We start from the raw sequence: 72089 nt of genomic DNA, 5'->3' as shown, positions 1-72089 counted from the left end.
TGAAGCTATCTTCCCATTTTGGTATTACTGTAGGTCTAATGCTAGAAAAAAACTTACTTTGAGTCATGTCTTATATATAAAAAAAATGACGTGTGAATTTTTTGATATCCTGAAAAATGCATTGTAGAATTCTAAAATATGTAGTTTGCAACGTTCATGGTAAGTAGGAACAGCGCTGAGGTATAACAAGTGACATATGTTTAGTGCATATAACATTTATATTTATAATAATGTTATCTTCATTAGGACATTAAACATGTATATCGGAAAAGGTGTAACAAAAATTAATATTAATATCCGCAAGCTACTAAAAAGGCGATCCAGGTTTTTCAATTAAAAACTAATTTATCCATCGACTGGCAAACGCATGCATAAAAGGGAATGGATTAGGGCTTTAGAAATGGGCAAAATGTTACTGAATCGATACGGTTATAGTTATATAGACACCGCTGTCAGCTGAATTAATATAAATCTTTCGATTTTTTATTGAAATCCGGAAAGTTAAGAATGGTAACATGTTGCAAAGAACAACGTGGTTGAGCTCGCATTTAAACGGTGAAAACTTTCCTAATGTCTTATTCTATTTTCTTGCAATGTTAAGTGTGGACAGGTATTTCAGTTCAAGTTTTTTCCTTCATGTCATGGAGCGACTGGTAATGAAGGTAAGTCTTTGTTTTTTTATCAAAAATAAATAAATAAACGAATTATTTCAAAGGCAAAAATATATTTGATTAAAACTTTTCACTTCACTACAAACACATTTCTTTCAAACGTTCGGTTTACCCGATGATATGGTAAGTTTTGAAATTACAGTCATTTTTAAAAAGTACACAATGTAATTCAACTGTCCTAAAATAAACAACATATTTTGTAATTATATGAACACTATATATTGTCATTTTCATATATATGTACGTATAAGTATTGACAAGCTATATTGTATTTATTGTAAAAATAAGCAAAGAATAATGTAATTCTCGCCAGTATGACCAATGCATATTGTACTTGTCATAAAAATGAACTCTGTCATAGAATGAACGAAATACATTTGTAATTTCTATGGTTTTTGTCAAAATAGTGAACAAAGTTATAAACTGCAATTGCCATAAAAGGGAAACAAGGTATATGTATGTTATAACTTTCTTATATTTTAAAAAAGTATATTGTAACTGTCATAAAATTAACAATGTTTCATGACATTGTCATATAATGAACAAAATATATTGTAATTGTCATGAAAATGAACACTGTTTAATGTGATGGTTATAGAACGAATAATATAATGTTGTTATGAAAATGAAAATGTTGTAACTATCATACCAATGCATATTGTAGTTGCCATAAAAGAACAAGGTGTATTATACATGTCATTGGCAATAATGAACAAATTACGCTGTTATAAAAATAAGCAATATACATGGTAATTGTTGTTAAAAAGAACAGTGTTAATTATAATTATGACAAAATCACAATGCAAATGCCATAGAAAATAACTGACTATACAGTAATAAGAAAGTGTAATATGAAAATGGAGTGAATGTACATTAATTCTGAAATCGTCATAAAATAATATAATTAGTATTGTTGTCATAAAAACGGAAAAAAGTGTAGACTTTTAATTCTTTGAAATGCTGAATTTAAAAAAATGTAGAAAAGCAGAAAACATTACAATTGCAATGTACCATCTGTGTCACTCAGTGTTCACAAGGATATAAGTATCTTTTATCTTTTTATCAGAATATTTTTGATTGGATTTATGTCACCATTCTATATTTTCAATGTGAATTGTGATGTTTACTTTTTTGCAAAACAAATATGTGGGCAACAGAGATGTGTATGCTTTGGAATCAAAGATACCATGTAACATGTGTTTTAGTTTATGCATAAAATGATCATTGTTCCGGTGGTATGCTCAGATAGACATTGACACCTTTTAAATTTCTGAAACACAAAACGGTTCTTGCAGAACAACACTACATAATATCAGTGTCACGGTCATGTCTGAGTCAAGGAAAATGGTTCAGTCATACTCTCATACTATAAAATTGTCTTGAAATTTAACGTTTGTGTGTTTTGTATAACCTAAATTTTCATTTAAAATACATACATGTATATTATTACTAAAACTAATTAAAACAAAGGCAAACATCACCCACGATTCCTTTACAGTGTTTTCTATTTACGGTGATTTTATTGTAAAGTATAGGGTTAGTATGTTCAGGTGATGAAATATTTGAATTTTGTTTTGTTTACACCATAAGTGTCTTATAGAAATTTTGAGGTTGAACAAACAGCAGGCATTCGGCACCCACTAGACATTCAGATGAGTAACATATATTGCAATGTAACACCAGCAATAGCAAACACATAGAAACAATGATGAAGTGTATAAATGGAATACAGATAATAAAACGTAAACTGAAAGGCAAAAATGATTTGTGATCCAACAAAAGATAACAAACTGCTTTAGGGCCTGTTGCAATGTCTTTATAATTACAAATTCAATATCTATAAGATATTGTTAATTAAATATGGTAGATATAGTCTCTTTCCTCACAGTACACTGATCTGTTTATAGATTATAGTAAAACTTCAGCTACATCAAAATTGGATATTTTAGAAAAGGTACATACCAGTCCAGCTGACGTTGAAAATGAGTTCTAAAGAATATGGAGTGCCGCATCTGCTGGGGAAGAATGTAAGCTCCGTCGTGACTTGCTTAAAGGTATTCTTCATTACGTCGCATTCTCATAAAACATTAAGCGTAGAGGTGACACAAAAAAACCGGCTCTGCACGGACCATGTGTTAGATTTTTATGTCCATCAAAGCACTCCTCATGGACTATGTGACTAGTCTTGGTGTTCACCGAAGCGCTCTGCATGGACCGGGAGGCAGGTCTATGTGGTCGTCCAAGCGCTCTGCATGGACCATGTGGCTGGTCTTTGTGTTCATCAAAGCGCTCTACATGGACCGGGAGGTAGGTCTATGTGGTCGTCAAAACGCTCTGCATGGACCGGGAGGCAGGTCTTTGTGGTCGTTAAAGCGCTCTACATGGACCGGGAGGCAGGTCTATGTGTTCATTAAAGCGCTCTGCATGGACCGGGAGGCAGGTCTATGTGGTCGTCCAAGCGCTCTGCATGGACCATGTGGCTGGTCTTTGTGTTCATTAAAGCGCTCTGCATGGACCGGGAGGCAGGTCTATGTGGTCGTCAAAACACTCTCAGTTTATGTTGTTTTCATACCATACACTAGACATTTGAATGCCACATAGATCAACAGATCATGCGCTTCAACAAACGTTTAGAGATAGCTACTTTCAGCTATTTTTCAAGATACACCAGCTAAAATATCAGCTCGACGAGGAATTAATTTATCTTAATATATTTTGGTCAAAAAGTGCTTTCAGAATTACCGGCTTTGCCAGCAACCAAAGCAAATGTTTCTAAATTTGACATTTGTAGTAAGCATTTAATTAAGGTGCTGAAGTTTTTAGCAGTTGAAATCAGAGCCATCTTTTGAAAGATATTTTGAGCGATTGAACCTGATATAATCGAATAAAACCTTCCAAGGCTGAAAAGAACAGATGCCTTAGATAATATTTACACTGAACAGACAACAGCTGTTAAGGATGAAGCAAGTGAAATATTTACAGCATGTATGGTAGCTTTTGAATTTTATTGACCGTCATTTTTGTGTCAATACTTGTTTCTGCATTAGAACATTGATGGCTCTGGGGCCTGGAATTTCTTTATTTTTTGCACGTATCAGCATGAACTCGTCTCTTTACATATAACCATTTTCAATTGATAATCTAATTTTATATATTTAAAAAGAGACAGACCTTAAACTTGCACTTCAATACATGGATTAAAATCTACATTTCATGTCAGAACAAATAGAATTTTCGTTGCCATTTTCAGTTTGATAAAATATCGATTTTCGGAAAATAAGAAAGTATTCAATATTCACTGAATTGTAAAATTCAATTTCATTTGCACAGAATTTGTAACGGAAGTTTAATTCTCAGACTGTATCCAGGTGTGTCGATCTTTTGAATTTGACGCGCCATGAGATGAATAACTTGAATATTGATAAGACCAGTCTACGTGGCGGTCACGTGACACCGGTCAATCAATATAATATCATATTAATTTTGACTCGCATCTATTCAGGCTCTTAACAGCTAAAATATTTCACATAGAGAAGTTTGAATGAATTTGCACTCTTTTTGAATAAATCATTTATCTAAATCAGTTTAAGAGGTAAAGTTTAAGAAGCGGCGGGTTTCGTTTCGTTAATTCTAAATCACAGGCGTGCATTTGATTTCCAGTTAAGCGAATAAGAACTTAAAATATATCTAAATTTTATATTTAAGCAACTGTGTTTAGGCATGATCACAACTGTAACTTTTTATCGTTTCATTTTTTTTTCAAAAAAGAAGGAAAACGACATTTTGGAGATTTTACTGGACATTGGATATTATAAACACTTTCAAATTATTTGATTAATGCAGGAACATAGCAATATGCGATGGTTTGTGGTTTATTTTGATTTAATCATTATCAGGTAAGTAAAACTTTGATAAAATTGTTCTCATTATCCGTCTTTAACATTTAAGATATAATAAACTGAACATCAGCATGTTTACATACTTCACTAAAATATGTTTATAGTATAATATTTCGTAGATCCAACTGAGTGCCTTTGTATAGCTTGCCTACACATTTTATATCATGTAAATTTTGCATGTTATCAAAACGTTAAATAACTAATTTTTATTAACCACGTGCCTGAATGGATCATAAATTGAAATATAGTATTTTAAATGTATAAATGCAGCTAATGTAGTGTTACAAAATGATATAACTATGTAACATTTGCTTCTAATTTCTGTTAATACCTGTAAAGGATAAAGATACTTGTTCCTTTTACATATTATCTATAACAGCCAAGATGTTAAATTTAGCATTTGAATACCCTGAGATAACACCAGCCCAGTAAGGAATCCATGATTATTGTTAAACGTGTCATTTTGCACGCGGTTTACTATGATATAATGATAAGGTTCTATAAATGTTTAATGCTTTTTAGTTTATTCGTGTCGCAAAAAATAGTTCGTCTCCCACACAAAATGGCCAGCCCAGTTAAAAAGTAACCTAACCCATTTGATTTCCTTTATAATAATTTTACTATTTTTAAAACCATTTGAAAGAATAAGAAAACTACACTTTCACTATTTCATATTTAACCATTGAGAACTTCTACATGGTACAATTAGTAAACAAAGGATGATATCATTTTGGTTCTTGTTGTGTCTTTCCTTCAGCATATACCAAATTCGAACAGTTTTGAAAGCAAACAAAAGCGTAAACCTGAAATAAAATGAAAAGACATAAATAGAGTTGAGACCCTGTATAATTCCTGCTCGTTGTTAAGAGCATATAACAATTGCAATAAATTAACACTAAAATTAAACCATCTGCCGACAAGCTTTAAACTGAAACTTAAGTTTTGCTTTCAATACTTACGACGTTATTAACTTACTACATTTATACAGAATCTGTAGGATTTAACTTTCGAAGACTAGTGATGCAATGTAATTTTGAGTTCAGTATTTAAAGTGAATATAAATCATTTTAAAATCTAAAGTTCATTCAATAACTCTTGTATCACTTATATTTAAGGTAGCATGGAAAAAAGCACTGACAAGGCATTTGACGCAAAAAAAAAATCCAACTCTTTACGACTGAAATTGTTAGATGTTAAAATTTCTTCTATGTTGGCAATTAATGAGGAAACTGTCATACTTATAGCAGCTATTTTAGAACAAAAATAGGAAGTTATATGATAGATATCTTATCTATTTTAAATTGTTCCTTACATAGCACTAGAACTATATAATTAACAGATTTGTGTTTTATACCTGGCCTGCATATCGAGGGCTCTTCAGTTTAGTTTCAGATTAAAAGGATGGCTCCAGCAATACATTGAAAGGAGATTCAACAGTTCATCGTGAATATGTTGTCATTGAATCTTTATCTTATTCTATGGTATTTTGTGGAGGAATCTGGAACACAATCCTGTGCAGGTTTTTTCTTGTACAACAAAAAAAGCAGGCATCGAACATGTGCTCGACATTCGAGAAGAGAAAACGGATTCACACAAGAACATCATCACACGAGAAAAACGTGACACAAGAACATCATCACACGAGAAAATCGTGACACAAGAACATCATCACACGAGAAAAGACACAAAACATCGTGACACAAGAACATCATCACACGTGGCTCTTCAAGATATGTCTCCTCATATTTTGATTGTTGCTCAGAAAGCCGTATTAATACACTGGCGCTCGAGCAACAATCAAACACTGACGGAGAATTTCATACCTGCAAAACATGACGACGGAGATTAATCAGTCGGGGATATGTTGGAGGAAACCAGAATGTGTAAAACGGGATCATCGGTGAAGCTTATTACGTGCAAAATCTGGATAACAGTGGTTTACATGATGTAGCTATAAAATATGAAGCAGTACTTGAAGTATTAGGATTGGAAGACGTTATCTTTCCTCTGAAAACACATGAAATGCTATAAATTGGTAATGAAGGTGAAGCAATTTATGTAACAGCAATACTAATTATAGTATGTCATTAACATTACTATTTTTCTGTCAAAGTTATATCTTCTTTAGAAAATAGATGTTTAAATTTTCCATAATGCAAGAAAGTTATGAGTAGGTGTGTGTCTACAGCAGACGTCTTCCTTCTGATGCTGAATGAAGCAATATAACATAAAATGCACAATGATTCTAATCTAAGAAAGGTCCTACGTAAAAAGGTTAGGTTGTATTTCCAAGGTGAAACAAAGATGAGCTGGTTTAAGAAATTTAGTCCAATAAAAGTAAAAAGAAATGCCCTCGATAATATTCCTTTAAAAATTGCTTATCTCACAATTGTTGATGAGGACAATCTATTTCATGTCGCTCTCTCTGCTTCATTCTTTTAAATGGCAAAGGCTTGAGAAACAGGTTTGTTGTTTCTTAGTGGCGGACTCTGATAGAGATATAGTCAAGTATCTTGGTTTGACATTTGAACGAAATAATACAATCGATTGATCTTTCTAGCGGTTAAATGGATTCGTCGGGATGTGATCCTATGCCTTATTTATAATTTATTTTCTACTATATTCGTCTTCACGAACTATGAAAAATACAAAAAGAAAAGCGACGGAAAATTTTAGACATATTGTTTGGAAACATACTGACACAAAAGACTTCATTAATGTGAAATTAAGACTGTGTCCAACTGGCAGATGTGTGAGCATGTCATACTAAGATGCTTTGTCGATATGCATTACCGCGACCAAGGATTTAAAAACGGCATTGTGACGTAACTTAACTGTGCGCATATTTTTGGCTGACACGGTCTTTACAGAATATAGTCCAAACTTGTAACCAACGTCTTTACACGCACGACTGCCTTTTGTTGCCTATACTTTCCTTGGAGACTAAATTGCGTGAAAAAGTTGACAAGAAAATCATTTTAAGCCAACTCGGTCTAATTATGACGTTGTGACTTTTCATATTCTTCCATCTAATGGAAAACTATCCGCGCCAACGAATCCTTTCAGGGATTAATAATCAAGTAGCGACAGCTCTCTATTTAGCGCCTGGGTATAATGAAGATGATGTGATAGAGTACGATAGAGAGAACTTAACAAGATTAGAGGTGTATGAATTCAGGGAGGAAACGAGTCAAATCATGCGGCTGATGACGGCTGGTTGTAAACTGTACGTGTGTGGTATAACATTTCGTATGCTGCATGCTATCTCACGTGTTTTTTTTCTTTCTTTTTAATCTTTTAAAATTTTGTGATTAATTAATATGTAAGATAATTATAAGAAAATAGTAACCTCATTGTCAAAGAAAACCCTAATGAACTACTCTTTTGGCTTACCTCACAATGCTTACTTACAGTAATACGATAATTATCGGAAAGGGTTTTCATATACTTTAAAACTAAATCCTAAAACATTCTTCATCCAAAGTGTAATGATTCTTCCTAACAATCGTTTCACGAAGGCGGATGTGGTTATATTTTCTATGTCGCTTGAGCCTGATTTGGAATAGTATAATATATAAGTAAATTTTCTTGTTTGTTTGATATTAAATGAAATGAGCCGTGCCATGAGAAAATCAACATAGTGGGTTTGCGACCAGCATGGATCCAGACCAGCCTGCGCATCTGCGCAGTCTGGTCAGGATCCATGCTGTTCGCTAATGGTTTCTCTAATTGCAGTAGGCTTTAAAAGCGAACAGCATGGATCCTGACCAGACTGCGCGGATGCGCAGGCTGGTCTGGATCCATGCTGGTCGCACACCCACTATGTTGGTTTTCTCATGGCACGGCTCAAATATAGTTATGCCTTATCAAAATAGATCGCTCCCGTGTCATTGAAACACCGAAATGGCTGAGAACCGAAGGGACGAAAGGACAAATGAACATGGAGGGTTAAACAAATGAGAGAACCAGTGGGACAAAAACAGGTTTGTACACGCTGCCAAAACATCTGTTCCTGTTAAATGAAATAACATATTTTGCATGCTGTGTGAGATTCTTTACTCTTTTTGTGGTACGTCATCGTACGTTATTTTCATTATACATGCAAGAGAATGCCAACATATACACTTTTATATATTTTCAGTCTAGCAAAAGTGTAATTATGGCTGGAACAGCTGCTTTCTGGATCAATGGTAAGTGAAGACAATGCCATTTACAAACCTTAGGAAGAATGCATGTGTTTTCAATCGATGAAAAGATTTTTCTTGTTGTTTTTTTTCTCAGTGTATTTCCTTTCAATCATTGTGGTGGGTTAATGATGTTTTCATATAGCTGCCGATATTTGACATTCCAATGAAAACTTGGTGCATATTTATCTAGCGCATATAAAATACATTTGTACATGTAAAACAGCCGCGTTTGGTGTCCAAACCTGACAGTTTACCAGTAATAATGTCCAAACGTAAACCTTTTATTGATGTACGACCTTAACTCATAATTATTATATATTATACTGTTTATTGCGAAATTCGAAGAAATTCATGTATTGAAAGACCTGTTATACACATACCACAATGCTCTTCAGAATTAATCCCAAGCCCGTGTCGGATACATGAAAGAAGTAGAAGAATCCAAGACAATATGACATTAGTTATAATAAAGGGTTGAATTGTATTGAACCCAGAGGTTTGCATAATCTGCTCCTTGAGTTTGGGAACTCTTTCCCCATAAAAAATGGTGATAGCGATGTTGGTACCTTGACTGTTAAAACCGTGCCCCTTGTACAACAAATTGGCCAAGTAATCTTGTCTTCAATGTTTTATATCTAAATCCGCCTACCTTATTTCATTCTGTCTAGTTCTATTCATGATTGCAGTTCTTAAATTGACGATAGCTTGTATTATTTCTGATCAGAATTCCGTATCCAAAATAATTGATAAATTTAATATTAAAACGGCAACTGGTGTAGATAAAATCTCTGTTAAAATATTCAAACTAGGCAAACCAGCTCTTGTACCTCACTTTACACATCTTTTGAATAATACAATAAACTCGGGCATTTTTCCAGACATATTAAAACAAGCTCAAGTTACGCCAGTTTTCAAAAAGAATGATCCATTACTAAAGTCAAACTATAGACCAGTTAGCATTTTGCTTGTGCCCTCAAACATTTTTGAAAAAGTTCTATCGGTACAATTTAGCAATTATTTCGACTCTATTTTTGACAAATTTCTATGTGCTTTCAGAAAAGCTTATGGCTGCCAAACGACTCTTTTGAAACTTCTTGAGGACTGGAAAATGGCTCTTGACTCAAATGAATATGTTGCTGCCATTTTGATGGACCAATCAAAAGCATTCGACTGTCTGCTTCATAACATTCTCCTTAGTAAACTTAAAATATATGGTCTAACTGATAAGTCTATAAATCTAATATCTAGTTATCTTTCAGATAGGAAGCAACATATTAAAACTGGTAACATTGTAAGTACTTGGGCCGAAATATATAAGGGAATGCCTCAAGGTTCCATTCTTGGGCCTTTACTTTTTAATGTTTTTATAAATGATATTTTCTACTTTATAAACAATAGTACCCTGTATAATTATGCTGATCACAACACTCTCTCATTTCACACACCAAATTATGATGAACTCCTTACAATTTTACAAACAGAAAGTGATATTTTAATTGACAGGTTCAGATCTAACTGTAGGGTTAATAGGCAATAGCTGTTGGTAAAAAAGAAAAAACACATGATAAAGCCCCTGTTTTAAAAATCGGCAGTTCCGCTATTGAATGCGAAGATATTGTGAAATTACTTGGTGTTGACATTGACTTTAGTTTAAACTTTGACTCTCATATAAACAATATTTGTAAAAAGGCTGCTCAACAAATAAATATATCAAAACGAATAGGAAAAAAATTAAGTAAGCTTAATATAAGATTAACAATATTTCATACTTTTGTGCTCTCAAATTTTAATTTTTGTCCATTGTCTTGGAATTTCTGTTCAGTCAGTAATACTAAAAAAATGAAAAAAATCCAAGAACGTGCGTTGAGATTTGTATATGATGATTATGATAGCTCGTATGAAAACTTACTACTTAAGGCCAACTAGAAGAACTAGAACAAAAGCCATAGAAACTTTTAAAATTTTAAATAAAATGGCCCCTACAGTGCTGTCAGATTTAGTAGTGAAAAAAGATTCCAAGTATAACTTCAGATACTCTAATATTCTACAGGTCCCTCAAGTTAAGACAAAAACGTATGGTAAGAACTCATTCCGTTATGCAGCACCGGTTCTGTGGAACTCGCTACCAGAAAGCTTCAGGCAACTAACAGATTTTAACCAGTTTAAAAACCAACTTGGGTTCTGGGACGGCAACACTTGTAAATGTGTTGCATGTAAATAATCCCTGGAGCTTTCTGTTAGTGGGTCTCGCAGACCAGCTCTTCCAAATTTGCTTTCTGAGTTGTTTTGATTTGCCTGTTTGATGTTTTGTATTGCTTTTCCTTTCGTTTTTTGCTTGTTATTATGCCTTGAGTTTGCCATGTTTATAGTAGTTTATCAATATGCTATCGCCTCTGCTTATCTTGTGGGCTAATTGTTTAGTATGTGCTATCTGCTTGCTTGTATGCTTCTGTGCTTATTATTGTAGTACACACTGTCTGTATATGTGGCATGTTTTCTTTTATACTGTTTTGTCATTTGCTACTGTGAGGAAGTTGCTGATCAGTCAGTTCTTTCCTAATCTGATTTAGGGGGATACAGTTTTTACCACCATTTCTTAAGCATACACTTTTGTGTGTCTTTTTTTTTGTATTGCAGATCTTATTTTCCTTTCTTATGGCAGTTTTTAGGCAGCAGTGTCTAGATCAGCAGCTTCAACACAGAATTTAACACTTGTAGTATTGCACATGCTCAACCAATTCTATTTAATATTGTGTGCTTAACATATTTTTGTCTTGTAGCTCTTTTATTACTCTGTTAAATTTGTTTTAATTGTTGTATAGTCGGTTCAAAAGCTCTTCAGAGCTTATGTTTTGTAATGTTGTCTTCTGGCCGACTCAAAATAAAACTTATTGTATTGTATAATGTTTGCTAGTTTAGTTTATTAGTTTATTAAAGTCTCATTCATTGACATTTACAATAAAAACATTAAGACAACATATGCATGACCAATATATAAAGATTTATAGGAGAATAGAACATACACATTTTATGACCTGGCATGTGATTTTGCAAAGATTATACATGAATAAACTGCATAAAGAAATCAATCCTTTAACATTTAATATTGTTATATTAACATCACAGAAATAGGGTATTTCCCAAAACATTAGAATTAGATAGCCTGTTGAAAACGTTAAGAGTCAGCTAAAGACCTACCAAATAAAACAGGCAACCTAAAAGAAGCTTCAGATGTATTCAACGTAAATATTCAGTAAAATGGAGATGTCTTAGAATGCAATCCCATATTATCTTTACAGCTTATTGTTCCTTCTCTTGAGAAGGGCGTTTAAATTTGGTAAGTCACACTTGACTGCAAGCTGACCAGTCAAACTCCGTGACCTTAGAAATAACCTCTGACGTTAAACTATTCTTTCCTTATTGAGGCTACTCTCTGACTGAACGCGTTCCGTGAATTACCTATTACTAAACCCGAGGATGATTGGTTGATTCTTTTATTTCCTCCATTCTTGAAGAACATAACATACATTCAGTCGACCAGATAGACATATATCAGCAAATTTAAATGTAAACAACTAAATATTATCGTTACCTTTGAACAAATGCATGATTAATATGTGAAAACAAACCCCATTGCGACCCTCTACATTGTAATTACGTGCAACAAATTCACGCATCAAATCGTAATGGATTGACCGGGTCAATGTCTTATTGCCGTATTTACTCTACTGCAAGTGGTAACAGATTTAATTGTTGTCGGGTTTAACAATTTATGTTAAATAACTAGCGTAAATACTTACTTGACATTTTTTTGGCAGTATAAAACAGACATTGCAACCAAAATTTTACAAGATGATCATTTTATATTTATATAGATGTGCCCTAGAAAGAACTTTTGCTATGCTTTAACTTGTATCACATGTTATTTGCACAATCACATAATTTGCCTAATCACTGGCAGTGTACCCAGTCACACAGAAAGTGGCATGACGGAGCCTACCCCATGACAATAAAATGTAGTCAAAAAATAGGCATTAATGTCATCTACATCATCTAAAAAGTACAATTTACAATAAAACTCTTGTTACAATGCATTAAACATCTAACACTGTAGATAAGCCTGGCTGTTGACCTTCCTACCTCAAACATCCAAACTAATTAATAAGGAACTAGGGAGACAAAAGGAGAAACAGTTTAATCAACTTTATCCCCCTTGAATCAATTTCAAGAGGCAGCACACTTTCTCAGTCAGTGTCTATTTCAGATACTTAGGTCAAGAACCAAACTATTTACAAGCAAATTATTGGCGACGTTGTAATATAAGATGGCAGCTTTTGGCACAGTAACTAATAATATCTGGATTTGTGAACAAAAAGATGAATTTATCTGTATCATTCATTTTATAGAAGTTTGGGTCTATTGATACAGCTTTTTCGAATAAACTCGCTCTTATTTCAGTATACAAAGGGCAGTGCAAAAGAACATGAAACTCATATTCAACACAATCCTTACACCATAAGCATGTTCTATTCTGAATAGGCAATCCCTCGTATCGCCTGTTTCTACACGGATAGATGCAACTCCAGCTCTGAACTTAGCAAAAGCAGACCGATGCATTCTGGGTATTACCAATTTACAATAATTCTCACAAAATTTAGAAATGTCTTGTTTTATCAGCTTATAATTTCGGAGTTTATTTCCACATGTACCTCTTATACTGTTAGCTTTATTAACAGCAGAGAGCGATGATATCTGAAACATTGATCTCATCTTTTCTGTTACAGATTTTTTCATAGCAGTCTTGAAAATAGGATACGTTATGTCATAAAACTGAGAACAGTCAATTTTACTAAGGTGACTTTTGACTCTGTACATAAAGTTCCTACAATTACCTCTAGCATTGTTCATACCATATATAATGTCTTGTTTAATCTATAATCATCCATCTTACTAAACCTTGACCACAAATTATATATGGACTGCCATTGTCTATCAAAAGGAGCTATCCAACCCAAATCTCCATTTACAGCTGCATTCGATGTATACCTTTCCACTTCTAAATAGAACCTCATAGTCCTGTGTTGAACAGCATCTATACAGGAGAATGATCTTGTACCCCAAATGGCAGCGCCATATGCAATCAACGGCCAAACAATTGAGTCGTACAATTTAGTGTAAACGTCTAATGGGAGCCCTCCAGCATTATTGAACTTAGCAGTTTAATAGACCTTTTCTTCCAACTCTTATAAAAAATAAATTATAAAACTAGTTCATTTCATTATAGGAATTTATAGAGCTCATTCAGATTTAACATGGCAAAATACCGATTTCCTTGCAATGGTATTCGGACACGATACGCGTAAATTGTCTCAGATAACCTAGTTCTTGGTCATGTAACATAATTACGAATTGGGTATCACATTAAACAGAATCCTGAGATACATCTAACTTTAGATTTTTAGATGAATGCTTTGTAATGACTTATTGTCGGCATAAATAAGGCTTATGTTTGAGACCTCGTGCGACTGTTCTTTTAGAATATATTTCCAGGGTCTATGTCAATTAAAACAAAACTTTGATTGTTTTGGCAACTTGTATTGTCCATATTAGTTGGCATTTGCTTATCGATTCAGGATTTTGTTTTCAAAGCAAGCGATCAACTGAGGGTTCATTTTGGTTCTCTTATTGTAATGAATTCAGCAACTCAAACAAGATGTTACATAGGTATAAAGGATCGTGCAGAACATAACAGCCTTAAAACGTTTATAATTGTATAGCATTATTCCAGATTAGAAACTTTCTAATGACAAACACCGCCATATTTTAATGATTTTCTTGTAACATCTTGTCCATAACACGCCTTTGAAGAGGCGGTGATTAATAATTATAAGATATATTGATTACAAGGTATTCAGTAATAACAAAAGAAATGTGATTGACTTCCATCACAGAATGCAGCGTTGAGCCACAAACAGCTTTGGTGCAAACTTCTTAAAAACTTGATCAGACACAAGTACAAAAATGTCCACATGTGCAAACCATTATTAAGTTTTTAAAGCCGATACCAACTCATATACAATAGCAGAATTAACAAACCAGTGTTATACATATTGTACAAGATGAATACGGCAAAAAATCGTGACAAAGAATACAGATTTTCTTTCTATTGATTTGTAGATTTTGTTTCTTTTTATTTTATTTACAATTTCAGTACTATTATTCGATACTTTCTAAGTTCTGAAGAAAAAGAATGCGAGGCTTATCAAAATAACGCAGCAAAAGTAGTTACAGGTAAAATGATTCTATCTGACATGATGACTTTGTCGATATTACTGCCACCTGTTACAGTGCGTGCCAAATTAAAGTTCACAAACACATTTTCCCATAGACTAACAAGCATTTTCTAAGCCAGCTTTTATATAACTATCATATCTAAGAGCATTGTAATATGTATTACTAAAATTATGTACTGTTAAAACGTAAAACACAGTGCTACAAAATAGTATCCACTTCAGAATTATACGCCTTTGCAGTATTGTAAGTTCACAAAAATTTGAATCAATGTTTCATTCAGCTAACATTTGTGCCAACGGAATGTCAGAAATTTCGAAGTTGTTTGTTCTTTACGGATATACAAATGTGTGTTAGTTTGTTAAACATTATCATAACTAAAATTTAAACATTTGAAAATGTATTATCTTTCTAAATATTTTACATTTTTTTGTTGTTTTTTTTATGAAAAACTTACAAAACTAAACCGTGTGGCGAACAGTAATTTGGCCGAAACAGTACATTTGACAAAAGTTAAAATAATGTTTATAATATTGATGCTTGATTGTTGCGCCCATAGAAACGATTACTAACACATAACTAGATATGAAAGAGGAAGTTTTTTCAATTATATAACAGGCTAATGTGAACTCTTATATGAAGCGTTAAAATAATCCTCTAGTTTTAACCAAAAATGTTATAGTAATGTTTTAATTCTAACATGAAATGTTTTAATAATTCTTTAATTCTAACATTAAGTGTTATAATATTATTCTATTTCTAAATCCTCTAATTCTAGCATGATTTTTTTTATAATAGAAACGTTGTAGTAATCATCTAATTCTAACATGAAGTGTCATAAAATCCTCTTATTATAACATGATTTTTTAAAAATAAATCTTCTAATTCTCACGTAACAATACTCTAATTCTAGCATGAATGTTTATTATAAACCTCTATACCATAATTCTGGTCCCATCAAATTCCAGATATAAAACATTAGTGTCTACAAGGAATGTGGTATGTTTTGTATTAGGTCGGCATGACACGTCACACAAAATCAAGATCTGCACTGTTCGCCATTCAATATATTTTTGGTAAGCACCCCTTTTAACTGTCCAAATTCAAAAATGGACAATTTCATTACAGAAATTTAGCAGGGTAAGGGTTAAGAACTCTAATCTGTACTGCATTTAATGATATTCAATAATAATTTCAAATTATAAATCTAAAAGGTAATGATCCGAAAGCTCAATTTTTCTACAAAATGTAATAGTTACTATTCTAGCTTACTAGCAGAACAATAGAAATACATTCTACACGAAGAAAGATCATGGCATGCAACAATACAAAATAACAGCAGACTTAAGTTGATTGTGTCTGTCCATGAGGTGATGTAAAGTACAATACATCTCATGTCCCCAGACAACGCTCAGGTCCCCAGACAACGGCTTAAGCGGAATTGTATTATTCAGAATTACTAAATATTGAATGGACTCCATGATCCCTAACAACTAGATGATATTATTTTATGGCCGCAATTTAAAAGATCGATACCCTGACATATATATTTTGATTTTATAATACTCAAGGGAAGTAAACCACTTAATGTTTGTTGCAAGCTACTATAAAAATGTAAATATAACAAATAAATGCTATTTTTTTGCGTTTATACGGGTATAAACCACACTGGGACTTCTTGCAAATCCATGTACAGAAGGATGCCCTTAACTAAGGAAGCAAAACGCACCAGTGAAATGATAAATGGTCACATAAAGATCTCTCTTAATAAACACACACAAAAGCGTGCGCCGATATCACAAAAGTAATGCTAGTAACTTGCATGATAATTATGATCATATATTACTGAAAATAGATCCAGTGTGCCCTTGTTATTCATAAACATGTAAACAAATAAAGTCGTATGCTTTATGCAAACACATTTTTTATACATTACAAGGATACCATGGTAAATTATACCTTTGTTTCGAAGAAGGTCACATGCCGCAAACAGCTTCACATTTTTTCTCTTTTTGACATAATGTCAACAAAAAGTTCAATGAAATATGAACATGTAAGGTTTCATAAATGTTTATCGTTAAAAACCAGAAGCGGTATTTTAGTAACGCGTCCGTTCTTTGTTTCTTATCGCACTGTTCTAAAACGCCCTTTACTTTTGATACATTAATAACTTATTTTACAGGTTCAAGTATTTTGTTTGGAAAAGTCGTGTCCCTAATAATGCTAAGTTCCCGCACTTTCTTCACGGTGTCTGACAGCTCACACCTTCTATGCTCGTTCCAATCCACGCTCAGCTGGAGACTATCTTGAAGATGTTCGTCTGAAGGATATGGGCAAATCTGAAACATATATAATAACATTGTCAATCGCCATGACTTCAGGTGTTTACAAAACATCATGAATAAACTATACATGCTTACAAGCTTCATTTTGTGTCCTGATTATTACAAATGTTCGTAAAATACGTTACTTTTGAGCAAACCATATAGTAAGCCCGGACTAGATGGGCTTCCCAATTAATCATTATGGGTTAAAATGGACCTTTAATTTATGTATCCTATTATGTCTAAGACGGCAGGGAAATCTGTAACAGAGAAATTTGTTTATTCTGAAGTAAGTGAAGAGGTAATGTAGTTATCCGTCTTCAACTTAGATCTCTAGACTGTTCTTCCTCAAGTTGAACGAGAACTTCTTGACATTAAACACTGTACTTAAGATAATTTGAAATTAACAACATCCAGCTAAACATCCAGCCTTGGAACTCAAATAGACTACCGCTAAGAGGTCCGGGTAAACTACATGAAAAGAGGGAGATAACACAAACGGAATTCCAAATAAAATGCGTACATCATGCTTGAGTTTTCGTTGTAGCTTCTCGGAGCAGTGTTGCTGATAGAAGGATTTGCTGATGAGAACACAGTCGGCACCATTACTAACAATAATAAAACTTGGCTGATCATCTAACATCAAATCAGCGAGCCCCTGAAATAACATAAACATTATGACTAAGTATAGATATAAAACAAATAGAAAATACATCAGTAGAACGTCTTGATACTTTGATTACTTATTATGAACAAACAAAATAAAAGTATTTTATTGGAGATGTATTTCATGTAAGCATTGAGCACACCAAACAGTTGGAGCCGCTCATCGCAAACCTTTCGTTTTTATGACGATTGTCTGTAAAAACTCACAAATATACTGTTGTATACAAAATCACAAAATAAATATACATAAATTATATTTCAGATAAAGTTCACTACTGTGTGCGATGACCATAGCACATAACATCATAAAAACCAATATAAACATAAAAAATGGCATCCGATATAATTCACCATGCATACGAAATAAATGAAGAATGACATTTCTAAACTCGTGTCCTCGTTAACAAATAAAAATTATATCTGCAACAAAAAATAGTCAAAGGAAGATCACATTCTCTATCTAAAACGAATCAAACTAAAACAATTTCTCAAAGAGCAAAATTGCGGAAAAATTCTTTGGTTAGAATACGTACCCACACGTCACCTTTGATAAGTGTCCGAATATGTACAAATTGGGGATTTATGTCAATCTCTGACAGCTGCAAAAGACATAAAATTGCGATGGAAACACTCATTTGCTATTGCTGAAGTTCCATCAAGTTATGGAAAAAAGTTTGAACAAATATCAATCATTCTTTGCTTTTCTACGAAAAAAGGAGAGCATTAGCTATAAACAAAGTTTGCAGCGGTTTGTTTATACCACATTAGTAAAGAGTGCTTTCCTTTCTTCCCTTAACATAAAATAAATCACAATGTCCCGCATAAACAATTCATCAAATTAAGATATTTGATATTTGAAGGAATCTGAAAGATTATCACCCAAGGAACATTTAATAGAAATTTGATTTAAACTGGCTAAAGCGGTTCAGGAGGAGAAGTTCTTTAAAGAAATCGTGGACGACGGGTGGACGGACGAAGAACGGCGGACATTTAGCGATCCTGGAAACTCACTTCGTGCTCATTAAGCATGTCTATAGAACATGTTGTCTTGATAACGATATATAATTTAATTTGTAGGAAAACAAACCGTTCTGTATGGTACTTCGGCTTGTATTATTCTGGCTTACAAATACAGTACGTACAAAATTAATGTGTTTCGGAATATAATACCACCAACTACGACATTATGTGCGAAATACCTGATTTTGCACATGTAATGCATGTCTTAGTAATTGTTCAATGTTATGACTAACGTATTCATACTTAGCAGATTGTTAGTTTTACAGTAGCTTTATGACTGGATTTTTAAATCACGAGATATTTGACATATAAAAGTGCCTTTTTGGAAAAGACAAGAAACATTCTTACCGGTACTCCTCCGTTATGTACACCAGCTGCTATTGTCTTAATGCGTTCGTCAAATACACTAGTTGGTGTTCTTGCCGAATCTTCAGTATCTGAAGATAAATTATGTATAGCATTGAACTATCACAAATAATATGCATGCATATCATAGCATATTAGTATCTTAGTGAAGGAAGATAAATTTGTGCAATCCCAATATTGTTGTTCAAAGAATACACTATTAAATAATGATTGATACTTGATAATTACAATATGGAGTGTGAGAGGCTTTCATGACCGCCTAGATGAACTTCACTATAAAAGTAACGTATGGTGGATTTTGTACCATATCTACCATTTTTACTCGGGAAATGGTATATCAAAAACCAATTACGGTTATACAAATACAGAACTGATCCATTTTGTTAAAATATAAAGGTACATTATGTATAAAATATACTCCTGATCGTTAATGGCATATTATTTTCTATGGCTCTCAAAACCTTGGTATCATTTAAACTAGGTATTTTCTTTGTCGGCCCTTCGGGATCATGGGATCCATCCGGTTTTACCATAACAGAATTCCGCTTAAGCCGGGGCCAGGGCGTATAAGGTGTGTTTCACATTTCATTACTCATAAACAGACTCGAGGCTGCTATTATTTTACTTTTGCTTTCAACGGATCTTCTTATAGAATATATATTATATAAGAATGAATGATAAATATTGTTTTTATTATTTTCTGATGTTAGTAATCATTGACGGATCAACATACTAAATTGTTATATGTCGTATATGTTTTACCTACCATTTGGTGACATGAGGATTGATCTTAGAGATATGTCCGATGTCTCAGACTGCACAGGGGACTGCACAGATCGTGTCTCCGACAGAGGGCGTGTATGTTGGAGTTCTGGAGCGGTTTGAGGGGGGTTGACAACAACTGATCCAGCCTTTCTCTTTCCACCTCTCGCAGTATGGCTAAAACAGGAATTGATTTTTTTCTCACAAAAAAAACAGCACATTTCTATAGCTTTCCTGTTATGAAAAATACTTGGTTAAGAAATAATAAATATGTGCCTATATTTTATCAGTTAATAAAATATGGGCAGGCGTTCGGAGGCGTAATAATTAAATCACGAGTGCGTAGCACGAGTGATTTAATATTCGCATCAGAGCGACTGTCCATATTTTATTAACTGATAAAATTATTGGAACATATTTATTATTTCGATTCTAACCACGCAAATTCTTCGCATTTTACAGCACTACATTTTAGCCCGATATGTCATTCGGCTGGCCATATCCATATGCTATTATAAAAACCTCCCCACGAATGGGAAGCGTTGCATAAAAACGGAATTTTTCGATATTCAGCAAATTTTAATTAAAGTATTAAATAGTTACTGCTATAAAAATGTCATTTTCAATAACATCTAAGGTCGGATATAGAAATACAATTTCTGCGTTGTATAGGCACCACAAATGTCAACTAGATTCTACTTTGACAGTGAATAAATTATAATTCATGTTCCAATCTTCCAGACTCAAGTGTTAACGTGTTAATATGCCGCCGCAATGTTCTGGCGTGTATGTTTCAGTGCCATCATGTAGGTGACGTGCACTATATTTAGAAACTGCATATATAAACTAAACACACGACCAGACATAGATGCACTGGTGCTGAAGTTGAAACTTTCCGGGCTGAAACATTTTCTTACGGTAAAAATATAAACAAATAAATTCATCAGTTAGAAATTGTTTGTTTCAGAAAATTTGATGTACTTTTTATAACTACTATATAGCACTGAAAAAGTCGAGTAGATCTATTTAGTCAGTATATAACAGAAGCAGAGTAGAATCTCGCAGTCGTGTTACAATCGTAGGGTGGAATGGAAGAGCTATATTTTATCGTAGATTCATGTATAGGCGATTTCGCTATATGTTTATATAGCAAGTGCTGCGCATCGTGTTAGAATCTATGATAAGGTTATGAAAAATACTTGTCTATGATAATTTTATGTTTTACTTAATATGATCTGGTATTTTTTCACTAATGTTAGAGCCTTTCTTTGCAGGGAATGATTTTATTTACATTGTTTTGTCTAACTTGTTGAACACAGGGTAAGTGCGAGGTTGGCTTGCCCTAAACGCATTTAAACCCCCAGTTTCCTTTATATAGGTTACTGACCGTTCCGAGGCGGTGCCCCTATTTTCAACTTGTTTTCTGTCCGACTTGTATTTTGTGTTGCGTATGTTATATTGTCTTGTTTGTTGTTGGCGTTTCTTTCCTCTTTCTCCTCACTCCCCCTATCGCTCCCTCCCCCACCCCCCACATCCTTTCCCCTTGCATTTGCGCTCCCTTACTTTGGCATCCTTTCTCCTTTTACTATGAGTAAGTTATCGTGCCCACCTTATTTTGACTGCCGGAATCCTAGGGCGGTGCCCGATTGTTGTTTTTTCCTGCTTATGTGTGCGTTTGTGTGCTTGTGCGTCTGTGTGTCTTAGGCGGTGCTCTACAGTGTTGTTATATCTTACTTTTCTGTTTATCTATGTAAGTTAGTTGTGTGTGTGTGTCTGTCTGTCTGTCTGTGTCTGTGCGTGTGCGTATGTCTTTTGTATGCGAGTGTCTGCGCTGCTGTGGTTTACGTTGTAGGATAACTTTGATTAAGGAACGTAGCATTCCCTTTTGAATTTTCATCCTTGTTCCACTTTCCCCTTCAACGCCCCCCCCCCCCCCCCCCACACACACACATACACTTTCTACCCCCTTCCCCACTTTTTATATTTTGTATAAAATTAAAATTAACTTGTTACCCGTCTATAATACTTTTCCGTTGCAGCTTCTTTTTTGTTGGGGGCCTACTTTGCAAATACATGGCTCTGAGGCTGTGTCTTTGGTGCTCTGTGCTTCCGAGAAATCTACCCTTACCTATTATCTTTTGGTTTGAACACAATTAGTATACCTCAACTGAGACATAAGAGACGGAAGGCATATGACTACTATTGTACTTGTGGACTTTTCCAACAAGACCCTTTTATATTTCAGATATCTTGTGAAAAATATATTCAATCATTATGATATTTTGAAAGTTTCAACCACGCGTGCTTTGCATTGGTGCTTCGCACACGCACACGCAAACGCACACTCACATACACACCTACACATACACACATCAAAACACATATAATAGTAAGCCAGAACAACACCTTAATACAATACTGAATCAAAAACAAGAAAAAATGTGATCAAGACGAAATGCTTTTTGGAATTATTTGGATTTAGTAGGTCTTAAAATGAATCAGACATGTTCATTTTAACCATTACTTATTGTTTTATTTTTCCAGAAAAGTTATACAAGGCGGTTCTTCTTAGTATGATTGTCTAGGCACCTTGCCATCACTATTCCTGTCAAAGGCATTTGGATCTTGTCCACTGAATACACCGCTTTTACCAAACATTCATCTGGCGTAATATAAAATTTCATGACAGAAACATTGCTTCTGTTTTATGTTATTACGTGTAATGGAGGTGATACACACTGTTAATCGTTAGGTTTGATACATCGTATAATTCTAACCAGAATTTTACTATTTTTGACTGTTACTTGCTTGTTAAAGTTCGTTGATTTTACCATTGATAAATTTGTTCACAATGTGAATAACTATTTTACTCTATTAAAATAAATCATCACAAATACTAAATTTCCTTTAGCAGAATGAGCAGTATTGTCATGTAAAAAGATTAAAACAAAAGAAGTACAATTATGAAAATACATGTAGATAGAATTATGACTCTTGTTCTTTCACTTTCCCTCACTGCTACCTATCATTATACTAAGTGGTTACATTAAATTCCCTTCAGTAAATCCTATTGTTTGTTAAAGTGGTTCCCATGCTTAACACTTCCTTTCGTTGCAGGGTATTACTGTTTCAAGCAAAATTAAATTCAAAGCTATTGTCTTAAATGTTTAAAAATGCGGCTGAAAAGCAAGATAATTTTATTAAGAATAGCAGTAGAATTTATGGGATTCGTTATGTTAAATTGTTCCCATGCAATACCTCCATTGATTTCATAGATATTCAAGGAGAAAAACAATGCTACATTTTCTAAGTCCAAAGTGTGGCGGATGGGTTGGTAATTTTGTTACATTAAAAGACAGAGTTATGGAACACAATGTGCAGATTTGCATTTTTGATCCTCAAGGTTTGTGTGAAGTTTCAATACAATGCACGTATACATTTCAGAAATATTAAAGCGAATATCATTTTGGGACATTTTCCATGTGCACAAAACAAGAGAAACAATGTTGTCAAAAGAAATAATCGGGACCTCTGTGTGTTGTCCTACAGCCTGGTTCAAGTTTCAAAGTAATCTCTGTATTGGTTCTATAGATTTTCAAGGTAAACAGTATTGAAGATATAGGACGGGACATTTTTTTGAGTGTATAATCAAATGATATAATTCTGTCAAAACAAAAGTGAAAGTTGCGGGATCTGGTATGTGAACTTGACAAAATCCTTAACGCCTGTTCCATATTTCAAAATAGTATCTATATCGGTCCCAAAGATGTTTAAAGGAAACAATTCGGAACGGTGGGACATGGCAATGTGATTTTATAAAGCCCACCCGCCTCGTACAACGAAAAAGAAAAAACAAAACAATCTCCTTATTTGATGTAGGTGTTGTGACGCCACGTAATACACATCTTACCCAAACAGGCATTGTACATATATATTCCACTAAATGTTCTCTGGACATCGACCAATGTTAGCTGTGTAACAACCATTTTATCCGATATTTTCAACCTACCTAGATATGGTGTACAGAAATTGCTTGTTGATGTTAGAGAAAGTGTCGCCCTTTTCCTCCTCATTAGAGCTACTATAACTCCAAAGGTTCGGATAGTAATACTTCTTGCCCTTTCCGTCGTCGGATCCAGAGCCTTCCATGTGCACCTTGATATCAGGATGCTGAAATTTAAATGTGGCTTTTGTAACTATTTCACTTTCGTATATATCTGGAAAATATTTGAGTTTATACGCCACCAATGTTATGCAAAGTGTAGGGGTTGTCTTAGTGGCTTTGCATTTTTGGAATATTATGAACCATTTTACACTCCATTTATTAAAACTAAAAGATACTCGGATATCTTCTGAGCATTACAAAGGAGAAGAAAAATGGTCCTTTAATGGATAAGAGAAATGCATTAAAATACAATGTCGGCCTACCTTTCAATTAATTCTATTTTACGACTTATGTCATATTGGTTTTAAGGCCAAAAATATAATTACTTGGAAAGGTTTTGGCTTGCCGTCCACTCGTTCTTCAATTTCTTCGAATTCGTTTTGTTGCTGTAGATTTATACGTAGTTCTGGTAGAACATATCTTCGCCACTGTCTGCGCTCATGTAGGCGTTCCCTCGACTCCTTTTCGGTCAATGGTTTAATTCCACTGTCTAAAAGAAATTGAATGGTAGATTCTTGTCAAATCGCATCTTAAAATGATAATTGTGTAATGTCGAGTCATTTGTTTCATTGCTGACAGGACAGACATATTTTGTTATCATTTTCAAATTGAACTAATCAATATGGTCAAAACAATATAAAAAGAAACCTGAATTTCCCTTCTTAGTTCTATGTAGTTTTGATAAAGCAAGCCAATGGGTACTGTATCGAGACACGGTACACATATACCTAATTCATTCTTTTTTCTACAACAGTCCAAATTCTGTAACATGTTTCGGTTCATCAAAAAAAAATATGTTATTCCATGTTCAGTCGCAGTTCTTCTAAAATAATCGCTTTAAAGCAGCATGCCTCCAGATTTGGCTAAAAATAATCTTGGTCATATTACGATCATTAGAATATGAATTTTTGTTTCTAAAATATTTTAAAAATTCCAAATCAAGAAAAAAACAATGACCGCGCCGGGAATCGAACCCTGGACCGCCGCGGCAATAAAGACATTTTCCCGTCGTCGTAACCAATAGCACTATAGCTGAAGTAGTGAATAATGACTTCAAAATATAGATATTTATAATCGAGACAGTTTACCTGGAGTAAAAGCATGACAAACGCTTTTAGATTTTCATCGTAAAAAGTAGTAAAAACAGCAAATTCTCATGTGTTTCCGTAACATAAAGTTTGTCAGTAATTAAGTTTTAAAGCCTTCTTAAGAAATATAGCATTTATTTCAAGGTATCTAAAAAAAATTTTGTTGTTGTCGAACGATCTGGAGGCATGCCGCTTTAATAATTTCTAACAAATTACTTTCACACAACATTGTTTTGTATATACAAATTTAGAGCAGTTCTACATCTCTGGAGTTTCCATTATATAAGTTTCATTTATTAGTGTTATGACCTGTAATACTATTTACTTTTTCGCCACTCAAATGGTCCCACTTTTTTCAATTTCTTCATCACAGACAGACTCCCAGATTTGACAACGATCAACCAAGGTGACTTCCTGGAATCCTCCGCGAAGACAACGCCACGCTTGAAATAATAAAAACGACATTCCTTCGGATGATCCAGAAGGATTTTGATTGGCCAACCGTCTAAGAAATGCAGACTCCTAAAATATTGAATGAAATACAAGTTCAATATATGACAAAATGTATATTAGTGTAAGATCCAATAGAACTGTCTTTGCCCAAGATTTTGTGAACAACAGTTGTAATATTAACGCGAGACATGAAGGTCAAAAGGTCAAAAAGAAAATGTAAATATTTTCTTCCCGGAGAGATTTATGAACGACCTCGGTGTGCTTTCTGGTCATAATGAAATAATTGCGCGAAGGACATTGTAAAACATCGTAAAACATTTTGTAGTTAGAAGGCATACAAAAGACGTTAATTGACTTTTTAGCTCGTTTGGTTAAAAAATAATAATTTACGAGGTATTATCGTCACTTGATCGTCGGTTAAAATTTTTTGTTTAGGTCCACCTTTTCTCAAAAACTGTCAGAGCTACAGCTTTGATACTTTGCACACTTGTTTATCATCATTAGGTGACTAAGTAGGCTAAGACCTAACTCTGATAAGACCCATAACTGATAGGCATTTTGTTAAAAGTATGGCCTTTTTTATACTTAAAAAAATTGAGTTTCTTGGTTAAATATTTTGTTTAGGTCCAACTTTTCTAAAAAAAAATATAAGAGTTACAGCTCTGAAACTTTGCACACTTGTTTATCATTAATAGATAACTAAGCAAGCCAAGAACCATAACTGTAACCTGCATTTTGTCAGAATTATGACTTTTTTGTATTTAGAAATTCTGAACTGTATCTCTTTTTCTTAGATACTGTCCAGCACTTGCAGACGAGCGATGGCACCCGTTGGCGGTGCTCTTGTTATTATATTGGTCCGTCTCAAAATTTAACTATTTAGCGTTTTGTCCCATAATTTTTCGTATACCCCTATGCCGGTAAAATTAGAATCACGCTGACATTATCATTTTTGCAAAATAAACATGATTTTGCTTCAGCGATTGTATTGGATTGGTTTAAGTGGAACATCATATTAAAATGGCGAATATTTTACATACTTGATCCAGTCAATATCTAATCAAGTTTTTTGTATTATCTCAAAATATACAAACCATATAGCGTCTCATCAAGGACTGAAAAATCTTTTCACTTGAAAGAAACTTCGAAATGGTTTAAACCCAAAACTTGACATAAATTCTATGTTAAATAGAAAAACTGATACTTAAATAATCTCTCAAAAAGCTAGAAGAATTCAATTTCATCAAACATTCAAAAAACCTGATTTCCCATTCTTTTGAGCAAATTCAATTTTCTGATCAATATGTAAATATCTAACGCAGACTTTTTTTCTCGAAAATAAAAAATCGTTTTACCTACTTAATATGATCTTATCCGTTGATCAATGCGCTTGGTTTATATTAGCACTGCATCAAGCTAAATGAGTTAAATTACGCTTCCTGTCGTTTTTTGTTTTCAATAAGAATTGAGGATCAACAAATTATGTTCAATATTTGCATTTTTTAAATGTTTTATCACTTTAACGATCATCTTATATAACCGTTTAAGCAAAATCATGTTTGTTTTGAAAAAAATATGTGCGTTTAAGCCGACATAGAGATTTCCGAAAAATTATTAGACAAATCGCTTCATGATTTAAAACTTCGAGACGGACTCGTACGTACGTGTAGTGACATCGGTGCCAGAAGGCACGGACACTGAAAGTGCCTAATTTACCAAATATCACTTGAGCAAGTCAAATGGTACGTAAATTTGTTACTATTTATAGATAGTATAAAATTACATTTGTATTTCATGGAGAACAAACAAAATTTTATTTTCAATTGAGTTGGCAATTTCATGTCAACATAAATTAATAACTTATTGTTTATTAGACAATGATTAGTGCTATAACTCAGGCATGAAACAGAAGAAGGTTTTATTCTATTGTAGATTATTTCTTTGCTTTCCTGTAAGAATTTAATACATAAGTAGAATGATTTGTTCTGTTTTTGTTTTTTATCAATCTCCAAAAATCAAATAATTCAATTCTTGCGCTAACCGATATCAATGGGATAAAAGTGTTACATACTTTAAAAACAGTTCTTGATCTGGATCGTTTAGATTTTTAACACCACCTTGCATGAAGATATTCTTGTAGTCCTGTCAAAACAAAATAGCATGAATGAGGGTCATTATTAGTGGAACCCCAGTGGGGTAACTTTCACGACCGTTCTTTTGTTACCATTTCATTTAATTTTATCTATTGATAATCGGCTTATAACAGTTAGTCGCTTCGCTTTCCTATGAAGGTGGCTGACTAAATTAACAAAGTGTAAGATTCCGTGATGCCTTTTTATTAAATCCTACAAAAAACGGACATAGAGAGTGGAATCTTGTCTTGCAGCTTGCTTAGTCGTGCCCTTAAAAGTTAGGCGCTTGGTGCTCTGACTTCAGACAAGTTGTTGAATACATTGGTGTAATTATACTTTAGATTGACCCTTTTTATATGTTTTACTTTGTATAACCTGGTATTTTGTCACTAATATGAGAGCCTTTTCAGCGAGGGGAGGGGGGTATTTTATTTACACAGTCTTGTCTAACTTGTTAAAAATAGGGTAAGTGCGAGGTTGGCATACCCTAAAAAGAAAATTGTAACGGAAAATAAGCAGACGGGTTACTTCAAAAATCCAACAAAAAATACATTTTGATTATATACAAAATACGAAACTGGGTAAGGGGTATATAAAAGGATGGGGATCAGGGTTAGGGACAGCGGAAAAAGCAAGGATGAATATTCAACTGGGAAAGTCACGCTCCAAAAAGGCATTCTCCCTACAACGCAAACCACAGCGCAAAACCATAGTTTCAACTTGACAGAGAAAGTTTGGTTTTAATATCAAGGTTTACACTGCTGAACATTAAGAGAAAATTATTATACTCCCTCAAGGCTTGGTCAGAAAGAATTTTAACAGCAGTCTTATATATAAAATTAACATCTAGATAGCATAAGTTATGACTAATTTCAACTTTCTCACTCAAAATTGTTCACATGTCTCCTTTTTTTCAAATATACAAATTTTCGTCTTTTTTCGTTAATCTTGAGGCCCTGCTTGGCGGAATAATGAAAAACATTATCAAGTAGTGCCTGTTGTCCCCTGTTGTGCGGGACTGGTATAAGGCTATACCATCCGCAAAAAGTAACATATATTTTGAAAATTGGTATAAGTCATTTTCAGCTAGATTACTGAAATCTATGCAAATGTATATCATTTATGAAAAGAATAAAAAGAGGAGGGGTTCCCCTTGCTTGAATCTAAGTGTAACACAAGATTAAACATTTTCATAACATAGATTTCACGTATGTTGATAACCTTACAACTATCTCCAATTTGAACAAATTACCAGTGCTGCTTTATAGTCATACCATCATCAATCTGAATATAAACATATTGTTAGCTATCCAGTTTTGTATGCTATCTGAAAATTTTATACTATTTTATAAGGTAAGATTTATGATGTTGTAAAATTGACTTACAGATGCTGAAATGCTCAGGAATTCGCATGACTCCTTTGTTAACACAGTTACCTCCCTTACTGTATCATTCAACATTGCGTTTTCCTTCAAAAAGCAAAAATAAAAAAGTAATAAAAATAAAAATCTAATAAAGAAAAGAAATTTCAAATTTATTTTTTCCATGACAATATTTCGACGTAATATGACTTTACCTCAAAATTATCTCCCTTGCTAAATTCCTTTACAGCACTTGCTATTGGTCTTTCTGGGTCCATTTTCATGGCAACAGCTGAAATTTTGATGTTAAATAAAATTAATGTGTGAGATTTTGTCAAAGTTGTACCGAAACAAATGCTTCAAATATTTTATGATTAGGTATTTACTTACTTCTCTAAGTTATAAAATAACAAAGTTGGGATGTACACTTCTTTCTAGTTTATCATACATAACTAATGACTCTAAAACATTGCTTGTTTGACATTTTCAGATCTGCATACTTCTTATTAATCTTTTGTCCAATTTTAACAGTCATTTCCACGTTTGAACATATGGATATAGTAATGTAATTATAAGACATAGTCATTAAAGGAATCGCAAATAATGTCAGGACATACCAGCTCCTGATAGTATAAAGTAGAATGCAGATGACGGATGACCTTCCCTGGTGATGACGCGTTTCCCTTCGTACCTGCAAGCAACATGACAAAATAGTTCTTTACAATGTCTGTTACCCATACATGATATTGGACACTCCTTGAGCTATATATATATATATATATATATATATATATATATATATATATATATATATACACACACACACACACACACAATAACCAACCACCGCTTTATCAGGAATTACAAAACGTTCACGTGACAAAGATTGATCACCTAATATCATTAGAGATTAAACTATTAGACATAAAGTTTATTAAGTCCAATGTTATGCTATTTTTTACTGCATTGGTTTGGTTACGGATCGATGATTTTACCAGTCTTAAATTTGATCTTTTTACACAACGTGACTTAACAATTTAACTATTTCTAAATCAATTTTCATTAACATAATCGGCATAATCTATATGAAAAAAAGGTTGGGAGTTCAGTTGGAAAATTCAACAAGTGCATAAATATCTGAGAAGATATCACTGCAGTTTTAATTAAATACTCACAAGAAAGGTATATTTCATTTACTAGTATACTTAAAGAAGGCATATATAGCCAACTGGAAACGATTCATGGTCAGTCATAGCCGGCCAGAATAACAGCTATATCCGCCGGCAAAGCATTAGTATCTGATTTATACAATGAAGACGCGGACCTGGTTCAGGATAAGTGTCCACAAATGAAATTAACAAATTATCGTACTACCACATTATTATCACCCATTCATTGTAGAATAACTATAGAAATGCCACTGCATAAAGGGCGGCTAACAGAACACACCTAATGAACAACAGATACAATCTTTTCTTGACAATTTGTCTTGAAAAATATATGCAGTTTCATACTTTTTAAAAAGCTTTATTATTCCAAAGAGCGTATACTTCTAATATTCTCACACACAAGTCGCCTCCATAGCACCAAAATGGGCACCTGCGTTGGAATGAAAAGGCACTTACCGACCTTCTGCGCTCAGGTGACAAAATGTCAAAACAACGTTTTTACACATAATACATTGTCTAAAAACGTGGGTTTAACCAGAATATCATATATTGTCATATTTTAGTAACAGGTATTATAAGTAATCATAATAAATTATTCTGCTCTTCGTTACTATAATGAATGTGGCAGATCTCTCTGAATGGTATAGATTCCTGAAGGAAAAGAAGATGTTATTTGAGTTTGCTGTTTCTGCCTAAAGAATTACAGTAATATGCTGGGGTTTTTTTTGGCTACTACTTTTTCTTCTAGACTCTATTGTTTGAACATTTCCAATTTGGAAGTTTTCATTTGCAAAACGTGACAATATTCTGTGTTAGATATATGTAAGTATGGTTTGAACTTACGATTCGTATTGACCCGCCGCGGCTATCATTTGCTGCATTCTAACTGGTAGTTCAGCAAAACTTCGGATGTTTCTTAAAGCTATCAGAGCCTGTAAAACAGTTTTATTCATTTTATTCATTTATTTACTTACTTTTATGATTAACAGGAATGTTATTACCCTATGGTTTATCCTTACCTTTTATCTTTTATAGTCACAACAACGGACATCTAGTGCCGTGTGGTAGCTGTAAAATGTTACCCCATACTATATCTCAGTGTTGTTCTAGATTGACTGATTCTTTAGAATCACCAAATACTATGTCTCAGTGTTGTTCTAGATTTACTGATTCTTTAGAATCAATGAGCATTTATGTGCTATGTGCTTCCGGGAAATCTGGACTTATCTTTTATCTTTCAGAGACTCACCGACTAGTTGAAATCGACGCTTTCCTATTCCATAAAAGGTTGTGACTCCATGGCAGGCAGTTCATGATGCCTACTAGGACAGAGGTGCTCTAATACATGTGCTCTGTCCCGTTTCATCGGACTCTTATATGGTTTATATTTTTTTTTATTTTTTTTTTTGTGTTTGATTGTTTGTTGAACCGAAAGTTCATATTTGGTTGGTTGTGTTTTCTTTGTTTAATGAAATTTATTTATATCAGCTAAGACTGTAATAAATGATATAAATGAAAACACTATGTCCTCAAGTCTTTTTATATATAAATGATTGTCTAAATATTTAGTTTTATAAAGAAAATGAACAGACTGGTATATTACCGAATACACTTCGTTTTCTGTCCTCAGTGATTTTCTTTTGCACAGGATGCGTTTGGTTTCTTCAGATATGCGCATCTAAATAAAAAGTCTGAATGTTTGTATAGAAGTTATCATTCATTATGTCCAATTTATATCAATACAAAATTATATCGTAATTTCAGTTGTACATTTAAAGATTATTTCAATTGTATGTAACAATAGTTTCGAAGTAAATGCTACTCTAATTATATATACTCCTCACAAAAGTATTTGTCTTTTTTGTTTGGTCTAATGTCGCACCGACACAATTATAGGTCATATGGCGACTTTACAGCTTTTATGATGGAAGAAGATCGTGCATTTATTCATCACGAGCGCGCACCTGGTTAGTACCACCGACCTTCAATTATCCAGCTGGAGGGCTTTCTCACTTCAACGAATGAGGCTCGAACCCACATCTGTGAGGGGCAAATTATTCAAAGTCAGTGGCCGCGAAGATCCCATCACAAAAATAAAGAACGGCATTTTAAAAGCATTACATTTTGACAGACAAATAACCAGCACGTTTTATCTCACATATGATAAATGTTTCAACATCTAATTATTTTATTCTATACTTTCAGTTCATCACTAGCATTTATTGCGGTTGAGGAATGTACAGAAGAACTCTGGACGTAATTACTCTCCGTATACTGTTTTTGAGACTAAAACTACATAGGTCTTATTATTATTATTATTATACGACGAATGTTTAGATGAGACAGGAGTAGTACAAACCTGTTTATTTGCACTGAATTGTGATCTGTCAAACATTAAATCTTTGACTTGGTCGTTCTTGTAGTCAATATAATTTAATGTGTTCATGTAAGGGGTGAGCTCACTCCGTTCACGAAATCTGAAAAAAAATCAACTAAAACATAAGAAAGACTGACATACAACAGCAGGGGTTTTGTATAAGCAACAAAATTACAAAGAAACTAAAATACTTGTACGATTTCTTTTCCACTGCTAGATGTCTATAGATATCATCTGAAATGGTCGTCTTCACTATGTTGCGCTTTTTTTTATAAAAAAGATTTTTGTATCGACACAACATGTAAAAACGCATGAAACTATTTTGCTCATATAATGGGTTTCTATGAAATAATATTGTGAACCATATATGTCTTTAAAACAGATAAAACTTACTTGAAACTGTGATCTCTGACGCATCTGATGCAGAAAATTATAATCCTTGTCTTCTTTCTAAATTTCTTTCTGACTTCAAGCCTTCTTAGTAGCATCTGTACCTGCTTAACAGCCTTCTTCTTGTTTATTTGAGTAAGTGCGTGAGATCCGAGCGAAACTTTTTTCGACAGTTGTATCTGGCCGGCGTCGGCGATCTTGCTTATCATTGTGGTTTTTTTCATCGCCTTCTGCCAGTTCACAGACGGTTTCGCTTTGTTCTCACCATCAGAGTTATTATCGTCAGTATCACGGTCAGACTCTTCCTTCTCAGCAACTTTAGGGACTGGTGCTGGTTTAAGAAGCTCTCTCTCTAGCCGTCTGCGCAGAGCTTCGTTGTAGTAGTCGAGAAACTTGCTTACTTTTGCAGAGGCCTTTGATGCCACATCTGCACCCCTTTCTTCTCCATTTGTTGCATCAATGTTTTCTTTGTCTGGCGTAACTGAAAACCTTCTGGTACCTGGCGGGGTTTTCGGTAACATAGCAAACACACTATTTCGCCTACTTCCGTTGTTACTTCTCTTCTGGCGCTCTTGGCTGATTGGTCGGCTGTTCTGGGTACTGTCCTGCCCGCCTTTGACATAACTGGACTCCCTGCTTTTCTGTATCTGGGGTGATTGAGGCTTATTCTTTACCATGTTAATCCCTGTATCAAATTTAGTATTCATTCATAATTATTTTTCCACTTCTATAACAATATATATTCATATACGTACAACACAATAGCGAACTTATGTCGTATAAATTAAAATATATGTATTCTCATCCGCATATCTTACAGATTGTTTTAAGCAATTTAACAGATACTTGTCGTATTTTTAATGTACAAATTACTTTTTCTAAATCATACGCATTAGATAACATACGTGAAAGCTCAAGTGTGCCCTCGATAGTTTTACAATAATTATCTATTGTTCTAAAGCAACTTTCGGAAAATTTGACCTTTTGTTCTTGTTGAGTTGAAATGAAAGAGATCCTTCATTAGCGGCCATTGTTTTGGTAAATTGATCATTTTCAATTCGTTCGACTTGAATTTTTTCTTTTCATTTTACATTTATAAAAACTTAGGACCAAATTCTTTTGAAAAATAATTGATTTATGGAGCTTTAAAGGTCAAGTTGACTCACAAATATTTTTGTTTACATTTAACCAATTAGCTTTATACACATTTACTATGCAGTTTAAACCGCCAAACAGCTGTGATAAAATAGAGAGGGCAGTTCTAATTACATACCGTTTTGATAATTTTTAATTGTAACAGTTTTTAATAAATCTGTCATACACAAGAAAGGTAATTTACAATCATATCATTTTGTGTCTTAAAGGCATTGTTGTTCTAGTGTTCAATTTAACTGTGAGGTATTTTAGATAATTGAAGGCCGTGAAAAGATTTTCATAATCAGAAGCTAAGAAAATTTCAATCAATGGTCTAAATGGCAGCCTTTTTGTTTCAATGGCAAAGTACATCAAAATGGCGGATTTATTTCTTTTTGATTTATCGTTTTGGCTGTATTTTCTTATTCTGAAAAACAAATGTGCTATTTTCCCCGCAAGAACGACACAAATTGTCATATTTACATCTTTGACGTTAGAAAATGTTGAAAATATTCATTGCTATTTTCTAAATAAATAATTCAGCAGTGTGTAAATGACGTCATTAATTCTTAAAAGGCTGCCACCGTGGTAAACCATTTTCTAAAACTTTATACTGCCATGTCTTTCTCAATAACGGTCCGATGTTTAAACCTCTTTCCTTGATAAGAATTGTTGGAAGATGGATTTCATATAAATTATAAAACCAACCTTAGTTGCATACCATCATTTCTGTTATATGTTAACTTCCAGTGGTTGCACTGTATCAAAACAATACTTATAGAATGTGGAATGTACAATATTTGGCTATCTCATGATTTCCCAAATGTTAATTGGTTAGCAGAGGCTGTAAGACAGAAACTTTCAGATATATTCGTAAATGAATGGTACTCCGGCTTGTATAATTTCTCCGAGCTGTAAAATATACAGACTTTTCAAAAATAAATTTGGATTTGAACAGTTTCTTACTAAATCACCTCACAAATATTTGAGTTTTATGATCAAGTTTAGAACAAGAAATCACCGATTACCAGTAGAAATCGGAAATTGGCAAAGAATACCGTTGGAACTAAGAAAATGCACGTTATGTAATGGAAATATCGGAGACGAACTTCCTTATTTGCTAGAATGCCCAATGTTTAATAACAGTAGAAAAAGACACATTAACACATATTTTTATAAAAACACCAATATCATTAAGTTTGAAAAATTAATGAATACTAATCCTGGAAATTTTGTTACATATAAAAAGTTATGTATGTTTGTGAAAGAAATTGTAGTCAGATTTCAGTAATACGTATAAAATATGCTATTTTGTATGCGTGTATATTTTTGTTCTTTAGCTTAAGTATTTATTATGTTGACATCCAATACTGTATCTATGTTGCATGCAGTTCTAATTAAATGATCAGGGTGTACTTCTGTAATATATGTATCCAAAGTATATACTCATCCACAGTTGACCTTGTGTTTTCGTTTCGTGCAAGGTAAACACAGCTGGATACGTTCTTTTACGCAGTATACGCAAGTATCAATTATTGTTGGTCTTATAGTTTCGTTTCGGTAAGATTAACAAAGGCACACAGTTGCGAATGCTTGCATTACGTTTACCATCCATCTATCCATACATTCGTCCACACATCCATCCATTCATCTACCCACCCATCCATCCATCCATTCATCCAGCCAGTAGTACAGCCACCCAATGTAACAATTTTATATACTATTTTTGGAGTTATTATTATTTACGAATCATTTCGATATTGTTTAATTGTTCATCGTAAACAGTAACAGCTGGGACTAATTCTCCCTTTTTCTTTTAAAAGAAAGTTCCTTCTCCTGTCTACTACACTTATACGAACCTAGAATAGTGACTGCCGGTTTAAAGAATTACAAAACTTCGTTTTATTTATTGTATCTTGTGTTTGTATGTGCCTCGCAATGTATGTATATTTGTTTGTACCTCATGTGTTACATGTAAAATGTACTGAGTGTATATGAATAAATCTTGAAATCTTGTTAAAACTGCATGTGTTGTGGATTCACATAGCGAGGGTCTTTACACGACTTTAGAATATGGCGGCGTTAAAAGAGAGCTTATAGAGGTGCATCACTAAACGGTTCATTAAAATGTTCCAATGGTGTTTTACCGGTGACCGTTCCAAAGCTGCTCCGCACTTTGTTCGTTTATTCGCTCGTTTCATCCTCGTTGTCTACAAGTTTAATTATGTCTATGTATCTGCGCGTGTGTGTTGTTGCTATGCACATCCATGCATGCACTGCTAGTGGTTAGCGTTCTTTGAACATGGCTTTTCCCGTTGGATATTCATCCATGTTTTTTTTTTCTTATTTATTTGTATCGTAGTTTTATGTCCTCAACTGTTGGGTAGAATGTCTTTAGCTATGTTTGGAATTGTTAAGTATTTCATGGAAGAAATGTTTAGTCTTTCTAAATACAGTGCATACTCAAACAGCGCATTGCTAAAGAACAATGACAAATATTGAATAAGGTCCAAGAACGAAATCCTGAAGTTGTGTATGTGAATGTGTATTTGAGACAAAATACCTAGACAAAGTAAATACTCCTCGTTAATAGAGGCCAGGAGCTTACAATATGAAAACAGATGAAACTACAATAATTCTAGGCAGCCGCATGATTTATAACAATACTACTTTGAGCCGTGACAGAAATATGACCAAAGGTCTAATAGGGAAAGCCGCTTGACTCCTTAACGCATATATAGAAGTTGCAAATTATGGACATTTAATTACGACTAACTGTCTGTATAAAGAAGTTTCTCGAAGACTGAAATTTGACAGAACTGTTTGGAGCTACAGAATGTAATTTTATGCACAGTCTGTTCTAACTGAACAATCGCAGAGCAAAAAGGAAATGTAGCATTTCATATTTATTAATTAATGGCAACCCGTAAATAGACATACTAAAACTTCAAGGTTACTATCTTTCTATAGATGATATTTAATATTAAGAAGTTTTACACGTTAAATAATTCAAAATTATGGCTTTCAATTAGTCTAAAATGTGCGGATCTCTTTAATCATGGGCAAATATCTAAAGAAAAACAACACACACACACAAGCAAATGGACGTAGACATATTGATTATATGTTTATTTACGACTGTGAGAAGTTTCATCAAAACCTACATTGTAGAAAATAACTATTCGCGAAAATATTACCAAAATTGTGATTATTCCGTAGACCCCAATTATAAAACCTATGTAAGGTCTACATTTCTTAAATCAGGATAGCAAAAGCCGAGCAACCGACCCCAGCTTTCAAATTTGCTGATTTTTCTAGGTACATTCTGAAGTTTTGAAACTCCAGGGTTTAATTGAATGCTGCATTGTAGAAAATTTTGTAGAAATACCTTAAGTAGTACATCAGCTTCATCAGTTCTTGTGTAAAGTCAGCAATGTCATATTTTTTTGAAAAAGGCAACTAAATACCAATCTTTCTGGAGTTTAGGGAAGTATACATAGTAGAAAAACGCAAATTCCACAGGCCGAACAAACATGTCAAAGTGCATATGGTATTGTAGTTTTCACATGATTATTTTAACGTCTTTAGATATATCAAATAATGTGTTATCGGGAAAGACATCTCATATTACGTACATATCAAGCAAACTTATTAATTATACATTGTTAAATGATTTTACACATGGTACTTTCTTATTATAAGGATTTCCCTAAAGATGGGGTAACCTAATCCTCCATCCCCGTCATAGGCGTCGTATTAGCCCATCAGCCGTACACAGATTTTATATTATTTATGACTCCAAAACATACGACAGTTTCATTGAACATAAATCTGTTCAAAGTACTTTTTCATTAATAATTTTGTTTCAAAACTGTAAATTACATAGGGACCTCCGTGGTGGCCGAGCGGTTAAGAGCGCTGACTTGTACCTCATCGATGTGAGTTCGAACCTCATTCGGGGCGTTGAAGTTTTTATTTGCTTACGAAAGGTCGGTCGTTATACCCAGGTGCCCGTCCATGATGAAATAATGCACGGAGGGGCATCTGGGGTTTTCCCTCAACCATCAAAGCTGATAGTCACCATATGACCTTTAACTGTGTTGGTGCGGCGTTAAACTCAACAAACAATCCCAGCACTTAAACATGAACAAACAAATGAACTAGTCTTCGATCCCCAATCAAAATCTAACCTATTAAATGAATTCTTCTGCGGCCAATCTTCTCTGGATATAGCCAACAAAGAACTACCTCATAATTACTATAAGGAGCCAACAAACAAACTCTTAACAATATCAATTTCCCCGCAAGATGTTGAAGATGCTCTCATAACACTGAAGACAAACAAAGCAACTGGACCCGATGACATTAATAATCGAATACTTAAAGAGACTGCTTCGGCCATTAAATATCCATTGTGTTCCTCGTTTAATCATTCTTTGCAACGTTGTATTGTACCCCAACTTTGGAAAGACGCTCATGTTTGCGCAATTTTCAAAAAAGGTGACCCAGCTTTGCCAAACAATTATCGCCCTATATCTCTTCTTTGTTGTGTTGAAAAGGTCTTTGAGAAAATAATATTCAAGTATCTGTTCAACTTCTTAAATGCAAACAACTTTATTTCACATCTGCAATCTGGGTTTAAACCAGGCGTTTCCACTGTCAACCAATTAACGTACCTATATAACACTTTCTGCAAAGCTTTGGACGATGGTCTTGAAATCCGAACAGTCTTTTTTGACATCAGCAAAGCATTTGACAAAGTCTGGCATGATGGTCTTCTTCTGAAACTTCGTAAAGCTGGTGTTGATGGTCCTCTCTTGTCTTGGTTCTCTAACTATCTCACAAATAGACGTCAATCTGTTATTCTACCTGGTGCTAAATCTAACTGGTGTTCTCTCCAGGCTGGGGTTCCTCAGGGTTCAATCCTAGGACCTCTCCTTTTTTTAGTTTATATAAACGATATCGTTGAAGATATTGGCGCTAGAATTAACATGTTTGCTGATGATACTAGCCTTCATATTGTAGTTGACCATCCTGTAATCTCCGCTCAAGTTTTGCAAACTGACATCAACAAAATCTCTACTTGGGCAGATACATGGCTCGTAAAATTTAACCCATCAAAGTCAGAAACTATGCTTATCTCACGCAAAGCAAATAAACCACTTCATCCTCCACTTCTCATGAATAATCAACAAATATCAACTGTAACATCTCATAAACACCTTGGAGTTTATCTTTCTGAGGATGGTTCCTGGCATAATCACATAACACACATAACAGAACGGGCCTGGAAGAGGATCCATCTGATGCGCAAACTTAAATTTCAACTTGACAGAAAATCTCTCGAAATCATTTATTTTTCCTTTATAAGACCCATTCTCGAATATGCCGACGTTGTTTATTGCAATTGCACACAATACGAAAAACAGGAGCTTGACAAAATACAGAACGAAGCATCTAGAATTGTGTCTGGAACGACACAGCTTGTTTCATTTCATAATCTTCATAAAGAAGTTCCCTGGGAATCACTTGAAACACGTAGATTGCATCACAAATTGATTCTTTTGTATAAAATGAAAAATGGTCTCACACCTGAATATTTGTCTTCGCTTGTTCCGCAAACTGTGGGAGAAACAGCTACATACAACTTGAGAAATGCCGCCGACATTCAGGAACTACGTACTCGTACGGCACTTTACTATAATTCTTTTCTTCCATCGGCTTTAAGAGAATGGAATGATTTATCTCCTCAGTTGCAAAATTCCCCTTCTTTATCTTCGTTCAAACACAGAATCCATGGTAACATTCGCAAAACACCTGCACATTTCTATATAGGAACGAGGAAATGGCAAATTCATCATGCTCGGTTACGCAACGAGTGCAGTTCCCTAAACCAACACTTACATAGCAAAAATATTTCTCCCTCACCTCTCTGTCATTGTGGCCTTATAGAAAGTAACCATCATTTCTTTTTTGAATGTCCACTTTACACAAATATCAGAGCTTTGTTTTTCCAAAAAATCTCTAACCTATGTACAGTCACGCTCTATACGTTGTTGCACGGTGATCCAAATCTTAGTGAAAATACTAACACTGAAATATTCATCGCTGTTCAAGATTTCATAAGGGACAGTAGACGCTTTCCATGACACAACATATAGGATCTGCTTCCAGCATTCGTTAATCCAAATCAATTCTCATCGTCATTCCTTTCATACTTCTTATGAAAATGTCTTTGTTATTGTTAAAATCATATTTCAAACATTATATTCTTGACCGTCAGATGTATAAGTAATTACACTTCAATCGGGAGAAGACCTCTATAAGCTAGGCTTTCGGTCGTATCCCTTTTCAAATTGATTGTATCGTTGTTAATGTTAATATCTCTGTTGTAATCATATCAATTTGTTTGAAATAAAATATGTTTAAACCAAACTCAACAACAATCAAAGCCCTGAAAGGACTGTAGGGAAGCGTAGCTGAACCAGTATGCATTTTAATCGAGAAGCCATGAAAGAAAAGATTTTATCATTTTGCGATATTTCACTAAATGCCTCCAGTTTTTTGAACTCATTGAACCCAAAAAGTAATCAACATCCGGACCAAAGTGAGTATAATACTCAAATCATAATCTTTGACTTGACTCTAGATCTAATAGGGAACCAATGTCTGTATGTATGAAGTCTGATCATCAGTAAAAGCAGACAAAGGCTTTAAAGGTCGCTTTGACCTCGACACTAAAATCAATAGAGGTTGTTTATGTCTTTGGCAAGGTTCTAAGGAAATCAAACGGACTAGACTGAAAGCAGGTTCGACATACATCATGGCAGGGTCTTCCAAAGTGAGATGTCAATGCATAAAACCAAGAGAACAAACAGAGAAAATGTTAAAATATTTATTTTCTAAACTGTGTAACAAATTCTTAAAAATCTTACAAACCTATGTAACAAATTTTTAAAGATCTTACAAAACTGTAACAATTTTTTAAAAATCTTACAAAAAATTAACTATAATGGGAGTGAAATTGTTTGTCTTTTCTGGGACAATTGTCATTTGTTAAGTAGTCTAGTTTCGGTAGAATGATTTCTAGTCCATGGAAAACGTGCGTTGTGATGCGACGTTCAAACGTACGTTAAACCAACATTTAGGCAATAAATACATGGGTACTTCGAAACAAATTTGAAACTACTAAACCGCGATTTATTTCTCAAACAGCATGATAAATAAGCACGGTCCATCGCTATTTACAGAATTCAACCGGTACAATATAACTAGAAAAGAAGGCTCAGATCAGAAGACAGGACTTGGTATTTTAATGTCGTTCTCTTCCACTCAGTTAAAGGATACCTCGATAGTCCACTTTTAAAAGTGCAAGGGCGATCGTCAGTCATCTGATTACTCTTCTTCGACTGCAGGAGAGATATCGGCTAGTGTCCTAATCTACCGACTGATAAATCACATAGGGCAAGATCTACTGCATGTGAGCCGGTCGTAAGTGAAGATTCAACGCAGACAGAGAAACAGTTGACACGCAGAAGTCTCAACAACCTGTGTCGACCTGATTAAAGCATTAGATACGATAAAAATAGACAGATAGTATACATAGTATAATTGCAAAGTTTGACTGCCCCGACACACCACAGTTGTTCACCAGCTTCAATGACAAGACACTGGAGTACATGTTCGACTATGGACACTCACTTTTGATGCTCCAGGTTACAACCGGTCGCGTCTAAGCCCCATTTATATTCATCGTTTTAGTCATGCCTGTCAGGACAGAGATGAAGGAATTCTAATACCGGTATGATGGTGAACAGTTTACTTGACTGCAAGTTATTAAAGGGTGTAAAGAAAGTTCTAACCGGTTAAGTTAACAGCTGTATTATTTTACTAAACTACAACAATTCTTAGTTAGTTCAGATGAATTTATGACATTTTAAAATATTTTTGTTAGAATCCATAAAATAAGAATTTTTGTTTAATTTCAAATGCTGTAACTTCCTAATTTTAGTACAAAGAATAAATTACATAAGCTCTAATAAGAAAAATCTTAAAATAACCAAATGTCTGTGGTAGCAATATCATTATATTTGAATCAAAACTAGACATGTCTTACTGATGGCTTACTTTTCTAGTTAAAGCGAACTTTCCTTACACCCTTTAATAACCGCCGGTGACATATGCCTGAGAATGAATGGGTTGCCACGGCATAATACGGATAATTTCTGTCTAACCGCTAATGCCTAAACGCTTTTTTTTTAATTCTTTCCCCGGAAAGTCGAGCCCTGTATCACATCAGAGAATCAGTTCCCCTAAGCACTTTTTTTCTGCTGGGAAGTTCCCCATCAACCGTCACAAACACAATATCAAAACTGACATAAACTATCCGTGTTGATTACTATACTCCTATAAATCATATATAGTGTGCACGTGTCATATACAACAGGCGTAACATACAACTATACAACAAGAGCTGTCTGAGAAGGATCCTACAGTAAATCGCAGAGCTCAGGACAAGATCTCGGACATTCAAGTCTTCGTCGTCAAAGCTGTTGTCCTGACTTTCTTCACAAAGCTTCTGTAGGTTCAGGTACGTTAGGTAGGACATGCTCACATGCCAGACACTATCTCCCAAAAGTACCTGACGTATGGTGAACTATATGTGTGGATTCTGAAAGCACGCACCAGTTCAAAAATATCAGCCACTCCCCGCACCAGTTCAAAGATATCACCCACCTCTCCACTCACCGCACCAGTTCAAAGATATCACCAACCTCCCCACTCACCGCACCAGTTCAAAGATATCACCGACCTCCCCACTCACAGCATTAGTTCAAAGATATCTCCCACCACCCCACTCACTGCATTAGTTCAAAGAGTTCACCCACCTCCCAACTCACCGCACCAGTTCAAAGATATCACCCACCTCCCAACTCACCGCACCAGTTCAAAGATATCACCCACCTCTCCACTCACCGCACAAGTTCAAAGATATCCCCCCCCCCCACTCACCGCATAAGTTCAAAGATATTGTCAAAATACGTGTTATATGACCCAGGGAAGTGCATACGCCTTTAGTATCTTGAACAATGAAATGGGTCAATGGAAATCGCCATGGTGACTATGTCTTAGACTAACTGACGTATAGCTGGTGAGACCAAATATCTTGTATATAAAATTTTCTTCTGGCTCCCTTGCCTAAATGATTCGTGTACTAATGATTCGTAAATGATTTCAATTAGAAGCTAAATAATTTCAGGGATCAGGCAAATCAAAAAATGTTTAAGCTAACAACCTTCAACTAATGTAAATCAGCTCAAACTGCTATAGGCTGGAGATATTATACTTGACTGGTCTTTTTGTTGAAGTTCTCGCCAGACAATGTCTTTGAATCAACAACATGCGAGTCCTATCGCATAGATGCTCAGCCTATGTCCTCTTTTTTGAAGCTGTAACTCAAATTGTTTGCCCTGACTCCCGGATGCTCAACGCCTATATGCTATCATATATAGCATTCAACAATCATATAGATATAACTCCGATGTCTTGGCTGTACTTCGCCTATAACGCTGAATCTCGTAAATAAGCTGGAACTCTTCCTACCCTCTCAGTAGATTACCAAACACTATGTCTCTGCCTCAGCTTTCCGATGCTCAGCTTATATTTGCTATCGTTTATAGTATTCAACTACCGTTAAGGTAAAACTCCTATGTGCTGGCCCTATAGCCCGAACCTTGTTGAAATTCTGCAACTCTTCTTTAGTCTATGAACTTCAAACGTCTTCTTTTTCATAATTTATCCGCCCTGACAGTGTAGTTGCAATAACTTCCTCATCAAGGTACTGGGATAAATTATTAGTTGAATCCTCGACGTATCTACATCAATTGGTAGATACAGAATGATCTCTCTGTCATCCATCTACCTATTTATACCTTAGCAGACGTGAGTTTTGATTGGTGCTATTTATAGAACTTGTTTCTGATTGGTCCAAATTAGCACATAGTATTTTACAATGGGTACTTGATTTAACAAATAGTTGGTTCCTTTAACTATTGTATAATAATATAATGTTTGATGCTGGTATCCAGCTAACACTGTTATTAACCCAAATCGTCCATAAATGACCCAAATCCTATTATTTACAGCAAATCAACTATAATTGTAGCAAAGATACAATGAAAAAGAGTCAAGCACTACATGTGCTTACTTATTATATTAGCAATATATATCAACTATACAAATTATTCTGACAGATATTAACCACCTCCCCACTCACCGCACAAGTTCAAATATATTACCCGCCTCCACACTGACCTCACAAGTTCAAAGATATTACCCAACTCCCCACTCACCGCACAGTTCAAAGTTATCCCCACCTCCCCACTCACCGCACCAGTTCAAAGATATCACTCACCTCCCCACTCATTTCACAACCTCAACGACATACTGAACTTATAGTGACCATTGGTCCAACATTATCAAAGCCAATCAATATTTAAATGACAAAATAAAACAGGATTTAGTATGTAGCTTAAGGCGTTCTTTATAAAACTCGGGGTACAAAAAGAGGGCAGCAGTCCAACATTTCTGGTATTGTTTGTGCACCGTTGCCGTTTTGCAAAGCTAGCCCATATAAAAGCAATTCATACAATAATCATAAACTATGTTGATTTGCAAATATTCTGTATTTGGAATGTGCTAAATAGTAATAGGATAAAATACCCAATAGGATAAATACCTAACAGGGAAACCCACGTTCCAAAAACGCAGCCTCCCAAAACCTTAACTCAGGACACTGACGTGCATACGACCATCACACACAAAGCAAAACACATGAAGACAAAACAACACAGTGGGGCATCGCCTTGGAACGGTTACACATTCCTCTCAAAGGAAGCAGCCAGTACTTTATGACAGCAAAACCATCGTTGAAAATTTATGTCTTGTTTTTCTTAGATATTGAATGAATGCCCAGGCAACCCTCTGAACATTGTTTTAGCCAAGGGCGGGTCCCTGGATAAGAACAACCGACCTTTTACAAGCAAGCTGGAAGACTTCTTCACATGAAGAACTCTACAACCCCTCCGCCCAAGTGAGGCTTGGAACCAACATCGGTGAAGGGCAAGTGATGCTAAGCCAGTGACTTTAATAGCTTGGGCACGAAGACCCCGGCAGCTCAGGAGCAGGCAATAACGTGAACATTACTAAGGTTGTATTTATAATGTAGATAAAGTCTTTCTTCAAATTTAAAGTAGGATAACATTATCCCTTCAAAGAATAAAGGAACCTCTTGATACGGAAGTATTATTTTATTTGATAATTTCAATAGCGAATTGAACATTTCATTGATGGTGAACATTTTTTTTCAAGTTGACTTTGGAACACAAAAAATGTAAGAGTTTAGCAACCATTAAGTACATATTATCAGTATAAATCGTGCGATCAGAACGAAAGTGGTCTAAGCGCATATAGATAAAGAAACACTTAGAACAGTTTCGCTCACATCTCGAAATGAATAACACAGTGATACAAGCACTACTAACACATAGGACGTGGTCAAAAATTGAGCATCTGCTTTCAAAATACAGAGCATTTTCTCAGTAGCTCTATTCTTCCATGTAATTAATTTGAATACTACTATAGCCACATCCAACACAATTAGTAACTGAATAAATTCAATAAATACAATAAATTAAAGTATTGAAGTAATACAAATTCCATCACCCTAACATGAAATATAATCTTCCTTGAGAGATTACTGGCCGATGAATACAACACATTGAACGTACACACAAATGAATATTGTAAATTCAATAAAGTGTTTGCGTTTTCGAATCACTGCAGTGTACTGAAAATAATTATAAAAAATAATCATTTCCTTCTTAAAATGTTGTTTTTATTATCTGCATATGTCAATAATAGTGTATTACGCTGTTCTTTTTCACCAGATTAAATGGCCCAACGGTTGTACTATATAACCTGAAAATAAAACTATTTATGATGACCCCTGGAATGAAAATTAAGCCCTTTTCTGATATCTGGCATCCAAAGAAACATTATGCAGTTTTCAATCAATGTCTGTGAGATTGTGATATTACTTGATGGGCCGAGAAGTCTTTTTAACAAACAATATTCAATCCAAACCTATCTAGATACTACTTTGGACACCGAATAGGAAAACTTGGAAGAAACGCTTTGTTTCTAAAGGTAGTATCTGTATGGAGATACTCCTAACCGTCTAAGGTATGTTCTAGTATTTCTTCCCGAGAATGATCGGTCTCAAAGGAAGTGTTTAATACAGGCAGTTTCTTTGTATCAGCAGACGATTAAGTATCTACATTCACAGACGAGACCAATGGGCACTTCAGTAAGCACTTAAAGCTAGAGATGCAGTCTCTGTTAACTACCATATAACAGGGTGTCATATGACCAGAAGAAATGAAAACACCAAACAACGGTATGTTATCCAGAAACGATCACATTTTGCTTTGCGAACGCACATTGTGTTTTTGTGCCTTCTAGTACACAAACGCCTCTTGTGTTTTTGTTCCATTTATTGTTGTTCTCATTGTTCTTCTAGATGATACATTCTCGACGGACTGTAGCAGCAATGTCTTCTTGAAAGCTTGCCAGTCCACGCTAACTTGTAGCCGTTCCTGTAGTTCCTCTTCAGTCGGATAGGGACAAAGCTGTAAACAGACCACAAAACTTTCAAACAAAAAATGTCTTCATAAAATGGCATAATTCTTAACTTATTTTTGATATGGTTATTACTTTTTTTTGATATTTGTTTCACCAATATAATTCTAGCTCCGATAACCTCGATATCCAGCCAATAAAACGGATAACAATTAGATTTATAATCGATTTACCTGAATATGTTTCGCTGATATAAACAGTGAAATTAATGTTTACGGTTGTATAATAGTAATGTTATACATTAATGCGATTTGTTCTTGTATGTACGAACCTCTTGTCTCATATCTCTAAGTAGTTTTTCAGAAGCATGTTCCAGATAGAACTGTTTGTTGATAAGTAAACAGTCCGCACCATGACTTACAACTGAGAAACTCGGTTGATCTTTCAGTATAACATCTGCTAGACCCTGTAAAATATCTAAACTTTCACAACAAGGTAAATGGACCGTTAATCTTACAAGAATGGAAGAAAAACGACAGAAGACTGTTGTCTGAGACTAAAACAGTCCATATTCTTGTAGATTATATAAAAACAGAAAAGACTAAATGTATGAACATTTGCAAGCCAATTTACACCATCTAAGACATTATATAGGCATACATTAAGGTAAAAGAAAAGCTTTTCTAACGTGACATATAACCAATTTACCAAGCGAGCTACAAAGCTCTTGTGCAACAAACTAGGTCTTCAGTAACAGAAACTTACTTGTGCTTATTTCATTTCCTGATAAATCTATATACATGTAAATGCCGAGTGCCAAGCTACAGGGCTACAGTATCATTTTTTCACGTCTTTGGTAAGACGCGACCGGGTATCAGCCCCAGACCTCTCGCACTCAAAGCGAATGTCTATTTTTCATCGAACTATGTATACTTTTTGTACGAGTTTAATGCATTATTTTCAGAAGCATTTCAGTTATACTAAAAAGGCACTTACATAAACTTGTCCCTTTGTCAATGTTTGAACATGAACAAATTCTGGATTTATGTCTGCTGCGTTTATTTCTTCTACACTTTCCTGTAAACAAAACATACTGTAGTACCAAGTACGTTAATTTTAACAGAACAAATTTTGAAATGTTTACACAGTGCAAATTGCAATTATATTTGCGGAAGTCACTTGACGTGTGTACATTCATTTTGTATGCATGTACTACTTTCTCGGTCCTTTTTTACAACATTTCAACATTCTGATATTCATTCATTGGTCTATCTGTCGCTACATGTAATGTTCACAGCACATTTGTTTCATCTGAGGTTTCAAACCTTGTATCTAATTATTCTAATTAAAAGACAAAGTATTCAATAAAACAATAATTGCAAAACGAACAAATAAATGAACACAGTGCAGCATTTCCGTGGAACGGTCAGTGGCAAAAACACCATCGGGAGTTTAGACCGGTGTGCGGTGCTCACTAACTTTGTTCAACTTAGCAGCATTTCAGTCTTGCTCTTTTTGGTACACAGAGATCAGTATGACAAAAATTAAAACAAAACAAACAAACCTTTCGTTTTAACCCCGAGTTTATATCTTCCATTATTGTACGTATATGTGGCTGGTATCCTAGCAACTCTTTCTCTTCTTCATGTGCCACACTGTGGCTTCTTCCTCTCTGTTTGCCTAGAAATGATAGCTTTCCCGTCTATATATGTTTAATGGTCTTTTTTTGGTGTGTGTGTGTGTGTGTTGAGGGGGTGGGGAGGGTATCAAATTATGAACTGCAACCGTGGCCATCCTTACTAAGAAAATGAGCGCTTACATGTATATTTCGTTCAGATATAAGAAATTTATCGCCGTTATTCAAATATTATTGCTATCTGATTCGCTGAAATATTGGCATATACAAAAGAATACAAAAATGATAAACTAGGGGTACATTGATGTGTGAACGGTTCGACTAAACAAAGCAAAATGCTTGAATTAATACATACTTGAATTATGATCAATTAAAATACATATTCATTTTGTTTCGTGTAAGTTACAAGATCATTCAGAATATGCAATACCATTCTAAAACCGATATCAAGTTTTTTTTAAATATTTTGTCTCTAAATGTCATGACGATGGTTCTCACCTAGTTTATTGTTCATGGTTAATCGGTTGAGTTTTCTCCCCTGCCATTTATCATCGACTGTGTCTGTATTAACGGAGAGAGTACGGAAGGGTAGACCAGTATGACGGTTGTCGTCAAGGTAGCGCCCTGATTCTATCTCAGATATGTCAACCCTGGGCAGAAAGCAAAACATATTTCAACCAAAATGAACCTAAGCTATGTTAAGAGTTAGGTCCATGTTTCGGAGAAAAAAGTTCGAACATCATCAAATCACAGAAAGAAAGCATTGTATTATATGTAAATTTTATATATGTATTGAATGCCGGAAAGGAACTGCATGAAGGGGCCACACTTCTGGACAGTTCAGCGCCTTTAAAAACTCATCATTTTTAAAAAGCTATTACATGTCTTCGTTTTGATGCATCTGCAACAACGTACCAGTGTTTTAACTTAACATAACTGTAGGTAAAACTACGTTTTTGACAATTGTTTACATTTATTTCATTTCAAATGGCATTCTTTTTAAAGGGGGACAACTCCTTTCGAATATTTTAAGTATCCAACTCTGCGGGACAGAACAATAAAATATGTATTGGACAGATAAGTTGTTTGTCACGATGCTGTTCGTTTACAACAAATATCTGTTGTTTTGTGATGTACTGCTAAACCTTAATTATTCAATGCCTATGCTATATTTCTACTGAAATTAAGCAGTCGAGAAAATTAAAAAACAAAACGTTCCCTATTATATAATTACTGGCATAGTTAATATAGATCAATATAATTACAATTTTACTTATCTTACCTGAAAAAAATGTGTTAAAAGCAAACATGTAGTATCTTCTCCATACAATACTGACAGTCATTTCATTTTATCATCGGATTGTTAAATATTTTGGATACGAACATCTCAAACACTGACTCAAGAACCAGTCATATACATTTTGAATATATTTTAATTCTCTTTGAAAACAAAGGTAAGAAAGTATGATATTGACTTTAAACCCTTTTTCATTTTCCTCTTATTCATGTAAGTGCAAGGGAAGTAAAGCTTTTTGAGTACTTGCCTGGTGTAAGAGTCGCCATTCTTTGCGAACAATTGGGGGGGGGGGGGGGGGGGGGGGGGGGGGGGATATCAAAACATAAATAAAACTTTCATAAAATTCACATGTATAAAATGATTTTCGTTTATTTGAAGAAATTAGAAATCAATTTTCAGACTTTATTTAATATGTCTCTTTCTTTGAAAATTATAAGTACATGTACTTTCTTTATGATTTATATATTTCTACAATTGCTTGGAGCCATTACAAAGAGCATTACATCATGCTACTAAAGCCAACATTTCGCTGTTTGTACTTACTTAAAAGGCCAAAGGTTCGGTATCTGTGGCTGTTTCTTTACGGGATGTTCTTCATGTGTTTGTTCATCATTTTCTTCAGGATGAACGAAAGGAACAGGTTTACCGTTACTATAGTATTCAAAATTCTCTTCTTCTTCATTTGGATTTAAAGGTATTCCTAGTTCAGGTAAAATCCGGCGCCATTCCGTTCTTTGAAGAACAACTTCACGTTTCTTACTACCAGTCATATATTCTATTGCTTCTGAAAAACAGAACAAACAATTATGTACATGTTCTGTCTCTGAGTGTTTAACAAAATGATTTCGTAGGAAACATGAAAACAAGCTGGTAATAACATTTACTGTCTTTCTCAATTTACACATGTGTTCTAAACAACGGGAAATGTTCCCTGTCTTCCTACAAAAGCCAACATGCAGCAACATAGTTGTGGACAAAATATTAAATATACATCTGATTTTACAACAGTATATGCTAACCTATAATTAGATATAAAAGATACGAGTCCTTGCTATATTGCTAACACTGAATAAGATTGTAATATTGTCAAAAGGAACTTACAAAATCTATAGAACAACTTACATTCAGTCAACCTAAATGAGAACCAAGTTCAACAATTTAATACACAAATAAAGTAGACATTATTACAAAACTATACTTTTTCTTTTCCACTCGAATGCTTCCACCCGTTTAAGTTTCTTCAGCACTTGAACGCTCCCCTACAAAAAACGTTTATATTTAAACTTTTCGTAAATTATCAAATGAAATGGATTTATTTTTAGCATTTTCTAGTTATAGCTGATATGCTTTTAATTGAATTTTAATTGCAGTGGATAAATTACTTGCATTTCAACGCTGTCATATGATAAAGTAAGCCACGGTTTTAATAACCGTGATCAAATTATATCCAATATTTTCTTTGCTAGTATGTATGATATTCAGAAAGAGTTACACTTACCGATTTTATAATTATAACCCAGTCAGAATAATGTGAATCTCTTACAATAACCTCACCATTTCTGAAACATTAATGCTCATATTTGAAATATTGTTATAAACAAAATCAAGTAATGTTATGGTATCACTTTACTGATTCTCTGGCTTCAGCTCAGTTAAAAAAATCGTGAAAAATCATTGGAATGGCAATTAAATTTTGAGCAAATCAAAATTAAAAGTTTCTATTAATATATATAGCAATAACCGTAAGTATGTTGTATACGAAAATGTTACTGTCAGAATTATGTTGGTTTTTTTTTCAAACTGAAATGATATCATATTTGACTGGCTCAGTATAAACTAAGCATTTACGATATAATTGAAATTGGAAGGTACTCACTTGAAAAATAAAAACTGACACTTGTTTGGGTTTTCTTGAAGAATGTGTATTGGCCATGAAGCTAAACAGGTTAGGCTCCTGTAACACATAAAATGATCAAAATCAATTTTATCAAATAAAATTGATATACATGTACTATCACTAAGTTTAAAGGAGTAAAATTAAAGTCTAATGTTATTTTATTAACACTTAATGTGATTTCAGATAGCATGCAAAACTTGCAAAAAACAGTCCTGAGATATGTTTTCACTACAAGCAAGTGAGAACGGTACTTATATACAAGCAAGTGAAAACGGTACTAATATGCAAGCTAGTGAAAACGGTGCTTATATACAAGCAAGTGAAAACGGTACTTATATACAAGTTAGTGAAAACGGTACTAATATACAAGCTAGTGAAAACGGTACTTGTATACAAGCAAGTGAAAACGGTACTTGTATACAAGCAAGTGAAAACGGTACTTGTATACAAGCAAGTGAAAACGGTACTTATATACATGCAAGTGAAAACGGTACTAATATACAAGCAAGTGAAAATGGTACTTATATACAAGCAAGTGAAAACGGTACTTATATAGACTGGCAGTTAAGGTTCAAGTCCTCTCTTACGTCTTTTATACATACTCTTTATCTATTATTGTCAATTCGGCATACAATGAAGCCTGATCATGAAGAAATTGTATTTAAATTGTTAGCATGAAAACTTGACGGTTAAGAACAAATGGTTTGCATTAGAAGGCAGATGTTGAGTCGGGTATGCAACTAGAAAATAACGTATGTAAGAGTGGTTTGTGCAGACGTGTAACACTTACTTTAGGAAGACTTCTTGGTCCGGATCGTTAATGTTTTTCACCCCTCCAGCCATAAATATCTTGTGGTAATCCTGAAACACAATATCAGTGTTTAGATATTTTCTCATTTTCAACATCTTGAATGACATTTTTCTTAATTATTATCCAACGTTAAGTTAACCGTTCAGTCTTTTTAAAATACCTAGCTATCAACATGAACATGCTCTGGTTTTTTGCTAAATAAATGTGTTGTTGCTCTAAGATAGAATAAGTGTGTTTTTAACTCATATCATCACAGAGAACATAAATTCCTCTTGGAACGCTTGGCTGGTTCTCTGAAGTCATTTTTTATTTTTGTATGTTAATTAAAACCTCCAAGATATGAGATAAGATGACAGTATAGGAACTCAAGTTGCAACAATAACTGGGTACAATGGTACTTACCCGTACTGATATAGACATGAACTCACACGTTTCCTTGGCAATAACAGTAGAATTCCTCTTTGATTCGTTTATAATGGCAAGTTCCTGAAGAGAAATATAAATGTATCAAAGCAAAAAAAAAACAGGACATACATATATATAAAAATAAAAGTGAAAAATGTGTTCAGTAATGTCACATTGCTATTGGGAAGATATCATTTATCAAATAGCATACGTGTTTTAACCTCCCTATGAATATATGCCATATATCTCTGCTATATGGCCGCTAAATAAAACTTGTATTCGGCTGGAGTTTAACCAAAAATCAAACAATAAAAAGATATTATTACTGATAAACTATACAAATTGGAAACAACAATAATATCAAAACAAATCTTATAAAAGGAACAGGGCATTTTTAAAGGTTATTAGATTTGTACGAGTTCGGCAGCGAAATACTGCGCGACTTTAGGAGGGCGATATTATTCAGTGGAAGAATGGCTACAGAAATCTGAACCACATACCCCAAAAGTTTGCCCCTTGTATAAATGAGCTACCGGCCTTGCATACTTGCTTTCTTCGTCCATAACCATTACAACAACTGAAATAATTAACTATGTTTAGCAGGTTATACGATTGTAACTTTATCAGTCTCCACAAAAAACTTTAAGGCATTGCTGAAAAAAATATGGAATATACTAATATTAATAGGTTAGGGCACTGCTGCGAAAATATTGCGCGACGTTAGGACCAAGAAAGAACAAGTGCATACTTCTTGATATAAAGCTAATAATCTTTTTATTACATACATATCTGCACCTATTAATATAAAATAATTATATTTACATATTATTATTAATAATTATATTATAAATTTGTTCAATAGCCTGAATAGAACTGACAATACTGACGTAATTTAAACGTATAAAACGACACACATTTAAATGACGTCACGCACCCGATATGAAATTCGGACGTCAATATCGAAAATATCGACGTTTCCAATTCCATTGGATCTTAATGGAAAGTAAAAATGAGTATGTGATAAAAAGCACAAAAGACGTGCATTTTTTTTTAGTTCATTTCATAATGTGAGAAAACTGATATTCTGACAGCGTATTTTTTTTCGACAACAGCTCCACAGAATATTACCTGCTCCAGATAAGATGAAATAGAAAGCGGACGCTGGGTGTCCTTGTCGTACAATCATTCTTTTAGACTCGTACCTGCAATATCAAAGTTAATCAAACATATTGGAATACAAATCAGCATTCAACTTGTTGCAGTTTTATCAATCATAAAAACGCAACCAAGCAACCTAATAGCAGGCTAGGTAAGATTGATTCTGTTCACGAGTATGAAACTCCACTCGCACAAAAGTGGAATTCCATTACACAATTACTGTAATACATTGAATAATGTTAATTTCCATAATAGCAGGAAATACAAAAATACTGCTTCCACCTAAAGGAAGACATTTTACGACCAACACACGGCACTAAAAGACAGTTGTTACTGTTAAAAAAGATCTTAGAAGATCCTTCGGAAACGTGAGCGCAAACAACCAATTTCTTCAACTTTTCTGCAGAATTTTGTAATTAATTGAGGATGGTATAAACGTTAAAGATTTTTAATTAGCACTATTAGTAAGGATGAATATAGAACTGATTATTCGGCATCCATTTAGAGTACGACATGCAATTATTTTAGTAGACAGTTTATAGAAATCATTTCACTGGTGACAGCTGGATATTACTAATTGTTTCTCCTAGTTCTCAATCAAACCTAGTTCAAAATTTATTCAGGGCATTCATAGATTTTTATCCACTGTTTTGTTATAACATATTGCTATAACCTAAAGTGATGTCCCTATGAATTAGTGTAAGTGAATGACTAATGATTACTGGTAAATCCTTACTCACTTTTCGTAAAGTCCAACTTCTGCAATTTTCTGTTGCATGCGTTTTGGGTACTCTGAGAAGCTTTTGATGTTCCGTAATGCCAGGGTAACCTAAAATCACACAATAATGTTACAATCAAAATACTTACAATTTTATAAATCCACAGGTAATGAATTCACGTGGGTAATATGTACTTATTTGAAATAACCTCACGCGGAGTGTATATATTTTATGTAGGTGAAAATATAAATGGTAATTTGTTTTAAATATAAAAAAATCGAACCGTCACCTCAGCATTGCAATAACTTAAGACATTTTACCCCGAGGTGATGGTATATCAGAATGTTTAAACGAAACGTCATCTTCGCTTTCTTCAGTGTTTCTAAATATAGAGTTTAATTTGGCTGTACAGAAAACTTACGTGGTAGATCTCTTGTTCAGTTCGATGTGAAATTTCCTTCGACAAAATACGTTTTGTTTCTTCTGGAATTCGCATCTGTAAAGAAATAAATTCAATATAGCAATTCCTACAAGCTTTTGCCAAAAGGTTTTTACTAGAGATCAAATTTCATAAGTGTATAGACTGCTATCAAAATAGTATCTACTTTGATTTAATGTGACAAGAAAAACTTCAAGTTTCTTATAAACATGCAAGACTGCGAGAAATGATACCACAGGCGACGTTCAAGGACCCAAGTAAGGTTTGAAATGGTTCCCTCCGGACTGAGCGCCTAACACCCTAACCTACCTCTTACCATCATATCATATTGGACAAAAGTTTTCTTTTTCATTAAGAAATGTACGTACCTGTCTGTTGGCCTTGAACTTTGACAGATCGATAAGTAAATCGTCGGTGTTATCATCTTCATGAAAGTGTAATCTCCTAATGTAAGGAGCAAGCTCATCTTGGTTTTCATTAATCCTAAAATAAGTAAAAAGGCCAAGCTACACTCAATAAGACATTTTGTTTCCATGAAATAGCTATTATGTGGAAAGAAATATTCACATATCAATCTGTATGCCAGTATTCATTTCTGAAGTCAGTGAAGATAAAACAGCCACTCAGGTTGTTCCTAAAAGAAGATTCGTCCGGTTACAACAATTGTATGGAGATTATACGATTTCTATTAGTCTGACAAAACATGTTAACATTTATTTCGATAGAAGTAAAATGAACTACATTTGTACTGTAAATAAAATGTAGAAAACATAAAAAAGTTTGTTTCAGAAACTTTGCTGTGCCAAATGTAGAAAACATAAAAAAGTTTGTTTCAGAAACTTTGCTGTGCCAAAAAAAATGAACAAAAGCCTACTCTGTTGTGTTCCTGAACTATAAATTATAGAAATCACCGGTCGTGTATAATTGTATAAATACATGTATAATGTATAGAATGAATCATTAATGTTTTGCACTGGTCGTGTATAATTGTATAAATACATGTATAATGTACAGAATGAATCATACTGGTCGTGTATAATTGTATAAATACATGTATAATGTACAGAATAAATCATTAATGTTTTAATAATGACTGTCATACCCTGTAGAAGCCGCATTTTTCCGTAAAATTAATTTCAAAATTGGCAAGCATATTTCTGATGATAGTTGCAAAATTCTGACGTCTGTAGACACCTTAATGCACATCATGTCTTCAAATATGTGATTTTAGTTGAAAAAAAAGAGAGAAATGTTTCTTTTCAATATAAATAAAGTTTTGAGGAAACGACAAAAATGTACAAACTCTGATTTTAAATTTGTACGGACATTTATTTTAATTTGAAACTAATGGAGATACGTGTTCTAAAAGTCTAAAAACGTTCTACGGTCACACATTTCAGCGAGTACTTAAGCTATGATGTATTAACATAACTGTTAAATAATGAAAGAAAATGTCACAGGAAAACGTTTAATAAATCAAGCATAAGTTACTATATCTGACATAGAACTAGTTTTTTATGATAACATTATTTAAATCTCGATCAAACATTTTTTTCAGCTTTCTAATTTAAAAAAAAACGAACTAACAGTTTAAAAATTTAACTATCAGATCACAGATAACCATACATTCTTTGAAAATGTCGCCTAAATGATCATGGGTAACTATTTTGTATGATTTATATCTACACAATTAGTTTTTATCTAAAGTAAAGGTTTGTATGTTTTTGTATAGGAGGTCTGTCATTTAACTAATAACTTCAGATAGGTCATTCTGATAAACTTTTCTATGTATACATTCATGTTGTACAATAATGAAATATGACTCATAAACGAAAAGTCACAGTCATGTAGTACTACTGAAACACCAACCGTCCTATAAGAGAACATCTAATTCATTTATGTGCACTAAATACAGAAAATGCCCTCCACACAGGACAAGGAGAAAACCTGACCCCGTTTTTACTGACATTCTCTAACTATGTCTATATCTTTTCAAATAAAATTTTGGAAAATTGCATTCCTGCCAGTCAATGAAAAAAATCCTATTTCTCTGCAACATTAGAGCAAAGGTTCCCACTTTCTTTACATAAAAGACATTAATCCGACGTTCTTAGTTTGAGAATACCATCAAAGTCAGCGGACCCGTAATGGCAATAGGAAATTGTGTTCTGGTCATTTTTTTTAAAGTGATTTGATCCAAATATCACACGTAAAATACATATACCATTTACCAGTTAAGAGTTTCATGTAGCCTCGCACATAATATATGTTTATTCTCATACAAAATGTATCTTTTAATTCGGTAATTCTTTTCTCGCATTAAAAATATTGGCCACTAGATATACAGATGGACTGACAGGCGGAAACCGAAACGAAACTCAGTCTGAAAATTGGTCGTATTTAAGCATTTCAATGTATATATCCTCGATAATTATTAAAACACAGTTTGTGTGCAGTTATATAAAACATACATTTTCTGTGATATTATATATGCACATATTTTCTGTTAGACTATATAAAACATATATTCTGTGTTAGACTATACAATACGTGTATTTTGTGTTTGATTCTATAAAACATATATTTTGCGTGCGGCTATGTAAAACGTACATCTTGTTAAAGTGTTCAAGCACACAACTGGAATAGACTATAAAACATATATTTTGTGTTAGACAATATAAAACATATATTTTTGTTTGAATATATAAAACATATATTTTGAGTGAGACTATGTGTTGTGTTACACTAACACGTGCGTTTTGTGCAAGTCTTTATGAAACATAGTCTGTGTAAGAAACAAACGTACTTACCTGAGACAATGTTTCTTGAAGTTCCTCGAACAAAATATTGCCAACTTGGCGGCAAGTCTGAATTTGGCAAGCAGACGTTTCTGAAATGGATATAAGTAAAGTCTTAACTTCTTTTTAGAATACTGTCTCTTTATTAAATTTTCTCCTATCTCCAGTCCGAGGTTCAGGCGCTTTTCCTTTACTTTCACATATAACAATGGAAGTGTCAACGTATCTGTGGCTTTTCGCCATAACCTTTGACCTGCAGTGCGATCTTGACCTTTAGAGTTGTTTGACAACCTTGCTAAAGGCAAGCAATCATCTCCGCTTTTAATGTATCTAAAACATCGTGGTTTGTTTCTGGATTTCGTTCGAAGGATCGGTAAAGACATTGTACGAGAAACCTTTTCAGCTGAACTTCGACCTTGACCTTGTGCTCCAAACATTTTTGAGTCCGCACAAACGTATTTTTCACTCAATTCATTTTCATACGACGTCACACTGATTCGAGGATTTTCAAATCTTCCATCTACGTCAATTTTCGACATTACTGGAATTTACTAAGTAAATCCACAATAATCATAACAGAACAATCAGTATAAAAAAATAAGATATTAAATAACTTGATTTACGTCACACTTATCCTCATTTAATTTTCCCCGACAACTTATAAAACGATGTTTTTATAGTAGAATTCCTCTGCATCATACACCTGGGATTGATAATCTGGGAAAAGCAAGGGATTAAAATGAGATGTGATGGGCATGTCTCATTATCTTGTTTCTATTGAATTTCTAATAACTTTAATCCTTAATGAGTCCAGTTCAATATTTCAGTATTGAATTAGCTGTGATAAGGCACCATTAATTTAGAAAATTTGACAAGCTCTTAAGTATAGCTCTTGACATGTTAAGAAACAAGAAAAAGTATCGGTATAGGGAAACCAAACAATAGGACTGTTAGCCATGAGGTTTCTTTGCATCATACATGTGAAAATACGGAAATATTGCTACATTCAGGAGACATCACACACTCAATTTTCTAGACCAGCTCTGCCTACTGTTTTAAGGATGCTTGACCTTTGGTTTAGTTTCACTCTACACGTCTGTTTCAGTTTTCTCATTTTTATTTTAGTGAGCAATCCTTTGTGTACTTATAACAGTTGAAACACTATCCATTTCATGTACCAAAACCTTGTGCTTTTTTGCAGGGAAATTTTATCATACCCCACCCACTTTTTTCTAATTTCAAAGTATGCGTCCCCTTAAAAGAGGTATAAACAGTTTATGCATTAACTGAATTATCTGTATATTTGATTTTTGTATTTCAGCTATGAAGATGTTGCCAATGGATTAGCACGGTAGATATTGTCGAGATATGAACACTTAAATAGGGTAGATAATGTAAAAGAAAAAAACATGATTTAAGGTAGGTATAGATGTTATCAAGGAATGAACATTTTTGCTACTTAGATATTGTGAAGGAATGAACATAAGAGCTGGATAGGTATTAGAAAGGAATGGACATTTTATCCAGGTAGACGTTGTCAATGTAAGAACAATTTAGCCAGGCAGATGTTGTCAAGGTATGAAGAATTTAGCCAGGTAGATGTTGTCAATGTATGAACACTTGAGCCATCTAGATGTTGTCAATGTATGAACATTCTATACAGGTAGATGTTGTCATATATGAGCATTTTAGCCAGGTAAATGTCGTCAGTATTAGGTACATTTTAGCCAGGTAGCCAGGTAGATGTTGTTTAGCCAGGTAGATGTTGCTAATGTGTGAACATTTTATCCTGGTAGATGTTGTCTATACATTGCTCTTATAACAAAGGCACTCCGTCACGATAGTAACGTTTTCGTATATTGTGTGCAATGATGCCGATAAGTACAACATTTTCTGTGTGAATATTGCTATTGACCATCCCAAAATTACTTTAGTACACTTTAATTGTAACGACAGACACTTTCTTTGAGCCATAGATAACGTAAATAAACACTATGGAAAGGAGCGGTATTAATTTTTATGCAATAAATTTAGAAGTGTCTGGTTTAAACTTTATAACAATCTGAAGAGGTTAAAGATATAAGTGTTATATTTTCACAAATTAAGAGATAATATCCCTGATGATATTTGTTGATCGCTCAAGAGTAGTCCCAAATAAAACAATGTTGAGTGCAGTCAGCTCTTATTAAAGTTTAGGGAATATGTCAAATTAGGCAAAATGAAGGATTGCAATATATCACCACAACGCTGTCACCTTCTGCCAACAGACCCCTCTTCAAACCAGGTACATCCGCAAAATATGGCAGCGTCCTTGTGCCAGCAGAGATTTAAACTTGTCTTACGTAGGACTTAGTATCTGCTACGTAGGTCATAGTATCTCCTTATAGTATCTCGTACGTAGGAGTCAGTATCTCCTACGTATGAGATATTAAGTGCTACGTAGAGGAAACTAAGTCCTACGTAGGAGATACTAACTACTACGTAGGAGATACTAAGTCCTACGTAGGAGATAGTATGTCCTACGTAGGGGAAACTAAGTCCTACATAGGGGAAACAAAGTCCTACGTAGGAGATACTTACTATTACGTTGGAGATTCTAAGTCCTACGTAGGAGATAGTATGCCCTACGTAGGAGATACTATGTCCTACGTAGGAGATAATAAGTCCTACGTAGGAGATAGTATGTCCTACGAAGTACTAAATATCTCCTACGTCAGAGATACTAAGTGCTAACGTAGGAGATACCAAGTTCTACGTATATATAGGAGATACTAAGTCTTAAGTAGGAAATACTTAGTCCTACGTAGAAGATACTAAGCCTTAGGTAGGAAATACTTTGTCCTACATAGGAGACACTAAGTCCTACGCAGGAGATACTTAGTCCTACGTAGGAGATAGTAAGTCGTATGTAAGACAAATTTTAATCTCTCTGCTGCCATAGCAAACAATCCTATTTTTCAGATCGTAGATATTTTCCTTATACAATGTTTTTTTCTATCTTAAACGGAATGGCCATAGCATGCTTTAATTCTTCTGTCTAAACAGGACAGAGAAATTGAAAATGAAATAGTTAAAGAGAAAAAGAACATGTAATAGTAATAGAGAAATAGAAAATGTAATATTTTGAAAAAGGAGAATAGCATTTGAAAGAAAAATAAAACTGGCCCTAAGAAAAGAATTCATTCGTTAGAAAAAATAACTGGCTATAATACATCATAAACACGTGTATAAAAGCTGTTTGTGAGACCCTCTCCAAACCGGGTTCAAGTTTGCATTTGTAATATAACGTGTTACCTTTCTTAGTTCTTCTTCACCTGCAGAAACACTAAACGCGGCCGACCGCCGTCTCGACAACAAGAAAGATCCCCTCCTTTGATCGGAAGGAGCATACAATGTATGTCTTAATTCGGTATCTCCATGTCTATAATGTAATGGTGCACTTTTGTATTTAACAAGACGATGTGACGTCGTCTTTTCGAAATGAAATGAGAACTTGACAGTAGGAGATGGCGTCAGTGACGCCCGTTTTGTCATGTACGTTTTACGCCCGGGACTTGCTGGCAATCGTAATAATCCAATAGCTGTTCGGCCACGTTCCGCCACGTGCACCGTCTTACGCCGCCCGTGTGATGTCGCACGGTGTCTATGTAAGAAATCCTGAATTTCAGGTATATCATGTCCATAGTCGTGTCCTCCGTATTCCATTTTCTGTGTTTTTGTAAATATCACCTCGGCGCATCTGTTTACAGGTCTGTATTGACTTTACTATCACTAAAATCCATTTTTAAATCAATACTGTAAGATTTAAAATCCTAAACTTTCACGTATCGCTATGTTTTGATAAAATTCGTTGTAAAATTCAAATGTGGCACTGTCTTAAGTAGCTCATTAAAAATACTGTACATCGATATTCAAATTACACAAAACGTACATGACGACCTTGGCATGTTCAAAAGAAACACTGCTCCTATTTTTGCAACAGTCAAAAATTGTTTTAACATGACAAGAGAATTTTTATTAACGTAATAATTGCGGTGATTTAGATCTTTTCGATAAGTACTTACAACGACGATCGTATTTTCATGAAAATAGATAATTTGTACCAATTTCAATAGCCCTTATATCAATAAATCATAATTATACAATACTTATATATTGATACTTGTATTTAATTTGGATATGAGTTGATTCAGTATTCTCAAAATAGTGGAAGTATGTTTGTATAAAGATTTAAATACTTGTATTAAATCAAATAAAGAAAATAGGATTTTTGAAAGAAAATGCAGCGAACACAATTAGTACATTTGACTGCAGTTCTATGTGAGCTGCCAACATTGTAAGGTTAAACAGACTGCATTAGTACAAAATTTAGATTTTTAAATAAATAAAAATAAACTCATCTTTTTTATGATATGACGGACACTAACTTTATGGCATCGACACTGACAGCTTTTTGTTAAAGAAAATTTATAGAGCTTTATAATATTTGCAACAAAATACAAAAAAAAATCATTCATAACATTTTAAATATTTTGATTTTTACAACAAAAATAAACCATGACTCATATATGAAACCTGTTAATTTCCATACTAATATATTTATATTAATTCCATATGCATTACAAAATACAAAATTTATATTTTATAGAACGTAGCTACGTTACCGAGTAATAGATAAAAGTTAGCCATTTATTAAAGGTTAAATCCAACACGACCGAATTTCACGTATTACATTAGAAACAAAAAGCAAGAAATACAAAATTAATTAATGCTTTTCATTGAACTATTAAAAAACTGAAATATATAATGTCAGAAACATAAATTATAGAGGTGAAAAAGCATATTCTAGAAACGTTAAAAACTTCGCCCGTGGCTTGTTTCTTTAGAATCAACTTTCTACCGAAATAACGGATAGATATCAGTTATTCCATTTCACTAACACTCCAGGGTCTGAAAATACATTATGCTCAATAAACCTTTTTATAAAGGAAGTTTTCAAACCGTACTGAAAACCACTGACTTCGAATTACTGGTCCGTCACCGGTGTCAGTTCGAAACCTCACTTGATGTGTAGAAGTCTTCATGCAAGGAAGCCATCCAGCCGGCTTACAGAAGGTTAGTGTTTCTACCAATGTGCCCGCCAGTGCCTAAAACATTACCTGGAGGGACACCAGGGGTCTTCCTTACCCATACAATAATTTCGCGCCGAGATGACGATGACTGTTTTCTTTTTTGTTTTCTTTTTTTCTTCTTTTGAAAGGGGTGGGGTGTATTTGTTTGTTTCAAAGTCACGCTAACAGGATGTATAGATCATATGGCGACTTTCCAACGTTTGTATGAGAAAGAAGGCTCAAAATACCCCTCGAGGCATTAGGTACAAGGGGACACCTGAACGGGTTAGTATAAAGTCTTGTGAAGACTTGAACATATATCTGAGCACAGCAAATTCTTCACTTGACCGCCCAGAGGTTATCATAGGTCACATACATCTACTGGGTCTCAGTGTGATACTTTATGTTCCTTATCGGACTCCGTACGAGCGTTAAACGTAGAAATGTATACATATGATGAAAATCGCAAAAGATCGTTTAAGTTTCTACTTCAAATATTTGCATACACATGAAGAAACATAATAATTTAAAGAAACAACATTCTTTTTCTAATTTATATTAGTTAAAAGGTTTTGAAGAAGGAATTGTATTAATTTCATTGCTAAAGATGTCACAAACCAAACACTTGAAAGTTTAGATACGTTCATGAACTCTTTTCTAGTGGTTATAAAATTGAAATGCCTACATCGTTAAAAGTTTGATATTTTCAATGGGCTTTAATAACAATGTTATGAATAAAATACAATCATAAGTCTACTTAAGATAATAAATGTTGAATACTTAAAAGAAAACACACTTAGCTTGTTAGCCATGAAAGTAAAACTAAGCCCATGGATTGTTTATGACTATAAGCTGACAATGTTTGGAATATATGCTATATACTGCAGAGATACTTATCAAGGTATCTCAGAATCCACGGATTGGTAGATAGGAAGATCAGTCATACTTTTTAATTTGAAAGTCCATTAACACACTGGATAACCGGCTATCCTGACGTCCGCTGGAAATGTAACCCAGCTGGAAATGTAACCCAGCTGTAAATCGGTAGGCAAAGTTTTTCATTTATTTCTATTAAAACGAAGCCAATTCTTGCGAATCAACTTGACAGTTTTATCAAGGAATGACCATGGCTTACATTTACAATTTCTGGACCAGAAACGATCGTTACGTTTTGAGATATTCGCTAACAAATTCTTCAGTTTGAAAAATCGAGCAAAAATCCAAAGTTTTGCGCAAATAGTTTTGTTAATGAACAACCTGTGAAAATTTTTATCATCTGGTTTAACAAACGTGTCCTTTCGGAACACCTGTGTGAAGTTTCCGGGTTCTACGTTATTCTTGAAAAAGTATATTAGCCGTTAAATAGGCATGGTCGAGAAAAAAAGACTGTCGAAAACGGCCGCTGTATTTGAAATAGGCAGTCGTTGAAGTCAGTTGTCGGCTATCGAGAATACAGCTGTATAAAAGTACAAAAACTGTCTTGTAGACATGTTATATGCCCCGTAGTGTCTCTTCTTTATGTATATTTTGTATCTGTTTAGTCTGTCTGTGTTTTTGCGATTTCTTCCATCTTTCATTTGTGTAAAATGTGTATACCTGCAGTCAGTAAACAGTTTGTATATATTTATGTATGGCCCTTATTGCCATGTCGAGTAATTCTGGTTGATTTCATTATCATTGTCCTTTTAGTTTAGGGTCTAGAAGTTGCTTTGTTCCTTTCGTCCGTCCGTCCGTCCGCCCGCAGTGTCTTGTCCGGGCTCTGCTTCTACATGCATGGATTGATTTTTCAGTACTGATTTTTAAACTTCAAACATGTGTTACCGATGATACAAGTATTAGTGATGCCCATTCATTAACGACCACCTCCAATGTCAGTATAACAAATAAATCTTAAACACAGAGCTATAAATAAGTGTTTTGTGTCAGACTGGCAATTCCTACATGCATAGACAAAATTTCAAATATATTGTGTCGTATAGTAGAACTTTTATTTTCATGCGGTTCTATTTGATAGCTGACTGTGTATGATCGTAAACAAGCACAGAAGAGTTCCGATCTACCTTGTTAAATGTTGATTAAAGCTACACGTGGCTGCCATGTTAAGAAATAACTGATTAACAGTCATGTGACATTTTGCAAAGTTCTGTTTATTTAGATTTGAAACAATCGTTTTCAATCGTTTGACTCTATACATCAACAATTTGCAGTTTTAGACCAGGAATAAACTGGTATTTGTTGAAAAGGTATTTATGAATAAAGCAAAATGGCAGATTTACATTAGGAGCAATTAAATAGTTATGTATGTACAAGCACCGCACTAAGAACACTTTTCAAAACAAGAACAGGCATTTGAGATTCATTAAAAGATACTGAATCCTTCAAACGAAATTCAGAGGACTGATGACCAGAAGCAATCATTTGCACTTGCAAAACCCGAGGTGAAAATACTTTCTGTAGTAGCCCGGAGGCACCTGTAGTGGTTTTCCTCCACCATCAAAAGCTGGCAAAATGGCAATATGTACTATATTGTTTCGGTGTAACTGCAAAAATGTATGGTTGGCTTTCGCATGGCGGAAAAAAATGGCAAGAACGCGTGAACTAGGTTAAACTTCAGCCCGGGTGTGAAGAGATATAGTCCTAAAGCCTCTTGAAATGAAAGTACCATTTTTAAAAATAATTACGTTTCCGTCAAATCACTGCCAGTAATACTTTTTACATACAAAAGTATTCAAAATCATCGGAGTTAATGGATAGTCTATAAATGTTAACATCCGAGTTCAACGACAGCACTAGCGGCCGTTTTCGACAGTCTTTTTTTTCGACCATGCCTATTTAACGGCTAATATACTTTTTCAGGAATAACTTAGAACCCGGAAACTTTACACAGGTGTTCCGAAAGGACACATCTGTTAAATCAGATGATAAACGTTTTCACAGGTTGTTCATAAACAAAACTATTTGCGCAAAACATTGGATTTTTGCTCGATTTTTCAAACTGAAGAAATTGTTAGCGAATATCTCAAAACTTAAGGATCGTATTTGGCCCAGAAATTGTAAATATAGGCCATGGTCATTCCTTGACAAAACTGTCAAGTTGATTCGCAAGAATTGGCTTCGTTTTAATAGAAATAAATGAAAAACTTTGCCTACCGATTTACAGCTGGGTTACATTTCCAGCTGGGTTACATTTCCAGCGGACGTCAGGATAGCCGGTTATCCAGTGTGATTAATCACTTTGAAAAAGTGCTTCTTTGATAGCGTAAGTACGAAAATTCCATTCTGTAGAACTTCGTCACTTAAAAGAGTTTGAGCCTTTCATGGAAACGAAAACAAAAGGTGCAGCATTTAAGATATTTTGTTTCTCCACTCCCACAAATACGGAAGGACTTTAGTGGCAGGTGTATCTTATTTATTAACTCGAAATTCGAGCTTTTGATTACGTAACTCGAAATTTCAACTAAATAACTTGGCGTATTTCGATATTTCAAGTAACTAAAACATAATTTCGACTTAGTATATACATTGCCTTTATCCACAAAATTTGAACGTTTTTCCGCCTGTCACAGGCCAAAAAAAGTTAATCAGCTACTTTTATTGACTCATGTAAACCGGATACATCTACATACATATCCATATATTGTACCCAGCACGTGGGGACTTGAACATAATATTACAACACATGAATGTATAGTACATACACCATGTACACTATGGTAGTAAATTACTTGAAAATTTGACTAAGTAACCCGTACATGTAATTTCGAGTAAAGTGTCTCGAAATTCCGTGTTAAAAATATGCTTTTTCGTAAAACCATATAACGCAAATGTTTCATTCGACGAAAAGGCATACATAGCATTACAATCTATTAAAAAAAACGTTTGATAGTCTAAATTAAATTAGAATCTCCAGCAAACAAGTCAGTATTGTCGGAGTCCGAAATCAAGTGGTAATATGACAGTTTGATTAGCTTATCGTAATAAATATTGATCACATGACTTTTCATGACTTACTCTTCCTTTACACAAGATTTCATTGTAACTTAAAATAACATCATAATACACTTTTCGAAAACAATTTAAGCATTAAGCAGGGGAAATGATTATTCAGCTTTGACATAACTTAAATTTTTTTTGTGTGGAACTTCAATATTAATTTTGCTAATAATCTAACTTGAAATTGAAGGTCTGAGTTGGATGGATTGCGTTTTTGACACAAAAGTAAGCGAATGGACAACAAATTAATTAGAGGACGTTTACATTGCCCTAATAATTATTATGGTAAAACAATTTATTAGTTGAAACATTGTTTAAATTTTCGTACAAGAAAGTTAATTATTAACAGTGCCAAGTTGGACAAATAAGCAAGTGGTAAATTTTGTAAAGCAGAGGGAATGAGTAAGGTCCTTCAGACTTTTCTCTAAATGTTCTCTTACATTAAGAGGATATATATGTACACATGGGATCTATGGCAATGGCGTTGATATACTGAGACACAAAAACCAATGTTAAAATGTGCTGAACAAAAGATGTACAATCAACAACACGCATTTCTTTCTGACCGGGTCTTATTTTTTGACAACGTAATATTATGTGGGCTAGGTTGGTTGAGAAGAACAAAAATATTGCCTTTACGTGTCAGCCTTGCGGAAGGAGCTTATTTGACAACAATAGGAACTATGTCTATTTACCGCTATTTTCAACTAAAAAAAACTGTTTTATGTAAAATCATGTGGTTTTGAAAGGTCATTTTTGGATCGAGATGACACAGCAGGCGAACGAACGACAATAAAGGGCTATTTATTGCACTCTATATTTCTATTTGGATCCAGTTTCATAAAAAAATATGTAATTCGTTTCAAGTTTGAATAATCACCAAATGTGGTGTAAAGACAAATTGATTAAAACGTACGGAAATAGTAAAATGCAATAATGTTGATTTACCAATTGTTTTACATATTACTAATTTCATGTAAAAAATGTACTTTTAAAGATATCACGAATTCTCTTGATTCTTCAAGTTATGGACGAGAGGTCCGAGCGGAGGAGGTTGACTGATGAACGCACATCAGTCACAGTAATTACCAAAGACTTCGCCAAAAAGTCTCTAAAAAGACTAAACTATACACAGTCGTTTACATAATGATTAAGATTATACTGATTGATTATAAAAATGAAAATTGGCAGGAATGAAAATGACGTTAAAATGTAGTAAACTGTCGGCATACGTAGATAGAGAAACGTCATTATACAATGGGATAAGACGAAAATATAGTTCGGTGGGCACCGTTATGCCGCGCACCGTTAATGTCACAACTCGTTTAAATGTAGAGTGTTACGTTATATCGCACCACGCTAATGTCGAAATCATCTGCAAGAATTTATCCGCCGTTACTGTCGCAAACAACTAATGACGCATGCCTATTTAAATATGATTATATTAGCATTCCTTGTGTACTTTCTATGTAATACTTGGATCTTCACTTAACATAAAATGATTGATGCTAGATCAGTCCTACGGAGTCTACTATTACAATATTGTATCACATTTACAAAGCGCTTAATGATTAATTTTAACAAAATTCATCTTAATGTTATTGAATACGTTAAAAGATCAGGTGACCTAGATCGCTCACACGTCTATAACATGCTTGGAAAGTTTGACAGAAGTTACGCATTAAAATGTCTGTGAAATTATTTGAATATGTAGCATTTTTTGACAGGAAGATTTAAAGTTTTACTATAATATGGCCGTATAACATGTGTTTTGTAGGTAGGTAGTGTGGAGAAGAGGTGATGTATTATAAGATCTAAGACACATACCAACAAAGTGAAAAATGATTTTAGACATTAAGATTAGGATAATATGGAAAGGATATGATGATGTTAACTGTCTAAGCATTTAAGAACAAAGTACAATAAACAAGACTTTCCAATCAAAAGGGTATTGCTTATGACCTTAACTGTTAATATTTCCCATAAAAAATAGAGCCATGTCCAATTTATAGGAATCATTGTTTCTACAGTGAGCTGTCAAACCATGTTCTGGTTAACTGTCTAGCAAGTATAAAAGATTGAGTCACACGAATGGCTAGATCTCTTTGTGACAGCGTTCTACAGATCGATGCGTTCCATTACCAGCATCATCAGTTTTACGATTGACGTCATCAAATATCGGGATTCGATCCTTCGGTGTCAAAGCCTTTTTATGTCGCATGTGTCATACATTTTTCAGGCTGGCCTAGGCTAGGCTGGGCAAGTTTATCCAATGACTTTGATAGAAGATATTTGGTAACGTATGGGGAAGTTGTGGCACCATTGAAAATACAAATGTTATATTTTAATTGTATGACACCTACATAAAAGAACGGTGGTATGCTTTTGACACACACTTATGTTTTTGTAATTAAATTATCTCATGTGACCAAAATAAGATGTCGCGCGTTCGAAATAATATGTTGTGAGCTCGCGATAAGATGTCTAGCGATCGGGATAATTTTATCTTTTAACAAGAGAGTTATGATGGTCTTAGATCGAACAACTGAGTTTCATAGCTTAAAGTCGTACGTCGATCTAAAAGATTTTACAACATGACAATGCAACACGACGCACAACACGACACGATGCACGACAATGCGACACGATGCGCGACATAAATGTCGAGTCGTATTGTCGCCCGTCGAATGGTGTGTCGAACGTCGAGTGGCATTGTTGTGCTTCATGTTGTGTGTTGACTGTCTAATCTTCTAGGTCTACGCACGGCATGCGTTACAACGAACGACAATACTAAACGACGCACGACACGGCGCTCGACACACGATATGACACACTACACGACGCCCGACACAAGATACGACGGGCTACACGACGCGCGACATATATCTTATGGCTCCGTAAGGTTCTGTAGTTTGGACCTAAATAATTTTAGTGCTGTAGCCAGTACCGCGTCGGGGCTTAAACCTTTAGATATCAAATCAATAAAGTACGCATGGCATGGCACCATTGAAAAGCAAACATGCAGTTCATAATTGTATATCATTTCTAAGCCCTTCCAATAATCAACGAAATGCATACTCACGCATACACCTGATCTTATCTCGGGTTCAAATATTTAAAAGTAATATCTAAATTGTAAAGAAAAGACTGTTGAACTTACCTTAGTTATTTTTTTCTTCTTTAGATATGCGACATTTAGCGTTGGTCTTGCGAATATAACGTTGGACAAATTCTTGCGACATTTAGCGTTAGAGGTGCGACGTATAGCGGCAGATAATTTTGCGACATTTAGCGGTGGCTGCGTCTTTTAACGTCAACCCTACAACATTTATAAGTGGTTGCGACATTTAGCGGTCTTGTGACATTTAACAGTGCCATAGTCGGTTATACAGATTTACCAAGAAGAAACAGAACTGTGAATAGACGACGCGTGGGCAAGGGGGTGTGGGATGTAAATGAGGGATATGTGTGCGTGTGTGCGTGCGTGCGTGTGTACATGTTTGTGATTAACGTCTTTTGTCTTTTTTAACAATTTTCAGTCATATAAACGACAGTGTCTACTTGTAGCAATGAGTACAATGCCCAAATGTATAGTGCTGCCTAACTGGAATATCACGCCGTAGACACGGGACATGATACCCCATCCAGTCACATTATACTGACACCGGACTGACCAGTCCTAGCACTATCCTCTTAATGCTGAGCACCAAGCGAGGAAGCTAATAGTACCATTTTGTACGTCTTTGGTATGACGCGGCCAGAAATCGAACCCACGACCTCCCGTATTCGAAGCGGGCGCTCTACCACTAGGCTACCGCGGGATAGTAAAGACATAGCATCAAGAAAATCGGGTGAAAGTAATGAGGGGTATCTCTGTGACCCTGACCTGTCAGCTTCTGAACCCAAAATAAATAGGAACCTTCTTAACTTGAGTGGCACTTAGTCATTCTGTAGTGTGAAAGTCGTAGCTATTATACTTTCACGACTCAGTTTGGAAACCATAGCTCGTCTCCAGGTTTCTGTGACCCTAACCTTTGACCTTTTAACCCAGAATCAATAGTGATCCAAGCTTTAAAGCTATATAGCTTAAATACTTGATTTACAGTCAAAGTTCGAAAAAAATACCAGAAATTACGAGAAGCATTCTGTTACCTTGACCTTTGAGTCATCGGCCCCAAATCTATAGGTATCTTCCTCTAGTAGTACTTTATAGTCATTGTGTTAAGTTTGAAAGGCGTATATACTGTCCAGCGTAAAATCTGGAAAAGTAAAATGTTAACAGTCGAACAACACCATTCCGTTATACGTTCCGTTTTTACAAAACGGACGTATAAAAGGAAAAGAAAGATATCGTCCGTATACAGAATGATAAGAGAAAAAGGGAGAAACTGTCACTAAGATAGAATAATAAAAAAAGTGAGGTTACCTTGTGCACCAACGCCTTGATTTTCAAGTCTCTGATCATTTTTTTCTTTTCCGAGTCTGATCTTTTCATCATTGCAACTTGAAGGAAATCACTTATAGAAATCCGGCGGTACAAACTATGTCTTTCATCCGAGCTGGTACTATAATCACGTGAAAATTTTCTCTTTGCTTTCGACACTAGAAACGAAATTTTCCATGCTTTTTCGCTGTTATTCTTGTTAACTCCAGTTTCAATTTCACCTTGACTATGGGAACATCTTAATGGTCGTTTATTTTTCAAGTCTTGTTGTTGAAGCTTTTGTTTAT

At 34.3% G+C, this 72089-nt stretch overlaps 2 protein-coding genes across 2 annotated transcripts; both read right to left on the bottom strand.

Moving 5' to 3' along the window:
• Positions 1-16954: 16954 nt before the first annotated feature.
• LOC123529153 (uncharacterized) lies at positions 16955-34250 on the bottom strand. The gene is made up of 17 exons (XM_045309373.2): positions 34227-34250; positions 33325-34006; positions 32914-33031; positions 32158-32232; positions 31398-31486; positions 30003-30076; positions 29601-29677; positions 29410-29493; positions 27964-28034; positions 25765-25961; positions 24678-24841; positions 24196-24356; positions 20191-20363; positions 19407-19495; positions 18572-18637; positions 17896-18030; positions 16955-17387 (listed from the first exon to the last, which is right to left on the bottom strand). Exons 2-17 carry the CDS (start codon positions 33996-33998, stop codon positions 17220-17222), a joined length of 2415 nt encoding a protein of 804 aa, XP_045165308.2. The 5' UTR covers positions 33999-34006; positions 34227-34250; the 3' UTR covers positions 16955-17219.
• An 11499-nt stretch (positions 34251-45749) lies between these two features.
• Positions 45750-62164, bottom strand: LOC123528874 (uncharacterized). The gene is made up of 18 exons (XM_045308929.2): positions 61549-62164; positions 58267-58346; positions 55825-55939; positions 55439-55513; positions 55039-55127; positions 54269-54342; positions 53641-53717; positions 53138-53221; positions 52715-52785; positions 51904-51981; positions 51526-51586; positions 51226-51286; positions 50571-50811; positions 49229-49380; positions 48659-48774; positions 48091-48171; positions 47426-47560; positions 45750-47144 (listed from the first exon to the last, which is right to left on the bottom strand). The coding sequence occupies exons 1-18, from the start codon at positions 61957-61959 to the stop codon at positions 46974-46976; spliced, it is 2172 nt and encodes a 723-aa protein (XP_045164864.2). The 5' UTR covers positions 61960-62164; the 3' UTR covers positions 45750-46973.
• Positions 62165-72089: the final 9925 nt, after the last annotated feature.

The sequence above is a fragment of the Mercenaria mercenaria genome, chromosome 13, assembly GCF_021730395.1.
Source record: "Mercenaria mercenaria strain notata chromosome 13, MADL_Memer_1, whole genome shotgun sequence".
Lineage (NCBI taxonomy): Eukaryota > Metazoa > Mollusca > Bivalvia > Venerida > Veneridae > Mercenaria > Mercenaria mercenaria.
Note: the sequence above shows the minus strand (reverse complement) of the source record. Positions and strands in the feature narration are given on the sequence as shown.

Coding starts and splice junctions, on each gene's coding strand:
- LOC123529153 (XM_045309373.2), bottom strand. CDS start 33,998: ATGGTAAAGAATAAGCCTCAATCACCCCAGATACAGAAAAGCAGGGAG. Junction 31,487..32,157: donor CAGAAAACGAAGTGTATTCG/GTAATATACCAG, acceptor ACTGTTTTACAG/GCTCTGATAGCTTTAAGAAA. Junction 24,357..24,677: donor GCAAGCCAAAACCTTTCCAA/GTAATTATATTT, acceptor TTTAAATTTCAG/CATCCTGATATCAAGGTGCA.
- LOC123528874 (XM_045308929.2), bottom strand. CDS start 61,959: ATGGAATACGGAGGACACGACTATGGACATGATATACCTGAAATTCAG. Junction 53,718..54,268: donor TTTCATCTTATCTGGAGCAG/GTAATATTCTGT, acceptor TAATTATTTCAG/TTGTTGTAATGGTTATGGAC. Junction 49,381..50,570: donor CCGAACCTTTGGCCTTTTAA/GTAAGTACAAAC, acceptor CTTTCTGCCCAG/GGTTGACATATCTGAGATAG.